At 43.9% G+C, this 72089-nt stretch overlaps 1 protein-coding gene across 1 annotated transcript; it reads left to right on the top strand.

Moving 5' to 3' along the window:
- Window positions 1–12774: 12774 nt before the first annotated feature.
- On the top strand, window positions 12775–67098 carry RAD23B (RAD23 homolog B, nucleotide excision repair protein). Its single transcript, XM_054031724.1, has 10 exons — window positions 12775–12958; window positions 38319–38400; window positions 41191–41270; window positions 43330–43607; window positions 45521–45576; window positions 52092–52219; window positions 56541–56670; window positions 59383–59510; window positions 60861–61040; window positions 65772–67098. Exons 1-10 carry the CDS (start codon window positions 12893–12895, stop codon window positions 65883–65885), a joined length of 1242 nt encoding a protein of 413 aa, XP_053887699.1. The 5' UTR covers window positions 12775–12892; the 3' UTR covers window positions 65886–67098.
- Window positions 67099–72089: the final 4991 nt, after the last annotated feature.

Below are 72089 nucleotides of genomic sequence, written 5' to 3'. Positions count from 1 at the left end.
TAGGCATTTCAACATCCCCAACGGTTACTTTCTGGTCCGGGAAGAAAGTCCCTTCCTCCAACTTTCGAAAGAGACCAGAGTTCCTGAAGACGCGAGCATCATGTACCTTTCCCGGCCATCCCACGTTGATGTTGGTGAAACGTCCCTTGTGATCCACCAGGGCTTGCAGCAGCATTGAAAAGTACCCCTTGCGGTTTACGTAGTCGGTGGCTTGGTGCTCCGGTGACAAGATAGGGATATGGGTTCCGTCTATGGCCCCGCCACAGTTTGGGAATCCCATTTCAGCAAAACCATCCACTATTGCCTGCACGTTGCCCAGAGTCACTACCCTTGATATCACCAGGTCTTTCATTGCCCTGGCAAATTGGATCACAGCAGCCCCGACTGTAGATTTGCCCACTCCAAATTGATTCCCGACTGACCGGTAGCTGTCTGGCGTTGCAAGCTTCCACAGGGCTATCGCCACTCGCTTCTCAACTGTGAGGGCTGCTCTCATCTTGGTATCCTGGCGTTTCAGGGCAGGGGAAAGCAAGTCACAAAGTTCCATGAAAGTGGCCTTACGCATGCGAAAGTTTCGCAGCCACTGGGAATCGTCCCATACCTGCAACACGATGCGGTCCCACCAGTCTGTGCTTGTTTCCCAGGCCCAGAATCGGCGTTCCACAGCATGAACCTGCCCCAGTGACACCATGATTTCCACATTGCTGGGGCCTGTGCCTTGTGAGAGGTCTATGTCCATGTCAATTTCCTCATCACTCTCTTCGCCGCGCTGCAATCGCCTCCTTGGGTGGTCCGGGTTTCGCCTTGGCATGTCCTGGCTCTGCATATACTCCAGGACAATGCGCGTGGTGTTCATAGTGCTCATAATTGCCGCGGTGATCTGAGCGGGCTCCATGATCCCAGTGCTAGCTATGGCGCCTGGTCAGAAAAAAGGCGCGAAACTAGTAACTGACGGACCAGGAGAAGGAGGGAGGGAGGGAGGGAGGGAGGGCCGAGTGACGACATGGCGAACAGGTATAGGTACAGGGAATTAAAATCAAGAAAGGTGGCTGTGCATCAGGGAGAAACACAAACAACTGTCACACAGAATGGTCCCCCCCAAAGATTAAACTTAAAACCCTGGGCTTAGCAGGCCGTTGATTTCACGGAGGAAGGGGAAGCAAATGAATACAGAACAAATCTATTTTTTACATCTTAAGCTGGCAGCCGACGGTGCAGCATGACTGATAGCCTCTGCAGTATGATGACGACGGTTACCAATCGTAATATACCATCTTCTACCAAAAGGCAAGGGGCTGCTGCTGTGTAGCAATGCAGCCCCACGTCTGCCAGCCCCACGTCCGCCAGCACCCAGATCGCCCTCGGCTTCTTCTGGGTGCTTAGCAGACAACACTGGGCAATTGGCAGAAAATAGTATACTACGACTGATAGCCATCATCATCGAGACAGTAGCATGTCTGCCCAGGTGCCCATGATTGACAGCCACTGCAGTACAACGACGACGGATACCAGTCGTAATATACCATCTTCTACCAAAGGGCAAGGGGCTGGTGAAAGGAAGCCCTACGGCTGCCAGCCCCACGGCTATTAGTCATGCTACACCGTCTACCGCCAAAAGGCAGTTAGCAGCTGCTGCTGTGTAGCAATGCAGTCCCATGTCTGCCGGCACCCAGAGGACATATGGTGACGGTGAGCTCAGCTGAGCTGAGCGGGCTCCATGCTTGCCGTGGTATGTTGTCTGCACAGGTAACCCAGGTAAAAAGGCATGAATCTATTGTCTGCCGTTGCTGTGACGGAGGGGGAGGGGCCTGACGACATGTACCCAGAACCTCCCGCGACACTGTTTTGCATCATCCGGGCATTGGGATCTCAACCCAGAATTCAAAGAAAAGGCGCGAAAGTAGTATCTGACGGACTAGGGGAAGGAGGGAGGGCGGGCCGAGTGACGACATGGCGTACAGGTACAGGGAATTAAAATCAAGAACGGTGGCTGTGCATCAGGGAGAAACACAAAGAACTGTCACACAGAATGGTCCCCCCAAAGATTAAACTGAAAACCCTGGGTTTAGCAGGCCGTTGATTTGACGGAGGGAGGGGGAAGCAAATGAATACAGAGCAAATCTATTTTTTACATCTTAAGACGACTGTGCAGCGTGACTGATAGCCCTCGGCATCTTTCTGGGTGCTTGGCAGCAAACACTGGGTGCTTGGCAGTTAGTGTATGACGATGGTCTTCAAGCCTATTGCACGATCTGCTGCTCAGGGAAGACTCTGCTAATGTGCGATGAGCCAACTTGTAATAGGACGGTTACCAGTCGTAATACACCATCTACTGCCAAAAGGCAAGGGGCTGGTGCAATGCAGCTCCACGGCTGCCAGCACCCAGATCACCGATGAAGGCTACCAGTCTACTGCACCGTCTACCACCAAAAGGCAGTTAGCAGCTGCTGCTGTGTAGCAATGCAGTCCCACGTCTGCCATCACCCAGATGACATATGGTGACGGTGAGCTGAGCGGGCTCCATGCTTTCTGTGGTATGTTGTCTGCACAGGTAACCCAGGTAAAAAGGCGTGAATCTATTGTCTGCCGTTGCTGTGACGGAGGGGGAGGGGCCTGACGACATGTACCCAGAACCTCCCACGACACTGTTTTGCATCATCCGGGCATTGGGATCTCAACCCAGAATTCCAAGGGGCGGCGGAGACTGCGGGAACCGTGGGATAGCTGTGGGATAGCTACCCATAGTGCAATGCTCCGGAAGTCGACGCTAGCCTTGTACTGTGGACGCGGTCCGCCGACTAGAGCACTTAGAGCATTTTATGTGGGGACACACACAATCGGCTGTATACAACCGATTTCAATAAAACCGGCTTCTATAAATTCGAACTAATTTCGTAGTGTAGACATACCCTTAGTCTCAAAGGTGCCACAGGACCCTCTGTTGCTTGAGACTTAGCCTCCCTCAAGTGAATAATATCTGATCAATGCTATTAGTGTTCTGAGTCACCATTATTGTTGATTCTCATTGCTTGTTGAAGTGTATACTCCCATTATTCAAGTCCTTTAGACAGAGTTAATCAAACTTTGGCATCTTTTTAATTTTACCTTGTATGCTAGAATTTCCTATTTGATTTTTTAAGCATGACTTATGCCTTGCATCACTCCATTTATTTACCTTTCTTCTCATACTGTGTAACTCATTTGCACACTCTTTATTAGTCGAAGCTTTGTTTTGTTAGGTTTTTTATTGTCTTTGAGTACTTTAATAAACAATTGCTTTTATTTCAAAGTCAAGTTTGTTTTATTAAGTTTGGGACATGAATTATTGATAATTGTTATTTGAGACTGGTCCAGGGAGTGGATCCCACATTCTATCTGTTGATGTTTTTTCCTGAACTAGTCGTATGAGAAACAATTAGTTAATAGTTCCATCTAATGGATTGCTGTTTCTCCCAGTTTTTAATTTTCATAATTTGGTTTGTTTTTCTTTCTGGTAAGTTTAAAATTAACTGGTAGTCAACATTTTGAAAGACACCTTTTCATCCCCACAGGTGGGGGAGAGAGGAAAGCTGGGGCACAAAGTGGTGAATTAATTTAAGTTACTTAGCTTTTTAATGACTGAGCCAGGTCTATACTGTCAGTCTGATGCCCTATCCACTGGATCTGCCTCCCAGACTGGTGGCTAGCTGCAGAAAGGAGAACAATCCATCAGTAGGCCAATGGACTTGCTGGCTGCCTGCTGCCTATGCTCATCATAGCCAGCCAGCTAAATTTATACAAACCCCTACTCAGTAGCAGAGCTGGGAAGAGAAGAGTCATGCAAGTTGGAAACAGGGGCCTGAGGTCTACACTACAAGTTAGGCAGATACAAGCTGCTTTGCATAGAGCTATTGTATGCAAGTGTCTACACTCAAATTTAACTCTGGCTGATGTAAGCAGCGCCGGCTCCAGGCACCAGCTGAGCAAGCAGGTGCTTGGGGCAGCCAAGGGGAAGGGGCGGCACGTCGGGCTCTTCGGCAGCAATTCGGCAGAGGGTCCCTGTCCCTCTCGGAGGGAAGGATCTGCCGCCGAAGAAGAAAGCGGCGTGGTGGAGCTGCCGCCGATTGCGGTCATGATCGTGGCTTTTTTTTTTTTTTTTTCTGCCGCTTGGGGCGGCAAAACCCCTGGAGCCAGCCCTGGATGTAAGAGGCCAGTTACAGTGATGCAGTAAAACCACCTGTCTTGTTTCAGTCAGGCAAAGGGTTTACACGAGGAGGAAAGCAGCTGGTGAGGAAAGGCGGCAGGGTGGGCAGTGTCAGGAAATGGAAATAGCAGATGGAGCTTGGCAGTTCCATTGACTATGCTTTGCAGAGATCAGTTTGATTATGAGCCATAATATAAGTTTTTGCAGTTGCTCTCCAGTTGCATTGGCTATAGAATGGGGTAGGAACTTTGATGACACTCTATCACTTAGAAAGCTTGATGGTCACCAAGACCTAAAAGTTAGGATTGTTTTACATAAAGTACTTGAGTAACTAGAGTAGCTACACATATGAGCAATCCCCTGATAAGTCCAGAGGAACCACACACTCCGGCTGCCAGACTACCCATATTGTAGGAGAGCAGTGTATTCTAGCAGCTGTATTGGTGCACAACAAATGGTCTGTAAAGACTACTAATAGTGTGACCAACCCCCCGGGCCTTACCATATGGTTCTTCTTTATTCTACAGGCATTAAAAGCAAAAGGTTGAAAAGTGTGTGCTCCTAAATATGGACACCTGGGGCCTAACTTTAAACACCAAGGTTTGAAAAGTTTGGTCTATGGATGGAACAGTGCAATTTGGGCCGACAATCGTTTAAATTAATTTTAACTGCCTTTTGATTAAATTAAAATCCTTCCTGAGAATGACAATGATAGCTGTAATATGTTATTAATAAATCATATGATAATAAACTGTTCTAACTTTTTCATAATAGGCCAAATAAAGGGAGTTTTTCCCAAGTTAGTCCTGCAGGATTTCTCTCACAATTTTAGGATACTTATTAATATGACAGGCATGCTTGGAATCAATGTTCCAGATTAATCACAGCCAATAGCTGAGGTAAGTTCCCTCTCAGATTTCCTTGTAGTGTAGTCAGCAGTACATTCCACAATTGCCTAGTCGAGGCCAGGATTTGGGAAGGCCCCTGATGGTGACACTATCAAATCACACAACTATAAATTGATCCCACACCCTCTGTGCTTTTGATGACCATCATGGTACTCAGTATTGCCATGGAGATGTTCAGATGTGTGGCCTGCTCTATAGCAGCTTTGCTCATCTCCAGCTCCCAGTTGCTCCTGCCATTATTTCACAGGACAAAGGCAAGATAGAAGCCCCGACAAAGCATAAATATTACACAGATGGGCAAACAGAGTCAGAATCCTGATGCATTGAAAAAAAATTGAGCCATGGAGATTCGGCTGATGATCACTATCCAAACTCAAAAACTATTTTTACCTCCTCCCCTCATAAATCACTTACACTTAAAAAGAAAGCCTCTGATTAAACGACCAAACGACTATTACAGAAACCAAAGATTTTCTAGATTTTTGTTTGTTTCACTTGTAGAATTTCTTGTCATATTTAATTCAATGCACTGGCCCTCTTAAAAATAACTAATCTTTATGCATACAAAAACTTGCAAAGATTAATCCCTGTGACCAATCAATACTCTCTAGTGGGCATGCATAATGAGAGGCTAAGCTTTCAGAACAGTCAGTCATGATCGTTACAAGCTTGGAAAATGATCTTCACTTTTAAATATTTGGGGAATCATGTAGTGTGCAGTGTGGTGTTCAGTTACAAACTTCCAGATGCCCTTCTTGGCAAGCCTCACCTCCAGAAGTGGCAGGGACACTGATATGACTTGAGGAGAGACTTATGACCAAATTATAAAAACAAGTAGAAACTAGTCCTTTGTATATTATAACTTAAGGTGCAGCCCCAATGCAAGGAGAGGGGAGTAAACTGCACCACCCCAGTAGTAGCGCCAGAAGGAAGTGTGTCTCAAACACCCCTCAAGTCACAATTGCTCCCTTAAGCACATGCAACTTTCAGCGTGTGCTTATGTCCCATTAAATTGTGGGTGAAGTAATAGGACTAAAGCTAATCAGGCGCTTAAGTGCTTTGCTGACTCAGGGCCACAATGTAGTGACCATTTTGGGAATTATATAAATATATAAACCTTTTATGGACCCAATTCCACTGTCTTTATTCAGACAAAATTCCCACTGAGTAGGCTACACAAGGTTCCAATCATGCCCCACACTGCAATGCGCAGCAAAGCAGAGACACTTAAGATAAGCCAGAGATAGCCAGACTGATTCATGGACAACCCGTGGCCCAGGGAGAACTGTTTGGTTGCATGGTGCTGACTAACCCTAGGGCTAACCATGATAAGCTAATATGTTCTTAGACTTCAGTGCCTGCATCTACACTAGGTGCTAACTGGTGTTTAAAAACCGGTTAAAGAAAATGTTAGTTGATGTGTTTTAAAACATCATTTGTTTTCCAAGTGTAGATAAATCTGCTGTCTGCTTTTGCTTTTCATCTCATCTCCCCTTCCACCTCACTAGCCAGCTCTCCACAGGCCACCAATGGTCTCTGAATCACAAGTTTGGGAACTTCTCCCATAGAATCTGGCCATAGCTGGTCACCTGAGAAATTCCCTGTCTCCTCTCCAGTGTATGTGGAAATTCTTAACTGCAGTAAAGACATGATAGTTGCCTCTTTCACCAGCTGCTCCTGCCACATACCCTGGTGTAGGGAGCGTGTCAGGGGCAGCACTAGTTTAAGTTAGAGGAGCCCCTAGGCTGCTCAGATTCATGCTCAGTTCAGGACCAGGGTTGGTGCAGATTGGTCCTACAGAATCAGGGACCTGGAGCCACCTTCCCAAACCCTCCTGCATCACAGGGCATCTTGGTGCAGGAAAATATCTGCCCCTATAAATTAAAAAGGTTTTGACTGAGAAATGTTTGTTACATCTTGAAGAATACTGGTGGGTTTGACATCACTTAGGGTTACCATACGTCCTCTTTTTCCCAGACATGTCCAGCTTTTCGGCACTCAAACCCCCATCCGGGGGGAATTGCCAAAAAGCCGAACATGTCCAGGAAAATGGTGGCTCTGCTCCTCCCCTGACTCTTCGGCTCTGTTTAAGAGCCGAGCTGCCCAAGCGCTATGGGCTTCAGGCAGCCCCCTTGCCTCCGGACCCCAGCCGCCGGCCGGGCACTTCCCCTCCCGGGCTCCGGCGGTGCAGGGTCCGGAGGCATGGGGGCTGCCCGAAGCCAGTAGCGCTGGGGCAGCTCGGCTCTTAAACAGAGCTGAAGAGTCAGGGGAGGAGCAGAGCCTCCAGCCACGGCGGCTCTGCTCCTCCCCGACTCTTCGGCTCTGTTTAAGAGCCGAGTGCTACGGGCTTTGGGCAGCCCCCATACCTCTGGACCCTGCACCGCCGGAGCCCGGGAGGGGAAGTGCCCGGCTGGGGGCGCAGAGTCCAGAGGCAAGGGGGCTGCCCAAAGCCCGAGCGCTACCGGCTTCACGGTTTGCTGGGCAGCCTCCAGACCCTGCGCCCCTGGCTGGGCGCTTCCCCTCCCGGGCTCGAGCTGCGCTGGGGTAGCGCCGACCGGGGGCGCAGGGTCTGGGGGCTGCCCGGCAAACGGTGAAGCCAGTAGCGCTCGGGCAGCCCTTTCCGCGTGGCTGCGAGTGGGAGGGAGGAGGGGGCGGAGTTAGGGTGGGGAAGGGGCGGAGTTGGGGCGGGGCTTGGGGTGGGGAAATGGGCGGGGCCAGGGCCCGTGGAGGGTCCTCTTTTTTTATTTGTTAGATATGGTAACCCTAACATCACTACTCACATGAGAAGTCCTGTGGAGTAAAGTCTCAGATGAGTAAAGTTAGGCATGTATATGTGTTAGCAGAATTGGGCCCTCAGGCACTGTAGCACTCACTAAGAATGCAGCTGTGGAAGGAAGGCTGGGTCTGATTCTGATCTCCCACTAGTTTGATTAACTATTGCAAATTTATTGACTACAGTAGAATTACTCTTGATTTGCACTTGCATGAGGTAGATCAGAATCAGGGCTGACAGTCTGTTGTAATCTGGGGTTGGAGACTTGACTGAATTTCCTCGCTTTTGGGTGTGACCATGCAAATACTTACACCCAAGTAACTTTACTTGTGTAAGTAGCACCATTGCCTTCAGTGGGATTATTCAAAGCTGATAGATTTTTCATGATCAGGAGGAAATTTTATTTTGAAATGGCAGTTTTAATGTACATTAAAGATCAGGTCTGTCAACCTTGACAGCGTTCCTTCAATAAAAAGGAAAATACTTTTGTTGTTGAAAAATGAATAAAGCTGTGAATATTTAAAATTAGGCTAAGTATTGACAAATATAAACCATTTATACAGAAGTGATTTGTCTTTCAAACTGGAAATAAGTTACGAATTCACCTATTCTGGAGCTGTGTTCACAGTGGGTTTCACTGATTTTGCTGTAACACCTTCCAGAAAGGTCCATTGCAATATTGTACTAATGGATGTAACAGCAACATAGAAATCAGAGCTTATAAGCAAGCACAGCATAGGTCACTTAATATTGACTCAGTGGAAAATGTCACCCCAATGGGAGGGGGGCAACCCCTGGGCCAAAACACATGGTACTAATTTGGTACAACTGATGCCCATTTAATATCAATTGTCAATTGAAAATCACTGTTGTCCAAATGTATTTAGGATCTTGGAACTAGCTCCATGTGAGTGTATCCATGTGCCCAGGGAAAGCCTCCATGGTCACAGAGGTCCACACATACAGATCTAATTTCAGGATTGGGTCCTTACTACTAGTCACTATTCCCTGAGGCCCAAGAGATTTTTCATCTTTTCAGTTAACAGCACTGTATGGTTTTTGTTTCAGCTTGTTTTCCTTCAGCTCTGTAATTAATAATTTTACTTTGTAATAGTAAGGAAATGAAAACAAACACCTCTGTTTGGGTGATTTGATTTTAAGCTGAGGAATGTCAGATCAGCTACTGAAGAGTCTTGGATAATGGGGAAAAGACATGGGCGAATTGATGGTGACATTAAGTTGGACTGACTGCATCACTGTGATCAAATATTTAGAAAAGAAAGCTCAGGCCCTTTGAACAATAGATAATAATCACTGTGGCCATTTAGGTTTGCAATCTAGACCTTAACTTAACTGAAAGTAGTGAAATCTTAGGTTCAACTTTACTGCCAGTGAAGCAAACAGGAATTTTGCCATTGACTTTGAATGGAAGCAGTGTTGTGCCCTTAGAGAGTCAACAACAAAAAAATTGTTACCAAAATGTATAGTTGTGAGCCTTGTTATGCTCACAAAGCAATAATTGTTCCAAATGTTGTAGAATGAAAAGAGAAGAAAATAAACAAACAGATTCCATAGCAGAAAATACTCTCTACCGTCAAAGGACCAAATACAGAGGAAGCATCACAATTCTACTACCTGTAGGAACCGGGCTGCAGAAAGAGCATGCAGGTGGTGGTGGTGGTGGTATGGTGTGGTGTGGTGTGGATGCCACATCTCCCACAGCCAACATCCGTAGTGACCTGCTTTATGGAAATGAAGAGGTTATGTATGGGCCGTAGGACTGCCAAGGGTGTGACCACTGCGTTTCTGTCCTGCTCAGATCCGCTGGGTCCAAATTCTGCAATGGAGAAGCAGATGGTAGAGTTGCCCCAGGGCCTTGCCCTATACACTAGGGGAGCATTATGCTCTTTTTCATCCCCTATTGATTCCTCACTTAAAGCCCAAGTAACAGGCTTTGATAATTTCATCCTAAGAAATGAAATGTCTTTGGATTTGAGAGAGACAAGGTGGGTGAGGTGATATCTTTTATTGGACCAACTTCTGTTGGGGAGAGAGACAAACTTTGGGGCTTACACAAATTTTCTTCAGGTCTGGGAAATTAGCTTTGGACTTGATTCTCATTTACACTGATGCCATTTTACATCACTCTGCCAAGGTAAAAGGGCCTTAAAGTGGGCACTGGTTTTATTTAAGCCATCTTTAAAGCCCCTGTATGCTGGCAGAGAGGTGCAAAACAGCCTCAGCATAAATGAGGATCAGATCCTATATTTGGGAAGAGAAGTTTGCAATGTATAAATTGCAACCATACACAAATGATAAAAGGGATTGTTTATGTTTAACTGGTTCTATTTGATTTCAGTGGTAAAGGGTAGTGCAACTGATGGAAATTGAACTATTCACTACAAGACATCTACATTTGTACTGACCTATTAACTACAAAACATCTATATTTACATGTAGAATGCAGCATTTAAGGAGGTTTGATTGCTTTAAATTCAAACACTGCTAAATGAAACGCTAAAGTACAATTAAAGGTTTTAGCTGCAAAACAAAAAATTAGATACAGTAGCACGCAGTAGTAGTAAAAGAGGGTAAATGATGTTTTAACTTGTAAACAAACAACCAGTACAAAAACAACAAGTGATATTAGATGTGCTTGAACATCACTCTCTTTTTGAAGGACCCTGAATACAATGCAAGCAAGTTATTCTCTGCTGTCAAGAATGCTGGATTCCTATTAGCAACAGTCAGAAGTTTGTTTGGCTGTCTGGTAAAAGTGAGTGCCAGAGCCCAAGGTGCAGTGGATGCAGACAGCAATGCCACACACACATTCATTCTCACTACGAGGCTCCTCCTAAGTCTCACGTGGACTGCAGAGAAATCCACCGATTTCTGATCCTCAGTGCTGCTTGGGAAACCTTGCAAAATTATCAGAGACATTCATCAGTTTAAGCACAAAATCGAATCCTCCAATTTACCATGCTAATGATGATAATGATCCAAATATTTTACTTGTTCATTAAAAAGTTCTACTCACCCTGCATAAAGAGGGTGAATAGAACTTTGCAAGGCATCCTGGGATAAGAAGGATGAGGGATTTTGTTATTATTTATAGTATAGTAATTGGAGCATTCATATATGTTGACATCTAAATGACATTAACATTGATATTTAATGGGGATTTTACATGTGTCTGTGTGTGAGAGAGACAAGGTGGGTGAGGTAATATATTTTATTGGAACAACTTCTGTTGGTGAGAGAGACAAGCTTTCAAGCTACTCAGAGCTCTTCTTCAGGTCTGAGAAAGGTACTTTGGGCTTGTCTTCACCTACAGCGGGGTACTGCTCCGGTGCAGCTGTGCCCCATATTGCTAGTTAATCCACCTCCCCAAGAGGCAGTAGCTATGTTGATGGGAGAAGCTCTCCCATCAACATAGCACTGTTTACATGGGAAAGCGGGGGGATTAGGCTGGTATAAGGAGGTTGCTTCGGTGTGTAGATTTGTCACATCTCTGAGCAACATAGGTCTGTAGTGTAAACCTGGCCTTAGGACTTGTCTACACTACACAGCTTTTAGCGACATGGTCGTGCAGTGTAGCCACTGTTTGTCCGCTTGCCTGCTGACAAAAAACTTCCACCCCCAACAAGCAAGCACCGTTTGCATTGTCGGCGGGAGACTTGTTGTGTCAAAACTTTTGTCTTTCGGGGAGAGAGGGGGAAAGGCTAACACCTCTGAAAGACAAGTTTGTCGTTCAATTGCCAGTGTAGACATAGCCTTAGAGTGTCACAGCTAAATACGAGATCCAACAGATAGACTATGCACTCACTAAGGGACCATTGAAGGTGAATTGGCCCGTTAACAAACCTGTAGTCATAGGACGAGAAAAGGGTGGGGGTTAATGGGTTACAGAGAGAGAGAGACAGATATATTTAAGCTCCATTGAAGTATACTGAGACAGAGGATTGTTTTATGGGGGCATCATAAAAAGAGTATGGTAACACTTTTGCTAAAATATGGGGGACAGGTGCCCTCCATGTGTAATGCTCATCACAAACCCCCATGTGCTCACGCTCCTGTGTATTATACTGTACAACACTCTACAGTAGTAGCAGCCGGGCAGAGGACCCTGGATCCCAGCTCCTCCTCCAGTCTCAACTGCTCTTCATTCACGCCCAATCCCAGAGAGCCCCGCAACTGCCGCTTCCCTCCTCAATCCTACCTCCTTCCAACAGCCCCTTCCCCCAATCCCAGCCCCCCACAGTCCCAACCCAACCCTAACCCAGCCCCCCTTCCCAGCAGTCCCAACCCTAACCCAGCTCCCTTTCCCCCAATCCCAGCCCCCCAACAGCCCCTTCCCCCAATCCCAGCCCCCCCAGTCCCAACCCAACCCTAACCCAGCCCCCCTTCCTAGCAGTCCCAACCCTAACCCAGCCCCCTTTCCCCCAATCCCAGCCCCCCCAACAGCCCCTTCCCCCAATCCCAGCCCCCCCAGTCCCAACCCAACCCTAACCCAGCCCCTCAACAGTCCCAACCCTAACCCAGCCCCCCTTCCCCCAATCCCAGCCCCCCAACAGCCCCTTCCCCCAATCCCAGCCCCCAACAGTCCTACCCCCAAACCCTGCCCCCGAGCAGCCCCTTCCCCCAGGTGGACCCAGCGCAATTTAGCCCCGCCCCCTCCCTACCAAGCAGCTTCTCCCCCGCCAGCCGAATCCCTCCCCGCACATGCGCAGCGGCCGTCACCCGCCTTTCCCCTCCCGCGCCTGCGCACGGAGCGTCCCTGCCCCTCTCCCCTCCCCCTATCTTGTGCAGGGGGCTGCGGACGCGAGTCATGATGGCGGCGGCCAGGCTGTGAGCCGCGAGAGCCTTTCCCCCGCCCGCCCGCCCGCGCGCCTCTCCCGACTCCCCCCCACCCCCCCACGCGCGCGCCGAGCGGAGTGAGCGGCCCCGGGGGCCGAGGCGGCGCGAGCGGGTCCGGGAGGCGCAGGCCGCGAGCGCGGGGCGGCCGAGCTCCGGGGCGGCGCCCTCGCCATGCAGATCACCCTGAAAACCCTGCAGCAGCAGACCTTCAAGATCGACATCGACCCCGAGGAGACGGTGCGCGGCGGGCCGGGGCGGGCCGGGGCGGGGAGGCGGCCCCTCGCGGCGGGCGGGGGGCGGGCAGGAGGGTAGGCCCCTTTGGGGAAGAGGGGGGAGGCTGTGGGGCATGGGGGTGCGGGGGTGGGCAGGCCGGGGGTGGCTAGCAGCTGCCCCCGTTTGGGACTAGGGGTGACCCTTTTTGCAGGGCGTGGGTGGCGTTAGGGTGACTGGTGCGTCTCTGCTGGGTGAGGCCTGTGTGTGTCTGCTGGGCTCGGTGCCTGTGGGGAGACTTCATTGCCCGCCCTGGGGGGCGGGTTGTAGGGGCTGCACGTCTCTCTTGGGAAGTGTGTGTGTGTGTGTGTGTGGGGGGGGGGGGCTGGGTGTGAATTGAGACCCTGCTTCCCGTAGCAGAAGCTTGTGTGTGTGTGTGTCTGTGTGTGTGGGTCTGTGTGTTTGTGTGTGTGGGGGGGGATGATTCTAGTAGTTCCTTTAGAGTTTCAGTGGCTGCTCTGTAGTGGGGGTGCATGTGTGGGGTGACTCTATTGACAGTCCCAGTGAGTGCTGGGGGACGGGTGCTACTGCAAAGTCCAGTGGGCCTGATGTAGGTGCATTGATATTAAAGGGGGGGGGGGGGGCGAGAGTGTGTGTGTGTGTAACTAAAATGAGGGTTAGGTACTTAAACTCTCTCCAACCTTGGAAGTGCACAACGTTGCCTTTTAAACTTAGAGAAGAGTGTGGGTCAGCCTCTTACAGCTAGTTTTCCCATGTTACACCCATACCTACTGCCATCTTCTAACACCCCACTGGGATTTCAGTGGATCTTCCCCAGGCCTTGACCATTAGGGCTGGGTAATGAAACCATGGAAAGACCTCTGTGCCTCGCTATTTCCCTAGGTCTGATTGTTTAAACACCCCTCCCTCCCCACGAAAAAGAAAAGATAATTGAGTGTTGTGAAGGGTAGCTGCAGCTTGCTCACAGGGGTGCTTGGGTCTAGACAAGTTGGCTGAGAGAGATTGTGAATGTCTAATTGAAATCTACCCAGCGGAGTCCTTCACAGGCTTAAAACACTAGCCTTTATAATTAATCCCTACCCAGGGAGCCGCTTTCTCTCTTCTTATTTCCCTTCTCCCCTGTTCATCATATTGAGTGAATTGGAGCAGTTCTGAGGTCCTAGGAAACCTCAGCAAAAGGAGAGGATTAGAGGGGGAGGTTTGCCAGCCACACAAGCTGTGCACGTGAGACTGCAAAAAGTATTGCCTAGGTTGGGGTGGGGAATCTTTTTTTCTATCGGGGCACTGACCCACATAAAAAATCAGTTGCGGGTCACACAGCCCCGTCGGGGGGCTCAGAGGCTCGGGGCTTCCCCTAGGCTCCGGGTTAGGGCCAGATATGAGGGTTTCAGGGTGTGGGACAGGGCTCCAGGCTGGGACGGGGGTTGGGTGTGGGAGGGATGAGGGCTTCGACTGGTGGGTGCAGGCTCTGGGGTGGGGCTGGGGATGAGGGGTTTGGGATGTAGGAGGGGGCTCTGGGCTGGGGCCAAGTGGTTTGCAGTGCGGGAGCAGGCTCAGGGCTGGGGCAGCGGGTTGGGGTGCAGGAGGAGGTTCAGAGTGTGGGCTCCGGGAAGGTGTTAGGGTGTGGGAGGTAGTTCTGACCTGGGGCAGGGGGTGGGGGTGCAGGGTCTGGGAGGGAGTTAGTGTGTGGGAGGGGGTTCCGACCTAGGGCAGGGAGGTTGGGGTGTGGGCTCCAGCCAGGTGGCACTTACCTCAGATGGCTCCCAGTTGGTGGCACAGCAGGGCTAAGGCAGGCTCCATGCTGCTGCAGAAGCAGCCGCCAATGTCCGACCCTTAGACAGAGGCGCAGCCAGGTGGCTGTGTGAGCTGCCCGCAGGTGTCGTCCCTGCAGCTCCCATTGGCCATCGTTCCTGGCCAGTGGGAGCTCCGGAGCTGGTGCTGGGGGCAGGGACAGAATGCTGATGGCCCCTAGGAGCAGGGGCAGTGGGGACATGCTGGTAGCTTCTGGGAGCTGTGCAGAGCCCACCAGACTTTTAATGGCCTGGCAACCCCAGCTTCCGCCCCACAGTGAGGTGAGCTGGCGCTCATGGCTCCAGTCCCTTGGAATGGGGGAGGCGCCGAAGCTCAGGGCTTCTGGCCCGTTGCGCAGAAAGTTACCACACGCCAGTTAAAATGAAGCAGTCGACCAGATCCTGCCCATGTGCTGTAGGTTCCCCACCCCTGGGCTAGGTGTTGGAGGAGGGGGAAGTAGAATGGTTTCTCCAATTAACAAACATTGGATCGCTGCATAAGTGTAACTGAGCAAAGAACTTGCTCCAGTAGATATGGGGCTTTGTATACACACAATGATTCAGTAGAATTATGGCTAAAAATATGACAAGATTTTTTTTGGATATCTTATGTCAAATTATTTATCATGAAACCATGATCTTGGTAACTCTGCAGCAATAGGGTTGGAGTATTAAAACTAGCAAATTCAGTAGAAACTTGTTGGAAAAAGTATGCCAAACATTAGAACAGTTGATGCTACAGTTGTAATGCCAACTTTATAAAAAAACCATGCTCATGAGGCCTGTGTTAAAAAAGCAAAATCAGTTTAAATCACCAAATCCTTTAAAACAGGCTTGTTAATAATTTTGGTTTCAAAGCTGTTTTATTGGTTGGATGTTCCTTTTCAGTCTAATTTTGAAAATGGCCCTTTATAGCACTAAGTGTACTAGTGCCCAAACCAAATGTTAGACTTGTGTTGAATCAAAATGTGTTAACTCCTGGGAGCTTTTGAAATATTACATTTAGTCAATTCACTGTTTCCATGTACTCAATGCTAAAGGTAGGTTTGATTACTTGGAGCGCTGCCCTGTACTGTGACATGGCCAAAATTATCTAGTTAAGATAGGCTCAGGAAACTTATGTTTTAAACCTCCTACTATTCTAGCAATTTATGGCCACTTCTTTAACTTTTCTTATACAAGTCAAGCTTAAAAGAAAAAAAAAACAAACAAAAACTGATGTTGAGTGCAAAGTAAGAAACACTACAGATTGTCATTAGAAGTATTCAACCATCAGAAGTCTGGAAAATATTTAAGTATACTTTCCACTCAGAACATGAAACAACGCAATTTATATTTTATATTAAAATAACCCCAAATTCAGTAACAATTTCAGCATTTTGCATAAAATTCTGACAATATCTCCCTTATAAAAGAACAGGCTCACATAACCAAGTGATTGAGTGTTGTTGCTATGGTCCTGAGTTAGATGTTGGTGGTACTTTTTTTTTTTTTTTAAAGTACTAGCATGGTCTGAACTTGCACTTTCTAATTACTAGACTTGAAGCAGGACCTGTCTTGTGTCCATGGAGGTACACTTCTGAATTTATCAGGTAGAAACTATAGAAAATCTCATCTGGTATAATACTTGGTTTAAGAAAGTTTTGGCTAAAGGCCTCATCGTTGGAGAAGTTCTGTAGGGTCTGCATTGAGGGGAAATACTTGCCATGCTTTGTTCTGGCCTCTGGATTTTGGGCAGTCAACTTCTGGAACAAATGTGTAAAGATCATATTTACACCCCTCATTCTCTATGGAAAATTGTTTTGCCAGTTGGAGCAGGTGGCTGAAGTTTTGCTGGCTGAATACTTGTAATGCATTCTGGCTGGTTCAGGATGAACAAAAGCCTCTGTTTATATAGTAGTTGGTACTCCTGTTTACTGACAACCTTTGATTGAAATGGTGAATGCTTCTAAATGTACAGCAGTGTTGGGTAAAATGTTCTTAAGCTTCCCTAATATGTTGAATGCTGGCCTCAATAATTCAACTTAGTTAAGTTATGTTTAACTTATATTTTACTAGGCTATTGAACTAAATCTCTCGTTCTAAGCTTAGAGAAACGCCAAAAATGTCACTCTTCTTCCAACAGTGTCTAGTTAACATTGTCTGGATTCTCCTGTGCTAGCATTCTTCAAGGAATGCCTGTTTGTTTAAGAAATGTCTTTTTAAAAAAAAGTTGTGGAAGCTATTTTAAAAACAACTTTAGGACAAATTTGGTGTTCATGTTAATTTTAACAGTAAAATATAAATATAACTACCGTATATACTTGATCATAAGCTGGTTCGTTTATAAGCCGACCCCCCCAGGATGGATAAGTAAAAATGGAAAATTTTTATGACCCGTTCATAAGCGACCCTATAATTCAGGGGTCAGCAAACTTTGGCTCCTGAGCCATCAGGATAAGCTGCTGGTGGGCCAAGATGGGTTGTTTACCTCCGTTTGCAGTCACAGAGGTAAACCTAAGTAAACAAAGTGTCCCCGTGTGCCAGCTGCTTACCCTGACGGGCCAGGACAGCAACTGGTGGGGAAATTTTTTTGGGGGGAAAAGCTGGGCGTCAAGGGAGTAACCCCTGTGACCACCCCCCACATGACTCCACCCCTAGCCCGAGACCCCCACACTTTCCCCATCCCTTCCCACTTTACCTGGAGAGGGCTAGGGGAGGATGTCTCTGGCCTGGCTGGAGCTGCTCCAGCAGGCTGGGCCAGGCGGCGCGGTCGCGCAGCCTGCTCCGGCGGGCCGGGCCGGGCGGTTGCTTCGGAGGCTGGGGGGAGAACAATGTGGCCGGAAGCGGAGAGACTCTGGCCTTGCCTCTTCCCTTCTGGCTCTGCTGACTGTGCTGCCTCTCCTTGCTTCCTCTGTTGGGGGGGAGGGACTGTGTCCCACCTCTCCCTCTCTATACCCGTTCATAAGTCGACCCCCCCTTCTCTGGTACTTCCCTTTTTTACTAAAAAATATTCGGCTTATGAACGAGTATATATGGCTGTATGTTCACATCAAAAAGCCCTGTTCATAACAGATATCTGTGGTGATGTTGAAAGCTGTATCTTAGATGGCACATAGCTTCAGCCTCTCAAATTTTAGCATTACGGAATCTGCTTGGAGGGTAGGTTCTAACAAAGAAGGAATCCTGGACATGAAGCAGGTTCCATTGAAGCTGCAATGGGAGGAGGAAGGGGAAAAAGCTACAGTGGGGATGATGGTGTTGCATGCAGGGTTTCATTGAGTCAACATCTGTAGTGCTCCATCAAGGATGATATACAGCTCTTGGAGAGTGATAGGAAGAAATGACTACTCTAGCAGGGAAGGTAAAGGGAGATTTTGAGGGGTGGGGAGTAAGGCAGCAGGCTTACAGTGAAGCGTGTGGGTAAAACCTGTCAGTCAGAGGAGCACAGAGCCGAAGTAGAATCTGACAAATCTGAAATGCTTTTTCTGGTGATAAGCAACAGAGTCCTGTGGCATCTTTAAGACTAACAGATGTATTGGAGCATAAGCTTTCGTGGGTGACTGCCCACTTCGTCAGATGCATCACCCACGAAAGCTTATGCTCCAATACATCTGTTAGTCTTAAAGGTGCCACAGGACTCTCTGTTGCTTTTTACAGATCCAGACTAACACGGCTACCCCTCTGATACTGTTCTGGTGATGTAATCGCAAACACATATATGGGTGGAATCCCAAAACGTAACTCTGGTTCTTTTCTGAGGTCTGTCTTGTAGTGGTAATGTAAAATGTGTGAATCAGATAATGTTACTAAACCAAATAATCTTTTGGGTGGTTGAAACTTTACAAGTGGATTTATATGCAAGTTTGAGACTGAAAGACGTATTGGTCCCATCAGTTTCTAATCTCTTCAGTACTTCAGAAGTTTTGCTAAAGACTGTTTAAAAGCAGTTAATGAAGTGGGAAGGCCACAGCACTTAAAAGCACAATTGTGCCCTAACTGAAGTCAGTGGCAGTTTTGCCATTGAAATCAACAGGCGTGGCATCAAGCCCTAAACACTTGATTTTTGTGACAGATAGAACTTGGCATTTGTTCCGTATTCAAGAATAAAATGAGTGATAAATGTAATTTTTCCAAAATAATCTGCTTGAATTGTCTAAATTTTAGACTTGCCTTTAGTTTTAACAGATCACCTTGTGAGCAGATCTATACTACAAGCACTACAGTGGCACAGATCACCACTGTGTAGACACTTAGTGACAGAAAGTGTTAGCTAGGTTGATCTAAATGTTAGGTTTAGGCCAAGCCTAAGGTTTGGGAGTATCCCTATTCATCCATTCATCTATCTTAACTTGTCATTAGCTCTTTCCTAAACATTGGCACCAGCTCCAGTGCCGTAGTATGCTTTACGCTTGCTAGCGTGGCAGGGCACGCTTCTTGACTCAACAGCCAAGTTGTGGTGTTATGACATAAAAGTAAATACTGCAGTTCTGCTACTTTCATTTCTTATGGTGTGCTAGAAAAGTCAAGCATTTTCTTTCCATTCCAATAAATCTTCAAAGGGAAAAGTTGGCAATTTTAAACCAAAAGGGAATATAATGTGGCATGCTGAAACTGAAGCTGTGCTGCTGAATAGAGCCTCTTATGCGACGGATCTAATGTAATGTCATTTTTTTAAAAAAAACTTCAGAGGCTATCTTAGCAATTACAGGCTAAGAAACCTAACTTCATTACCAGGTAAATTGGTTGAAACTGAGTAGAGAACAAAATTATCGGACACATAGATGAACACGATGCATTGGGGAAAAGTCAACATGGCTTTTGTAAAGGGAAATTGTGCCTCACCAATCTATTAGAATTCTTTGAGGGTATCAACAAGCTTGTGGACAAAGGGTTATCTAGTGGATATAGTGTAACTGGACTTTCAGAAAGCCTTTGACAGGGTCCCACACCAAAAACTCTTAAGCAAAGTAAGCAGTCATGGGATAAGAGGGAAGGTCCAGTCATGGATCAGTAACAGATTAAAAAGATGGTAATCAAAAGGTAGGAATAAATGGTCAGTTTAAACAATGGAGAGAGTTAAATAGCGGAGTCCTCCAAAGAGCTGGACAGGGACCTGTGCTATTCAACAATAATCCTGAAAAGTGGGTAAACAGGTGGCAAATTTTGCAGTTGATACAAAATTACTCAAGATAGATCCAAAGCTGACTGCAGAGAGTTAAAGGGATCTCTCTAAACTGGGTGACTGGACGACAAAATGGCAGATGAAATTCAGTGTTGATATATGTAAAGTAGTGCATATTGGAAATCATCCCAACTATACATACAAAATGATAATATCTAAATTAGCTATTACCACTCAAGAAAGAGATCTTGGAGTCATTGTGGATAGTTCTCTGAAAACATCTGCTCAATGTGTAACACCAGTCAAAAAAGATAAGGTTAGAAACCATTAGAAAAGGGATAGATAATAAGACAGAAAATATCTGCATGCTGTGTGCAGTTCTGGTCGTCCCATCTCAGAAAAGATATTAGAATTGGAAAAGGTACAGAGAAGGGCAATGAAGATTATTAAGAGCAGGCCTGCACAACTCGTAAAGCAGCGTGGGCCATATTACTCCAAAGAAAACAGCTGAGGGCCGAAACCCACCTCCCCCAGCGTCACTCAGCCTCCCCGAAACACCCCCCCACCACCACCCCAGTGCTGCCCAGCCCCGCGGAAACAACCTCCCCCCCTCCCCAGCACTGCCTGCCCCGTGGAAACAAACTCTCCTCCCCCGGTGCTGCCCCACCGAAACAGCAGTATTGAACCTCGCTAATATGTTATAGCGGGTCCCTAAGGTAGTATAATTAAGGTAAAAGAACAATGTCTTTTTGCTAGAAGTAGAATAAAATCTTCCCCCCACTTTGTAATCAGTTGCCCTGTTGAATTAATGAGGTGTGAATGAGGAAGGCAGGCACCTCCAGACAGCTGCAACACTTGGAGAGGGGCTGGGAGCCAGACCAAGAACAATCAAACTTGTCAAGTGGGCTGACTAGAGAAGAGCAGACATACTGATGGCCTTGGGGTTTAGAAGCAAGCACCTTCCTTTGGGAACACCCTCTTTGCAGCATTGGGACAACCCCCAGCCCAGAGAAAAGCAGCAAAAAGAACCAATTTTTATGAGAGACAAGATCAGTAGCACAGGTCAACCACTGGCTCGCTGCTCGCCTCCTCACCCCCCCTCCCAGGTATAAAGCCCCTCCCCCCCACTGCCCGCCCACTCAACTCGTCATCCGCCTACTCACCTCCCTCCCCCCCGCCGCCCACTCGCCTCCTCAGCTCCCCCTCTGCCAGCTCACCTGCCCTCCTCCCCCACTGCCCACCTGCTCGTCTCGTCTCCTCCCCCCCCCCCCCGTCGCCGGCTCACCTGCCTGTCTGCCGCCGCCTTGCCTGCTCCTCCCGCCGCCAGCTCACCTGCCTGCCCTCTGCTGACCTTTTACCTTCTGCCGCTGCCCCCTGCCGCTGGCTCACGCTCACTGCCCACCTGCCAGCCAGCCGGCTGGCCCTACTCACCCGCTGCGGGCCTTATGTTATGCAGGCCTGATTAAGAGTATGGAACAGCTTCCATAAGAGGAGAGATTAAAAAGATTAGGACTCTTCATCTTAGAAAAGAGAGGACTAAGGAGGGAGATAAGAGGTCTATAAAATCACTAACTGTAGAAAAAGTGAATAAGAAAGTGTTATTGGTCCTTTCATATAGCACAAGAACCAGGGGTCACCAATGAAATTAATATGCAACAGATTTAAAACAAATATAAGGAAGTATTACTTCACACAACACACAGACAACCTGTGAAACTTGTGAAGGCCAAAATTATAGCTGGGTTAAAAAAAACTAGTTGGGTTCATGGAGGATAGGTCTATCAATGGCTATTAGCCATAGGGATGCAAACCCCTGTCCTGAGTGTTCCATAACCTGTGACTGCCAGAAGCTGGAGGACAGGGTATAGATCACTCCATAATTTCCCTCTTTTATTGATTTCCTCTGAAGCATCTGGCTCTGTCCACTGTCAGTGGAAGACGGGATACTGGGCTAGATGGACCATTGGTCTGACCCAGTGTGGCCGTTCTTATGTAAGTGGATCGTTACAACTAAGTCTGCAACATACCTTGTAGTTTCAATGATTTAATTTAATTTTCTAGTACCAGCAGGAACCACTAGGCCCGAAGTCATCTAACTTCTTTATTTTTAGGTAATATAAATTCATATGGGTTGGCAGACTAGTCATTAGTTTTAAGCCCTGTGTTGTTTTGACTTTACTGCTTTGGGATTTAACTTCTCTTGAGAAACTAGCAGTAAGCTGGTGAGGGGAGGGAGGGAAGGGGTTGAGTAAGATATTGGAACTGAAGTTCCAGCTACCATTCAATAAACAATTGAGGCCTTGGCTATCAAGGTAGGCTTTTTTTCATTACCTGCTTGGTTTTGTCAGTGTCCTTTTTGAGATCCTTCTTTCCTTTTTCTCTGTTGCTGCAATTTCCCCTTTGGCTGAGGAAGATTAGTGGTGGATACTCTGTCTACACTGAAGTCATGAGTGTGATTTGCAGCTAGTGTAGATATACTTGCACCAGCTTCAATCTTGGCAGCTCACTAAACGTATGGCAGTGAGGACCTGATGGCGCAGGCTTCACAAGCCTGCCTGACCCCTGGGTGCGTATTTGCACTGGTAGCCTGCGTTGCTGCACATCCTTCTGTAGTATCTGAAATGAGTATTTGGTCCTCAACTTTGAAGTGTTCCTATTAGACTACTGGACCAGCACCTCATCCTCTTAATTGTTGTTTCTTCCCCTTCAACAAGTGTGTGAGTGTGCTGTTGCAGAAGTGTGTAGTTGGGCCAAGTAATCCACCATCTATGCAGCCTCTCTTACAATTAATGAAATTGTTGCATCCCAATTAGCTGTGGAGTAAAGGTAGTGATTGGTTGAGTTACCTACCTCTGATATCACAATGGTCTAGGACTCTTGGCATGGCATTATTCTTAACAAAAAACGTTTCCATCATGCTTGTAGCTGTTTCCATCATTTAATACAGTATCAACAGACTTTCTAGGCTTCAGAGTGATAATCTTGGGATCTCATTATATAGAGCCCATGGTGCAAAATTCTTGTGATATAGTCTCTAAACTAATTAATTGCTTGAAACTGTCTCTAAAAACTGTCACAAAGGTCTTGTTAACTCTAAACAATAAGGGTATATCTACACTACAGCAGCACAGCTGCAGCTATGCTGTTGTAGTGCACGTACTACAGGAACAGAAGGGATTTTTCTGTTGCTGTCCCCATCTTCCCCTTCCCTCCTCTTCCCCCCCCCCCCCCTCCCTGATGGTAGCTACATTGATGGAAGAAAGTGCATATTTCTTGAGGACTCAATTAAATCTTGCTAGGTGATGTAGGGGGTTGTGCCAGGAAAACGCCTACTGCACTAGTAGCCTCATTTAACTGAAGTGTGAGGGTTAATGGATTTCAAGTGTGGGTTAGAAGGAGAAGTGGGTGTTATGTACAGACAGGAGGAAAAAGCGCAAGATCAGCTTCCTCAAACATCTCAAACTGTCAGGCCTAAAAATGGGCACAAGAATAAAAGTGCTGAACACTCTAATGTGGAGTTGCTGTGTTTGCTCTCTTAGATTTCTATCACCACATGTCAAACCTTCTCTCACAACTTTACAGTAGTGAAAGAGAAGATCCCTTTGTTTAGAAGTAGATATGAATCTAAAATTAAACTTCCATAATTGTGAAGAACAGTTGAAAGGCATCCTTCCCTCTATACAACTATTTTTGTCCTTTGTGGCTTTCTCCACTCCAAATATGTGGTTCGTTCACAAGTTACTTTTCCAGACATGCTAGCAGAAACACAAGAATGATCTGCCTATGAGGGGACTAATGTTCACATTGGTTGGAGGAAAAATGTTCTTATGAAGCTGTGCAGAATTCAAACCTGTCTATTTTCCTTTTCTAGGCAAGAAGATGTACTTGCGTGTCCTTCATCCCTGATGTCTTTTATCACTTTTCAGTTGCTATGTGGCATCTTGTTTCCCCTTTAAAGGCTAGTTACATTGCGCCTTTAACTGCTACTGCACAAATAGTTGGGGAAGCTGTGAAGTGTAAGGGCCTTCCTTATTTACAACATTCAAAAACCAGTCGGAGAACACTTCAACCTCCCTGGTCACTCGATTACAGACCTCAAAGTCACACTACTCCAACAAAAAAACCCTCAAAAACAGACTCCAATGAGAAACTGCAGAATTGAAATTAATTTGCAAACTGGACACCATTAAATTAGGCTTGAATAAAGACTGGGAGTGGATGGGTAATTACACAAAGTAAAACCTATTTCCCCATGCTATTTCCCCCCCCTACTGTTACTCACACCTTCTTGTCAACTGTTGGAAATGGGCCATCCTGATATCACTAAAAAATGTTTTTTTCCCCTCCTGCTGATATCCCACCTTAACTGATTACTCTCGTTATAGTTAGTATGGCAACACCCATTTTTTCGTGTCCCCTGTGTATATATATCTTCCTACTGTATTTTCCACTCCATGCATTGGATGAAGTGGGTTTTAGCCCATGAAAGCTTATGCTCAAATAAATTTGTTAGTCTCTAAGGTGCCACAAGTACTCCTCATTCTTTTTATTTTGCTTCTTGATACTCAGTGGATGACTCTGCAAAAATAGTAACTTCAAAATTCTACACTGTCAGAATAAACATTTAGTAGTGTAATTTTTTGCTTCATAATTTGTCATGCTTTCCTCCAAATTAAGATCTGTGGGCAAGGTGAGACATCCTTTTGAGAAGTCAAACTTGTATTTTTCTGTAAAGCACATTTTGCTTTTATTTGGAAATTCTGTTTGCTTCCAGTCTTATAGCCACAGTTTGAGTTCTCAGTCTAGGGAAGGGTAAAATCCAGTTCTCTTTGGTTTTCTAATCCTCCTCCGTATTCTGTGGCATTTCTTAATATAAATATATTGTATTCCATAAGTCTTAATTAAGGGAATGTTAAGACTGCATCAAATGCCAGAATATGCTCACCACTAATTTTGTTCGGATACATTACAATGTGGCCTTATAGGATTATTTATAATCTCTGAAGTACTGGGGACTCAGCTATTTTATAACCATACATGTTTACACCCTCTCTAATAATTTTGTATGCCTACCCTAACTTCTTAAACTATACATGTGATTTTTTAAAATTTTTTTTGTATTTTATATTATACTCCTTTCAATGATCACACCTTTCCTTGGGTGAAGTTCAGAGCATGGGCAATTAACTATCAAGCTAACTTTACTACAGACTTTTGGGGGCTATGTGCTAACAAAACAGAAATGTTCAATGAATATTTCTGTTCGTTATTTGGGAAAAAGTCCAGGTGATGTAGTTGTATCATATAATGACGCTTTCTATTCCAGTAGTAATTCATGAGGATGTTAAACAGCTGCTACTAACGTTAGTTATAAATCAGCAGGTCCAGATAATTTGCATCCAAGAGTTTAGAAGAGCTGGCTGAGGAGCTTGCTGACCCATTACTGTTGATTTTGCTAAGGTGAAAATTTTGGGAATGTAGACCAGAGCTTTGAAAAATTTACCAGACCTACCTGTGAGAGGTCTAAACTGTCTACCCAGATAGGCTCAAGATCTAGCAGTGAGAAATCCAGTTGCATTTCTCTTCTCTTCTGTCCTGCTGTGCCAATCCTCCACAAACTTTCAGGTATTGGGAAGGCAAATAGAAACTTGACTCTTTATCTCGTGTATCAGCTTTTGGCTAGCAGGTGTCTGAAATCTCAAATCTACCCCTGCTTCTGCTGAAAGAAGAAATCTTACACCCACCTTAGTCTTGACTACTGGGCAAATAGACCTCTGTTCTACCCCCTTTCCTGGGTTCTGGGTTTTTTTTTTTTTTCTTTTTTAGCCTTTTCTCTCTCAAATAACTTCAGTGCTTGCCTGTAATACTCAGACCTTTTTCCTGTCATCAGCAGAGTGAAGTTGATTCGACTCTTACTTGTGTGGCTTCATTCCTGCCCATAGGGTTTTTGAAAATTAGAATTGAAACTTAAGTGTTAATTTCCCCTTGATATTGCTTGAGAAATCTATGGACAAGCAGTATCACTGCAGCTGCCTCTCAGCATCTGAAGAAGTGGTTTACACACGAAAGCTTATGCCCAAATAAATCTGTTAGTCTTTAAGGTGCCACCGGACTCCTCGTTGTTTTTGTGGATACAGACTAACATGGCTACCCCTCTGATTCTCTGCAAACTGTGAGGGAAGAACTGCATTAGTTTAAATTTGGTACACCTGCAAAAGCATAGCTTCACAAACTGAAGTCTAGAAGCTTTTTAAAGAAAACGATTTGGGTTAGTCTTCCCTCCCCCACCCTCCATATGCTTATCAGGGACAGAATCCTATTTCCTACTGGCAAATGGACTTTAAAGTCCTGGTATTGTCTCAGGTATGTATTACTGGTATGAGAGCATGGCAGAAACATCAAAACTAATGAACCAGGTTGGGTTAATAGAACTTTCGTTCTTTCTCACTAAATTGCCATGTCTCTAAATGCAACTGTCAAGGCAGTTTGCTATTCTGTTCCTGGTCCAGAGGTGGTATATAAATTGAGGATAAATAAAACCTGGCGTCCCATGTAAAAGGCCTTACTGTAAAGTAGGCTAATGTCAACCAAGACGGTTTTTGATACTTCTACTAAAAGCTGGAGCTAGGTATCCCCTTACCAGTGAAGTTGTCTTAGGTTGTCTTCACTAGAAATGCTGCAGCTGCTCCTCTATAGTGCTTGTTACAGTGACGAGAGGGATTCCCCCATTTTTGTACTTAACTCCCCTCCCCAAGAGGCAGTAGCATCAACCTAACGCTGTCTACACTCGGGGAAAGGTTGGCTTAACTGTGTCTCTCAGGAGCATAGTTTTTTCTCACCTTTGAGTGATGTAGCTGGGTTGACTTAACTTTTTAGTGTAGACCTGGCCTTGCACTAATATACTGATTATTTTAGTGATCAGTGAGATGTTGGTCCATTGTCTTTTAGTATTCTTGGTGGAGGGGAATGAAACCTGTTATACTGGTCAGTTTACCACTTCAGGCTATCAGTCAGTTTGTTTCTTGGTCTAGCAGCGATGGCATGGGCTGACTTTGAACACACACTATAGAGCAATCATCACAGTGCAAATATCCCTTTCAAAGGCTAGACGGCAATGCTTGAGAACCAAAACGCGGACACTAGTCCACTAGTTTGTGTTCAAAGTGAAATACAAAAAAAGTATAAAATGCTTTGGTTTAAATGTTTTGTGAGCAACCTATAGAACTTATAAGATGCGTAAGAACTTTGTATATGCTTTGAATCCACTGATCCTGTACTTAACAATCCATTTGAACTGGAAGCTGCTGCTTCAGGCGTCGTCGTCTTAGCCTGTGCGCAACGTGCCTCAGGTAGTATGTGACCAGGATTCACCACCAAGTTTGGTCTGCTGGTTGATCATTAGCTGGGCCGGGTACCGATGAGTGTGCCATAAATGCTGATCCATCCCTCCCCCCCCACTGCAGTAACTGTGGATCAAACGGTGGTAGAAAAAACAAATGAAGTGAATATTCCCAGCATATTGAATTAAATAAAACCAGACATCCCTTTTAAATATTTAACATTTGTAATAACAAAAGTGATGATTACTTCAAAACAGTCTACTAGCCCCACTTAAGAGCTAGAGTCAGACAGGCCATTAACATAATTTTTGTCCACACTGAGTATCTTGCACTGATTTAGTTGCAAAGTAAAAACTCAGTGTAATCAAAATCTTAGTTTGAATATAGATGGTTGCCTGGGACTCTCGCTGAACTTTGTAGCAGCACTGTAAAATGCAATTTTTAAATCAGTAGTTGACTTATTATTTACCAAGGATTCATCCTGGGAAGCCCTTGGATGTGTGCTAGGTATTTTTATTTGTGACAAGGAACATGACAGTTCCCACCAGACTAAAACTTTTTGCTTTTAAAAAGTCACAAGTGAGATTACAAAAAACAAGTAACCACTACTTCTGTGAGACCTGTGAACAATTTGAGGTCACTTTACTGCTACATAGTCATCGATGAACCTCTGGGAATGGTGACAGTTCAGTTTAGTGGTAGTGCAGAAACAAACAGTGGGTTGGCTAGTAGGAAACTTACTTGAAGTTTCTAAAATGGTGCCCTAAATAGGGGAGAGCAAAAAATCTATTAAAGCATAGCTTGCAAACTTACATCTGCAAAGCAGTTTGTTACTCTGTACTGTCCCTCACTTATGACCTAAGTTCCCTGTAAACTGTGCTGCAGATTATTTAGTGACACGCAGGTGCTCAGGGAACCCACCCGGGAAATGGCCGGGGGAGGGATGCTCCTCCACCAGCCCCAACCTGCCACTGGGGCGGCACTTCAGCCTCAACTATGCTGCAGCCCAGACCTGCTGTGGATGGGGCACCCCTACATCTGGCCGGGATGCCGCGGCCCGGACCCAGCCACTGCTGGGGCCTTATTGGAAATCCTGGGAGGTGGGCGGCCCAGCCCGGATGCGGCAACCCAGCCTGAACCTGGGCGGCCCTACCCGGCCCTGTCGTGGGGTGCCCGTCCCCAAACCCAGCCCTGACCCAGACCTGTCATGGCCGGGGTACCTCTCCCTGAACCAAGCCCTGACTGGATCTGCAGGGGCCAGGGGAAGGCAACTATCCTTTGGCCCCAGCCCTGGAGCTGCCGCGGTGGGAGAGGTGCCCAGGTGCTGCTGCAGGGAGAGAGGGCCGGGGGAGTCCTCTCTCCATGCTGTAGCCTCAGAGCACCCCCCTACACCCCAAACCCCTCATCCTTTCCCCACCCCGGAGCCCTCTTACCCCTGCACCCCAATCCTCTGCCCCAGCGCTGAACCCCCTCCCACACCCCAAACCCCTTGGCCCCAACCCCACCACATGAATTTTGTTTTGTGCACTGATATGAAGGTGATGTGTCACGCATCACCTCCATATTGATGCACATAAATTAGGGGGAACACCGCTTATGACTTGCAAAAAGAAATCCCTGTAGGTTGAAAGGCGTCAGCTGAAAGCTGACGTTAAAAACAACAACAAAAAGTTTGAGGGGGAAAATCTGTTCATGCACTCCAGCTTTCTGCCTTTCACAACTCCAATTACTGCTGCACTTTCCTACAACTTGAATAGCAAACTGAACTTTGAAATTTGGTTTGTAAATAGTGCTCATTTGACATGTGCACAATCAGTTTACAATTTTTTTAAAATAAATAAGCATGCTTTGTATATAGGCATCTAAGATTTTTATTGGATCCTAATGATACAGTGCTCCCCCTCAAATATCACAGTGCCCATTTCCTCTGCTTAGACTGACAGTCAAGGCATTGCTGTTAGGCATCCGCTGGGTGTAGTGTTTGTATGCTGATGCCTGTAAGTGTCTATTGAAACACAGCCGTCTGTAAACTGTTTCATCCTCGACATGAGGGAATTGTGAATCGTGGATTTTTAGGGTCTTCAAAATCTTTGATTGGTCTGTGCAGTATAGGTTTTCATTTGAAAAGATATGAGTTCCTAGCCATCAAGTGCCAAGAGAGCCATCACAAGCAAAAGATACCTGCCCCACTAGCTTTGTAGAAACTGTGTCCAGCCAAACAATACATAGAAAGGTATGAACTTGCCTCTACCACCTTCATTAAGCTTACTGTCATGAGTACAACTTATTGGGACTACTTAAATGCCAACTGCATTAAACATGGGTAATTTCTCTTAAAAATAAACCAAACTTCATAATGCCATTTTTAAGGTTGCAGGGTGAAAGCCAGAATGCAAAAGGTAAAGCGGTAATGTGACCATTTTGAATAATCTGTGTAGTATACGTTTAATTCTTAAGAAAACAGGAATAAAAAGGACACGTTTACTGTGAGTTACTGTAGTGTTGCTTTAGGAACCTTAACTCTTGCATTTCCTGACTTTCTACTTTGCATTAACAGCATTTTTACCTTGTGTAAAACATTCAACTTCTATATCTTCAGAGCAACTAGGTGCAGATGATAAATGAGGATCCTTGAGGGTGTTGGAGGCTGTGGAGCTAATGGGGAGAATCCTTTGCTTACTCTATAGTGAAGCCACTAGACCATTAGAGCCGAGTTAAAATCAGCAATGCATTAAATATAAGAACTAGATTTGTTGCAAACTATTACAGTGGTAAGGGGGTGAGGCGCTTTTTTCAAAAGCGTCAAAATCCAGGTTTTCAGGATGTTTAAATTTGCTGATTGGAAGAATTCCCATACTATTACTTCATCTCCAGTTGGGGACTTGAAGGATTCAAGGGCTATTACGTGCTATAGGTTCTGCCTTAATCAGTGGTATGTGTGAGGGGCATCCCCTCAGTCTGCATGACCAGTAGCTACCTTGCTACGGTCCTTCTAAACTTCCCTAGCTGAATGAAATCAGTTTGCTACGAAATAATTTGTGTAAGGCCTGCCCTTCACTTAAAAGCTAGGTTGACATAGCTATTGCGTTCATGGATGTGAAAAAGTCACACCCCCAAAGCTGTAGCTATAGTAAGCTAACCCTCAGTATAGATGTGGCTAGGTTGACAGAAGAATTCTTCAGTTGACCTAGCTATCATTGCTCAGTGAGGTAAATTACCTATTGCGATGGAAAAGCCCCTTCCTTCGTTGTAGGAAGTGCCTATGCTGCGGTACTACAGTGGTATAGTTGTGCTGCTGTAACAGCTGTAATATAGACATGGCCTAAGTATTAAAAGGATGGAACTCTAAGCAGTGGAGAAACACTTCTCGGTCCTCAAGAGTTGATAGCTGTATTTGGCTGCTAGATTGGGTTGGAGTCAAGCTTTGCTCTTTGGAAAGGGGTTATATAGAATGCTTACTCAGCAGGCTGGATATCTGCCTGGTTGGTGTGTGCTTTGAGAACAGTGGTCATAAGGTTATGGATGTTTCTTTAGTTGTCCTTCTGCCTCTTTAACATTGCTTGCTTTTCAAATGTACAAGTCAGTTTAAGTTTTCACTTCGTCCCCTAATCTGGTGGTACCGCTGAGCAACTGGTGTGTTTGTCTCCTCTCTACTCAAAGATTTAACTTTGTAGCTCTTAGTGAAACTTGAGTTGCTTAATATTTCTGTGATCAAATGGCTTAATATAAAATTGAGTCATAAATAATGAAACATGATTATAGAATCAATGGCAACCATGACACAAGTCTAGCATTACTCATAAGCCCTTTGCAGGTGAGAAGAGTCTTGGCTTGATAGTCCAAAAGACCAGGGGAGTTTACAGTTGCAGAAACTAATTATAGCTGGAATGTCTTAAGGAATTTACTTCTGTTTCTAGCAGCAGAAGTCTGTTGGTTTCTGTACTGAATACATTTTGTGACAGATTACACCTGTACTGACTTGGTAACAGCAGAAAAACTTCTAATTCTGGTTATTTTTCTGAGAGAAACAACCACTTTAAACTTAAGTAAATGTAGAGGAGTACTTGTGGCACCTAAGAGACTAACAAATTTATTAAAGCATAAGCTTTCGTGGGCTACAGCCCACTTCTTCGGATGCAAAGAAGTGGGCTGTAGCCCACAAAAGTTTATGCTCTAATAAATTTGTTAGTCTCTAAGAAACAGAGGTCCTGTGGCACCTTTGAGACTAACAGAAGTATTGGGAGCATAAGCTTTCGTGGGTAAGAACCTCACTTCTTCTTGGCATCTGAAGAAGTGAGGTTCTTACCCACGAAAGCTTATGCTCCCACTACTTCCGTTAATCTCAAAGGTGCCACAGGACCCTCTGTTGCTTTTTACAGATTCAGACTAACACGGCTACCCCTTTGATACTTAATCTCTAAGGTGCCACAAGTACTCCTGTTCTTTTTGCGGATACAGACTAACACGGCTGCTACTCTGAAACCTGTCATTAAGTAAATGTGTTTCTTTAGGGTGTGATTGAGGTCCTTCAGGTTTATCGAAATAAGTGTGTATATTTTTAGAAATTGCTGTTTTGGAAGCAACTTGAGTATTGCATAAAATGGTAATAAATTCAGCTGGTCAATAAAAATTCTCTTAATTTATGACTTAATTTGACCTTCAGTTACACCGATGCATCCACATTGACGTCAGTGGAGTAGCACAAGCATGACTGAGGATAAAATGGCCCACAATGTCAGAAATTAATATATGCCTTGTTTTTAAACTGATGGACACCTATAGGCTTATCTACACAGGGATGTTCAGGAAGATTAATCTGAATTTGAAGGTGTGAATTTAAAGTGGATTTGTTAAAATGCATTAAATAGTTCAGAATTAGTGGCCTTAATTTGTCTTCAGAAGTAAATTCAGCTAAACCAAATTAAGGCCACTCTGATTCTGAATGAGGGTGTTCACATGGATTTAATGCAGTTTAACTAATTCACTTCAAATTCACACTTTTAGTTAATTTGGATGAACTTTTTCCTAGATGTCCCTGTGTAGACAAGTCCTAAGTTTGAGATAGTTTGAAAGAGCAGATCAAGACTGGTATTGTACTGTAATGACACATCTTATAGCTTGTGACGGGTTGGATCACAGAAACCCCCTTGGAAGCTGCCACCAGATGTGCAAAGACTACCCCTGCTTCTGTTTTCCCTGCCAGCTCAGGACTCCAGCACCCTGTCTTGCTGAGCCAGACACTCCCGTCTGGCTCCAGACACAGACCCAGGGTCTGAATCACTTGTCCCAAAGCTGCAAGTTTACCTGAAAACAGCTCGCAGTAGCGTGCTTGTCTTTAGCACTCAGATGCCCAGCTCCCAATGGGGTCTAAACCCAGATAAATCCGTTTTACCCTGCATAAAGTTTATGCAGGGCAAACTCATAAATTGTTCGCCCTCTATAACACTGATAGAGAGATATGCACAGTTGTTTGCTCCCCCAGGTATTAATACATACTCTGAGTGAATTACTAAATAGAAAGTGATTTTATTAAATACAGACAGTAGGATTTAAGTGGTTCAAAGTAGTAACAGACAGAACAAAGTAAGTCACAAGCAAAATAAAATAAAATGTGCAAATCTATGCCTAATCAAACTGAATACAGGTAATCTCACCCTCAGAGATGCTTCAGTAAATTTTCCTCAGACTGGACACCTTCCAGGCCTGGGCACAATTCTTTCCCCTGGTGCAGCTCTTGTTGCAGCTCAGGTGATAGCTAGGGGATTCTTCATGATGGCTTCTTCCCTTCTCTGTTCTCTTCCCCCCTTTATATATCTTTTGCATAAGGCGGGAACTCTTTGTCTCTCTGGGTTTCCACCCCCCCTCACTGGAAAAGCACCAGGTTAAAGATGGATTCCAGTTCAGGTGACATGATCACATGTCACTGCAAGACTTCATTACTCACTTGCCAGCACACACATATACAGGGAGACTCACAGGTAAATACAGCCATCTGCAGACAATGGGAGTCCTCAAGATTCCAAACCATCATTAATGGTCCACACTTTACACAATTACAATAGGCCCTCAGAGTTACATTTTATATTTCTAGTTTTAGATACAAGAGTGGTACATTTATACAAATCAGATGATCACACTCAGTAGATTATAAGCTTTGGAATGATACCTTACAAGAGACCTTTTGCATGAGGCATATCCCAGTTACTTAAATTCACTTATTACCGTATTTTCTCTAAAACTATCTCAGTTACATTATATTGACCTATTATCAAGTTTTTATAAAACCATATAGACTGCACAACGTCACATAGCTTTTTTTCAATTTACCATCGATTTACTTCTTGTGAACAAATTGTGGAACACTTTTTAATTTTATATCTTATGGCTCAGTCTAGTCAAAAGTGTATCCGTGGTCTGGTGTAGAAGAGTGTGGTTTGGCCCTGCATCCTATGTGGTTTTGTTAGGTAGGTAGTGTGGTGGGTTGTTTTTTTTTTTTTTTGGACGCATCTGAAGAAGTGGGTTTTTTACCCATAAAAGCTTATGCACAAATAAATCTGTTAGTCTTTAAGGTGCCACTGGACTCCTTGTTGTTTTTGTAGTTTTTTTAGATATCTCCAGTATTTTTTTTTTTTTAAAACACCTTTTTAGAATCATAGACTTTAAGGTCAGAAGGGACCATTATGATCATCTAGTCTGACTTCCTGCACAATGCAGGACACAGAATCTCACCCACCCACTCCTGTATCACACCTGTGTCTGACCCATTGAAGTCTTCAAATCATGGTTTAAAGACTTCAAGGTGCAGAGAATCTTCCAGCAAGTGACCCCTGCAGAAGAAGGCGAAAACCCTTGTTTTCAACTCATTGTTCAAGTCATTAGCTGAAATTTAGTCAGAAAACAACCCTATCTATTGCTCTTATTTGGTGACCATAATTAGAACATTGATCTAAACTTTGTCTACAGTTGCACTTTCATTGTTAAAACTTTTGTTGCTCAGGGCTGTGGAAACCCCCCTTCCTCCGAATGACAAAAGTTTTAAGGACGAAAAGTGCCGCTCTCCTGTGGACAAAGCAACCGCCCCTGGGGGGTGGTTTTATTTTGTCACTAGGAGAGCTTGCTCCCAGTGACCGAGCAGCTATACTGTGCACCTTACCAAACCATTGTAGACTTAGCCTTAGTCTCCCAAAGGAAGGGAACAAAATCTACAACATCCTTGCAAAATGGGTGTTAAACATGTAAGTGGAAGATGAAATAGCATGGTCAAAGGGCAGGGCAACTGCATGTGGTGGCTGAGTTTGAGTGTGACAGCGATCTGCCAAGTTCTAATTAGTTCAGCTGCTAATGACAGCTTTTAGTCTTAGCCTGTAGAGTCCCTAAAACTTTTATCAAACTTTCTTACAGATCACATTTACAGGTTTGTTTATTGTGGTAACAAATGATACAGACTTAGGCCTTGGCTACACTTGCAAGTTACAGCGCTGTAAAGCCTCCTCCAGCGCTGTAACTCGCTCCCCGTCCACACTGGCAGGGCACTTACAGCGCTGTATCTCCCTGGGTACACCGCTGCAGGTACTCCACATCTCCGAGAGGAATAATAGCTGCAGCGGAGTGACTCACAGGTGTGAGTGTAAACACTTGCAGCGCTGTACTAATCACCTTGTCAAGTGGCCAATCCTCTCCATTGTTGTGACCGGCTGCAGGAATGAGGAAGTGCCGGTTTCAAAGCTCCTACCACAGAGAAAAGCAAACAGATTGCAGCTTGCTTTGAGTGAGTGAGAGAATGAATGAGCAGGGGGCTGGGAGTTCGGAACTTGCAAAATAGAGAGCGGACATGCTCCAAAAAGCGCTCTTTCTCCCTCCACACTCCCTGTCACAATCCACCCCACCCCACCCCGTTTTGAAAAGCACGTTGCAGCCACATGAATGCTAGGATAGCTGCCCATAATGCACCGCTCCCAACACAGCTGCAAATGTTACAAGTGTGGCCACACCACTGCACTGGCAGCTGTCAGTGTGGACAGACTGCAGCGCTTTTCCCTACTCAGCTGCACGAAGACAAGTTTACCTCACAGCGCTGTACAGCTGCAAGCGTAGCCAACGCCTTAGGGTCTGACTAAACTGCCCATGTTACAGCACAGCTGCGGCAGCTCTGTGACGTGGCCAGTGTAGTCACGCTTTATGGCCGGGGGAGAGCTCTCCTGGTGATAAAAAAAAAAATAACCACCCTGAACAAGGAATAAATACCAGGGAGGGAGAGGAATTATTTCAGCTCAGTACTAATGTGAACACGAGAATGAATGGCTATAAACTGGCCGTGGGGAAGTTTAGGCTTGAAATTAGACGAAGGTTTCTGACTGTCAGAGGGGTGAAATATTGGAACAGCCTTCCGAGGGAAACGGTGGGGGCGAAGGACCTGTCTGGTTTTAAGATTAAGCTAGATAAGTTTATGGAGGGAATGGTTTAATGGGATAACATGATTCTAGTCAAATGAATAGCGTGCCATCGCTGGTAAATAGTATCAATGGCCAATGAGGGTCTGGCTGGAGAATCTTGCCTACATGCTCGGGGTTCTACTGATCGCCATATTTGGGGTCGGGAAGGAATTTTCCTCCAGGGTAGATTGGCTGAGGCCCTGGAGGTTTTTCGCCTTCCTCCGCAGCATGGGGCAGGGATCGCTAGCTGGAGGATTCTCTGCTACTTGAAGTCTCTAAACTACAGGATTTGGGGACTTCAACAGCAGAGTCAAGGGAAAGGGTAGGGACGGCTTTGTGGCCTGCATCATGCGGGAGGTCAGACTAGATGATCATAATGGTCCCTTCTGACCTTAAAGTCTGAGTCTATAAGGAGTGGTAGCTTTATCTCCTGGCGATAAAGCGCTGTCTATACTGGCGCTTTTCAGCACTAAAACTTTTGTTGCACGGGGGGTGTGTGTGTGTGTGTGTGTTTTCACACCCCTGAATGACTAAAGTTTTAGCGCTGAAAGTGGCAGTCTAGAAATAGCCTAAGTTAATATTTCAAAAACAAGGTTAATGTCTTTCAATCTCAAGAAGTAGTCTAGGAAGAATTGACATCTGAACAGTCATGGTTTTGTGGACTCCATGTAAAGCCTTTTTGGAGTAAACACTAAATAATAAAATGCCAGTTGTATCCAAAGTAAATGTAATGCAGCTTGCCAGCAAGTCAATAGTATTGCAGGAAAAATTCAGAGGGGAATAGAGTGCCCTTTATAAACAAAGAAAATCCTGTCCATGGTAAAGCCATGTAGGGGTCATGGAGTTGTAACAGATCCAAAGTCAAGAACCTGGCTAGTTTTCCAATAGAAATACAACTGATTAGCTGGGAGGCTGATATGAGAGAACTTCTGATAGGTCCCAGGGCAGCATGTCTAATGGGAATATCAGCACAGACTTCTCCCCAGCAGCTGGAAAAAGAGGAAGGCGCGACTTCTCGCGTGAGTTTCCCTTGGACAGTGGGCTCTCATTTCTAAGCCCTGTCAGGAGAGGCTGCTGGGAGACAGTTAAAATACTAAGTGTGTAAAATGTATAATGTAGCAGAAAAAAGATGGAAGAAGCAAAGTTGGGGGGTGGGGGCTAGGGAACTGGAGAGGAGAGGCAGGAAGAACTACAAAACAAAGTGATGCCAGGAAAGATACAAGAAACATGTAAGGGCAAATGTTTGACAGATTTCACCAGTGTTAACTTGACAGCTTTTTGTAATACGTAAGTTAAGAAATCTATCAGATATTGAATCATAAGCATTTGAGTATATTTCGGCTTTGGGCTAGCATTAGTAGTAAGCTGCATTTGAAAATTAAACAATATTGATCATGTAGCAGCTACATAGGGCACAAGTAGTATTGACTTAAATTGTGATATTAGGATACAAGTATCTTTTGCCTTGGTCAGTAAGCATAGTCCTCTGGGTTAGGCATGTTGTGCACTTTTCAACCCCAGTGTCTATTTTTACTGACCCTGCACCAGCTCGTGTTGTATACTTTGAAAGACAAGTATGGAAATCCTTTAGAAGCTAGATTAGTTTGTGGATGCATGGGTGTGACTTTCAGATGTCACGGTTCTTGTGAACTGTCAAGGGATAAATGCAACAAATGTAAAATGCTTTCGGGTACACTACACTTGAGTGTTTATATTTAACATTCTAAGTGCATTAGTATAAAAACATTTCTTTAATTATGTATTCTGAACAGTCATTAGTGATCCTTTTGCACATTACTACCAGAATATAGTCCCTCTGGATAGGAGTCATCTAACTTCAGCAGCAAAACTGGACAACTTGCCCCTCACAGTGGTCTAGTACAGTGGTTCTCAAACTGTGGGTCAGGACCCCAAAGTGCATTGCAACCCCGTTTTAATGGGATCACCAGAGCTGACATTAGACTGGCTGGGGCCCAGGGCCAAAGCCCAAGCCCGAACTCTACCACACTACGCCCAAGCCTCACTGCCCAGGACAGTGGTGATCAGCTTACAGGTCCCCCAACTGGGGCTTAAGCCCACCATCCTGGGGCAGCAGGGCTTGGGTGGGCTTAGGCTTCGGTCCCTCCTCTTGGGGTCATGTAGTAATTTTTGTTGTCAGAATGGGGTCACGGTGCAGTGAAGTTTGAGAACCCCTGCTCTAGCAGATCACTTAGTGATTGAAGACAGTGCAACTGAATTTATAGATAGTGAGCTCATCATTCTATTGGGGGGGGGGGAATATTTATTTTTTTAAATCTCTTGGCTACTCTGTGCTTGTCCCATGTATTCTGAGCAAGTGCTTTAGGGAAGGGCCACTAGGAGTGATACCTCATTTCTTTAATGAGCACTTTCTGCGTCAAATCTCCTCTTCACTTTTCATTGAATTCTAGATCTGTATTTCATATTTGTCAGGGGAGTGATTGTAATGTGACACTGGATTGTAACTCTGATTTGATTTAGTAGAAAATCCCTCAAACAATATTGCTCCAAGAGGAGGCTGGAAGGGAAGCTCTTTGGCAGTTTGACTTTTGTGACAATGTTCCAAACCTGGGATTGAAATACACTGTCTATTTGTATCTGCTGTTCTGTTGAAACAAACACAGTGTTAGTGGGATTTGAAGTGTGAATCTACTTTCCTCTAACAAGAATTTTGTGCTTTAGGTGAAGGCGCTGAAAGAGAAGATCGAATCAGAAAAGGGGAAAGATGCTTTTCCAGTAGTTGGCCAAAAACTAATTTATGCAGGTAACATCTGCTAAAGTAAAGATTACGTCTGAAACTGACAAACTTTCTGCTTTTCATTGACCTCTTACTCCATATCCCCCTGTTCCAAGGATTAGGATTTTGTTTAGCCTTTAGAAGTACTAAAAAACAAAACGAGCTGTCTCATCAGCAGAGGGAGTTCTTGGTATTTAGGGATCAGCTCTCAGTAGTAGTTTTCCAGGTGCATCACAAACAATCACCTAGAAACATACAGTATATACTCATGAGAAACTGGCTATGGAAGATAGACATTAGGGTTTAAAATCATATTCTTAATACTTGATGCCTGAATTGCGTGGTGAAATCCAGTGGCTATGTAACAACCATCTAGTCTGACCTCTTGCATAATGGTCCCTTTTGGCTTTAAAATGTCTGAATCCACTCTCCTTACTTCTCGTAGCTTCATTTGAGTTCAGAGGATACTTATCTCAAGGACCAAAATACTCTCACAGATTCCGTCTTCTCCTAAAAAAGCCTTGTTGATATCCTTAACATATTGGAAGCAACTGCCTTGACCTCTCCCCAACACAGCAAGGTGGGATTTCTGGAACTTAGAAAAACTGTTTGTTCTCCTTCAGAGGCAAAAAAGTCCTTAAATTGGAGTTAAGGCTGAGTGCACATGTCAATAACTTAAGAGAAAAAACACATAGGGACGCTTAGCATAAATAAAAAAGGAAATAGAAAATTAAGATTAAACTTGGAAACCCCACATTTGAGATAAGGGGAGAGACAGTAAAGGCAGCTGTTCTGGATTCTCTTCACATCTCTGGTCCTGGAGGGCTTAAGTCAGGCAGAACAATAACAAACAGTCAGGAAAGTCCCCAGGATAGTGAAATGGACTTGTCTTGCCTGATTTGTTCTTATTGACTTCAGTTCATAAAGAGGGATTTCTAAATATATTAACTAGAAAACTTTCGTCATAAAATGTCTCATGCATGTATTTAAAATTGCATGCAATTCTGAAACTTCTGTTGGTTATGGGGCTGAAAAATCCTGACACAGCAGGGCACAGGATTTAACACAAGTAGCTGCACTTTTGAGATTCTCAAATTCTTATGTCTCTTTGGCAGCACTGTGCAAATTGACTATTCCAAATAAAATTGTATAGGGACGATAGGGAATAAGCTACAGAATTAAAGTCTGAACTAAGGAGTCAAGACTCACGTTTCCATAATCCTAGCTTGCACCATTATTGCTCAAAGATTTTTTTTTTTTTTAATTTAGAAGTAAGGTACTGGTGGTGTCATTGTGTATGGCATAAAACCCTTTCTTAGGAAGGTGAGTGGGGAGGGCCCGTTTTGGCATTCCGTGTGGCTTTTTTTTTTTTTTTAAGCACTGTGCTAGGCTTTGGTTCAACCTGGTGGAATTGTTGTGGTTTGCTTTAAAAAACAGTAAACTGCTCAAAGGTGAGGATAACTTGGTTGTAGTCTCATATTTATATTACAGTAGTCCCTGGAGGCTTTAACAGAGTATTTTTGGGGATTTGGTGCAGAGTCCTGTGCATACAGGTGGTGGTAGTTCCTTTCCCATACAGCTTACAAGATAATAAAGGATCCTCAGTGGGCAAATAGACCAATGCAAATGTCCATTCAGACACTGCATCCACGTTTCACCTTTGGTGTTCAAATGACCAAACCATTTAGGACTCAAGTCTACCTTCAACTCCCAGGTGGAGCCACATGAGTGGGAGACTGTTCTATTCATATCCTCAGTGCCCAGACTGTGTATACCACAGGCCAAGGAAATATCCTGCTAACTACAGCTGAGGCAGCATATTGTTTTTAAACCCCACTGTAAAAGTGCATATGTATGTTAGTCCCAACCTTTCCTCAAGACTTGCTGCCTCTGCAGGAAACCTGACTGTTAGAACTGAGATGATTGCTCAGTTTTATAGTAGGATAGTATTCACTAACCTTATCTCACTTAATTTCTCAAAGACTAGAGTTCTATAGTGATGCTATAACTGAAACTACTTTTACAGGATATTTATGTAGTATAATGAAGTTTTAAACCAAGCTGGTATAAGTGAACTTAAGCAGAAGATGGTCATATATACTTAATAACAAAAGATGCTAATCAACAATGGTGGTGCAAATTAGAAAAGCACCACTGTTTTTTTGTCTTGTCTGTACTTTAATCTTTTTGCAAGACAGGATGAAAGAAAGGTTAAGCCTGTTTCACATAAAGCCAGTATTTGAGTCTCCTAAGTTTAAATTGGTAAAATTGCAGAGTCACAAGCTTGCCTCATGCAGATGCATTTACGCTGATCAGTTGCTGGCTCTGGAAGGCTAACAAAGTCACAATAAGGCAGTAGGCTATAAAGCATGGAGGATATTGACATTTTTTTTCTTTATCTTAAGCACTAGGCAAATTTAAATTATTTGATTGATACAGTGAAGTATTTTTTCTAGTGTTTGAAAAGATCAGCTTTGAGAAACGCTGAACAAAACCTTTTCCTTGAGATGACAATCCTATTTTCAATATTATGGAACATATTTGACACTGTTGGTGTAGTGTTGAAAATGTTGTCAGAATAGTCAGAACTGGCTTCAAATAACTTGTGCTATAGAAGGGCACAGCAGGAAAATTTTATTTGGGAGCTCTGCAGAGAGAAGTTTAGGGGTAAAACATTTTTCTTTGGCTTATGCATATTCAAGTGCCTGCATATAGCTATTTTTTAGGTACTTGATACTGTTTGCACTAATGGCATATTAAGATGAGCTAACAAACTGTTAAATGACTTCTCAATAACTTTTATATTGAATTTGCTAGGTAAAATCCTTAATGATGATACTGCTCTTAAAGAATACAAAATCGATGAGAAGAACTTTGTGGTGGTTATGGTGACAAAGGTAAGTTGCAATTTTCTCATCAAAGTCACATCCATTTTGTAAAGAGCTCTTACTGTGGTTCTCAGCGTTACACATGTAAGTGCATACCTACAGAACCACTAAAGTCTATTTAAGTTATCTGAGAGTTATGTTATTCATGAACTGTGTGAATAGGGGAGATTCAGAGTTGAAACTTTGTCCTTTATCCACTCCACTGTGCATAAATGTTGCAGCATGTAATAATGAACACCAATACTAGAATGCAAAAATCTCCAACAACATTTTGATGGCTCCTGGGTGATAAGTGGAGTTTGAATTTTACAGTCCACCCTTTCTTACAATCTCCCCATGTTTCATTCTACCTACTTGGGTTACATTCCTGTCCTCCTGTTCATGAGTTCATTCACTAAAGAAGGAAGACCAGTATTAAATCCTCAGGCTCAGAACTTCCGAAGTTTCTAGTGGCTGCCTTTCAGAACTCATGACTGTGGTCCTTTGTGTCAACTTCAACAGTTTAAACTAGGAAAAAACATGATTTGTTCAAGGAAGTGGACCTGTGAATTTTGACAGCTATGGCAAATTAGAGGGGACCATATATGAGGACTTAATATTGAATGTAAATAAGTTTTACATGGTGGTGAGTGGTAGGGAAGAGATGATTGTAGAAATCATCATGTTTGTAATAGCAGACCTGTCACATATTGCTAACTAATTTATATTAAAGACACTGCATGACTTCGGTGGTAACTATATAGCTAAAATGTTCTGCAGTGTTTTGAAAATGGTGCTCTAGTACAGGGGCGGGCAAACTTTTTGGCCTGAGGCTGCATTGGGTTTCCAAAATAGTATGGAGGACCGGTTAGCGGAGGCTGCGCCTCCCCAAACAGTCAGGCGTGGCCTGGCCCCACCCCCTATCCGGCCCCTCCTGCTTCTCGCCCCCTGACAGCCCCCCGGGAACTGCTGTCCCATCCAACCCCGCTGTCTCCTGACAGCCCCTGGAACCCCCACCCCTGACTGCCCCCCGTCACCCCATCCAACCCCTCCTCTCATTTCTGACTGCCCCTGGAACTCCTGCCGCTGACTGCTCCCTGCTGCCTCATTCAACCCCCCCTCCTTCCTGACTGCCCCCTGGGGACCCCTGCCCCCATTCAACCTCCCCTGTTCCCCACCCTCTGACCGTCCCGACCCCTATCCACACCTCTGACCACCATTCCGAACTCCCCTGCCCTCTATCCAACCCCCCCCGCTCCCTGCCCCCTTACCACGCTGCCTGGAGCCCTGGTGGCGCTACAACTGTGCCACCCAGAGCACCAGGACAGGCAGCCGTGCCACCCGGCAGCACAGAGCACTGGGTCCGGTGGCGGAGTGAGTTGAGGCTGTGGGGAAGGGTGAACAGCAGGGGAGGCCAGCCTCCTGGGCCAGGAGCTCAGAGGCCGGGCAGGAGGGTCCTGCGGGCCGGATGTGGCCCGCGGGCTGTAGTTTGCCCACGTCTGCTCTAGTACCTAGGCATACTGGTAGTGGGTTAAGCTTAATATTAAGGATTTACTTCTAATCTTAACTCTTGGTACTTTACCTTCCAACAAATTAACAGTTAAATGTCAAATTTTCATTTTATCAGCTTATTTCAAATTTGTGTGGTCACAACTTGCACTCTCTTCACTCGTCAAAAATCTGATGATTTCCACTATAAACATTGTTGCTTATATAATATTTAGGAAATGTACATCTTATAAAAATGAGTAGGCATTCTTTTAATGTATTTGGATTTGAATGTACTTGATTATGAAGCAAAACAGGAAGCCTCTAACATAGTCCTGGATGTTGTAATTATGTATTAAATAAATATTTCAGTTCTGATTGCAAAATGATGGCCTTTAAAAATGTGTATCTTTAGATGCTTAAGATGTTGTAAATTTAGGTTTTTCAACTATACACCTTCATATTTTTAAAACGTTTTTTATAAAATCCACTAAATGGAGAGTTTGAGTTTGCAAGTTACTATCTAAAGCCTAACTGGTCCTTGCAGAGCATGCTTAGAGCAGGAATGTGCTATCTTAATTCTGTTTCATTGTTTTTGTAGCCCAAAGCAGCAGCTGCTCCAACACCATCACCAGCTACAACGCAGCAATCAAATGCTACCACTACTACTGTTAGTTCTACTACAACAGCTGCTGCAGCCCCTGCACCAGCTCCTCTACCAGTCCCTGCTCCTGCTCCTGCCCCAGCCCCAGCCCCTACCCCTCCAACACCAGCTGCAGTGGCTTGTGAACCTGTACCTGTAAGTGCCACTAAAGAAGAGAAACCAGCGGAGAAGCCCGTTGAGGCAACAGCTGCTATCAGCCCAACATCAACTGACAGGTATGAATGGGCCACTTGGAAATTGTTGAAACCATTCCATGTGAAATTGGCCATTAGTCTTCCCTTTAGCTTTGATTTAAATTAAATCTGCCACTAAAGTGGGACATGGAGTGAAAAGATGGCTAATTATTTTTCTCTATTACAATAGTTTTTATATGGCTGTCTGGCCGGTGTGAAGCTTTGTAAAGTGCACTACCTTTTTTCAGGGAAAGGACGGTTTTATGATTGAATCCCAGCCCTGTGGGTTTCAGAAATCTAGGTTCTATTTCTGGCTTTCTCACAGACATCTCTGACCATGGATGTGTCACAGAATTACTGTGACTCTGTTTTCCCATCTAAGCTAAGTATACTTTCCTGTTTCCTGGGGTATTGTGATCCATAGTGAATTAATGTCTGTAAAGCCCTTCCGGACTTAAATGGATTGCCCTCCAGAAGCTCAAAACCATGTCTTGAAACATCTTAGTTAGATGCACTAGCCATGTTGTTAGTTAAGTTCTTATCTGACCAGAATCTCACTTAGTTTCTGGAAAGAATAATTTTATAAGGAATCTATCGTACTCACCTTTGCTAAACAGATTCCAAAAGATTCTTATTCCATCTTACCACTATTAGAAAATATCCAGAATAAAAGCAATCCTTGACCCAGCTGCAAAGGTCTGTGGGAGTTGGGTGGGTTGTAACAAATTGCATTTGACATTTGCATCAGAGTTCAGAGGTTGAGAACCTCTTGTCTAGATCTTGTTTGCCCTTCCCTATTCATTTTGAAGATGGTAGTTAACAGATACCTCAAACACAGGAAATGGTCTGAAGAGAGAGAGTTCTTGGTTATTGAATGACTTCATATATGGACTGATATAAGTGAGTTAAATGTGGATACTCACTTATACAAGCACTTCTTAGTTAAATACACTTTTTGTCTTCTGGATTGTAAATATTCACTCAAGTGTGGGCTGGAGGGGCAGCAGGAGATTCAAAGATGTCACAGAAACTGGTGTGAGAGAAAAGAAGAAGGCCACAAATAAAACTTCAGGCTGAATATGAAATAAGTCTTGGTGTAAATGCCCAACTCTGAATTAGGGATAGGAAGGGTGTGTAATGGAAATAGAATCTTTTTAAAAATCTTGCTTGATTGTGGCAGGAGGCTTTACCATAAACCCACTTGCTCAAGCTGTTTCTTAAATAACTGTCCTCTGGAGTATGGCTGTGGATTTCCCTGGCATTGACTAGTAAAAACAGATCCCTCACTCTGTAGCATTTCTAGCTTTGGTAAATCTTGTCAGTGTCAATTGATAGCGTGGTACTCTTTCCAGAATGTGTTTTTTTTTTTTTTTTTTTTTATATGTAGAAAAATTCACATCCATTTAAACAGTGTCTTCTGAATGGTTGCCTTTTTGGAAGTGGATTCAGACAAACTGTGGGAACAAAGGTCTTCAAATGTCGCAGGAATTTTAAAGGGAATGGATAAACTTTGATCAGTTGTCCTTCAAGGGGCGATACGGAGAGATTTTAAAAAGTGCTCTGCACTGGCCTAACTCTGCTCCCGCTGAATTCAATGTCAGTTTTACTGTTGACTTCTGTGGGAGCAGTTAGGCAAACATTGAGCACTTACAAAAATCCCATCCAACCCTTACTTTTCTCCCAGCCCTAAAGGCAATATTTAGGTAAGCAGGTGTCAGCACTTGAATGGATAAGCAGTATTCCAAATGTAGGTATTCTTGATAGGAGTCAGCAAGAGTAAGGGTTAAAAACACTAGCATTTACTTAGAGCACAGAAGTATGTAAATTCTGGCTTCATACCAGGTCTTAGACACCCTTAACTCCTTTAGGAAATAACATAGAGTTACAGATGCTGCTTCTGCTTACCAATTATGTGTTCCAAACTTGTGTATTTGAAATCTTGTTTTGTCTTGCAGTACATCAGGTGATACTTCTCGATCAAACCTTTTTGAGGATGCTACAAGTGCACTTGGTAAGTGTTTATCTAAACTTTAGCTTGCACTTAAGTCTTGTTTCACTGCAGCTGAAATAAATGGTGGGTTAACAGACAAGTTATTTGCATTCTCTTCTCTACTATACCTTTTTATCCTCAAGATTATTATCAAAGTGCTGTTCCCAAAGAACAGAAGTAAATGTGGTAAAATCAACCTCATGTAAACATTCTTCTCGCTTTATTACAGAGGTTGTTTCAACTTGTATACAAAGATGTGTTGTATAAAGATGGGAAAACAAACTTATAGCAGCCCTTCTGGCTTTTCCAGATTTCTTATACTCTTTTTCCCAATGATTCAACTTGAAGTGGTTTGAATGGAATGCTGGGTTTGGTGTGTTTTGTTTTATGTTATGGCCAGTAAACACAACCAATGACTTGCACCCTCAACCATTATGTTCACAATATTGAAACAACCGTTCCAACTTTGACAGTACTATTTAGCATGTGCACCCAGTGAATTTAGGGTCACTAGTTTGAATGCAGTTCTGGTCACAAATGGTCTCTGCAGTAATTATCTCTAGATACAGTGCAGTGACCTGTGAAGTGAGTTGCTGGTCTTAATTTATAACACATGCAGTGCTTGTTATCCATAACTCCTAAGACTCTTCACAGAGGTGAGTGGGCATAAACTCACATTTTTTAAATGTGGAAACTGACTTAGAAAAGAAATGACTTGCCCAAGATCACACATCACATTAGCAGAGCTGGATCTAGAACCCAGGTATCCTGACTCAGTCTGGTCTTTAACTTGGCCTCTGTGCCATATTACATCCCAGAGAGGATTTTATGGAAGGATGTTTTAGTGCCAGAGTCTGTCCAGTAAAATGATTACTTTCTATGGAGAGGTCCTTCTCTCTCCACTTGAATAAACCTGCTGCTCTTCCCCCTTCATGTGCTACAAGGATGGATGGCACATCTGTCAGCGTTTCTCACTGTGTAAATTAGCTGACTGTTTACTCCTTTTTCATTGGAGCAGTCCAGGTTTTACTGCAGGTTAGAATATCCACAACTGAATATGAATGAGGTACTGATGGATTGTCAAAACAAAAAAGTGGATCCTAGAGTACCAGTCACAAGCCTGATTTAACGCTACTTAGGAGTGACTAGAGAAATCAAATTTGAGTGCATGGATTGCTGTTGACTATAGATGCATAAATTACCAGTATTCAGATTTCTCCTTCATCTTAGTTGATGCGTACTGCAGTAGGCTAGAATAAATTGACCTTTATCTCTTTCAGATTTCCTTTAGTTTTCCCCATTCATCTAGTGTTCTAGTTTACACCTGGATAACACTGGTGGTCCCAAAAGGCACTTGAAAAAAGTGACCAGTTTAATGTGGTTAGGGACCAGAAGTGATGGTGCTCTTCACTTGCACTATGAAGCATGTTTTTGCCAGTCTTAGTTTGTGATTTGTAGTATGAGTAAATGATCCATGTGTCAGTAGAAAGAATTGCTGATCTTGTAAGTTGAGATCACCTCACCTAAGATGATTGTACTTGTACTGGTTTTCTGCCACTGTTTCTCAAAACACAAATCTTTTACTTTACAAGTTTATATTTTAAGAAGTTTCTTTCTGTAAACTTGGAAGGCCAAGGAGAGACCATGGCTAATCTCTTATTGCAAATGCACACACAAATACAGTAACTTGTGCATGCACTTCTTTAAACCTGGGCCAAAGTTATTGACCCTGTGTTACAATTTGTCTAGGTGGTAGTCACTCAGAATTGAACTGATTTTTGTTTAGTATTGAATTGACATTACTAATGCCATGGGGAGTCCAACTCTATACTTGGTTTACCAGGTTATTTTGGATAAGCCAGTGGCTTATGTATGTTATCTCCACTTACCCCCTAAATTCATTGTAGATAATAAAGAGAATGTCTACACAGCAGTGTAAGCCTAGGGCTGGTGGGATTCCAGTCAGCTGATGCATGTCAGGGAACCCTGGAATTGAGCATCTATATTGCATTTTAACCCTAGGTTAAGAGTGTTCTGACCCGTGCTCAAACCTGAGACTCTGGCATCCACACTGCTGTGCACAGATCTGAGTCAAAGAAACCCTATCCCAAAGTGCCTGGTGCACCCCACGCCCCAGCTGTTGACACTCTAGCTCTAGGAACATGATGCACTGCATGGACACTCTACTGCCCACCTTGTTTCCTAACTGTGGTGGTGCTATTGATGGCACTCTAGTGCCCATAAGGGGCATGTGAGTACGTAATCTGAATAATTAGCTCCTTTGGTGACTGTTGCAGTAGAATGACTGCAGTTTGAGAAGGTTGATGCTGAACTACCATCTAATCTGAGAATTGGGCTTTCCAGCTCTAGGCTGAGATAATTAGACCATCAGTCTCCAGGGCTGTCAAACTGTTAGCATGAAACTTTGTAATTCTTAATTTTTAAAATGGGATGTTCAACCAAAACACCTTCATTGGCTTTTATTTTTGTCTGTTTTGAAGTTAGATGTAAAATATAGGTTTCAGAGGAAACACGCACACAGCTCAGCCTAGCGGCGCCCGGCTGCCTGGATGTTGGGGGTCATCCCTTCCCCAGCCACGCTGAGCTGGGAGCTCTGCTGCTCTTGCCCCTGCATGGCAGCTGCTTGGTCCCACTCTGCTGTCTGTCCTGCTCCCAGGCCACCCTTAAGGCTGCTTGTGTAGGGGCGCCCAGGCTGTGTGCTCGGCGAGTGGGAGCCAGCCCCAAAACATGAGATTCTTTTCCATTGTTACTTAGTACTCCTAGCAGAGTACAATTAGCAAATTTGGAATATGGGTAAGTAACAGGAAAACAAAACTGTTAGTTGCTGTAATTGCAATTCTGAATGGTTTTTGCCACCTTGCTTAAGTGACCTGTCTGTGTCACTGGTATCTAGAACAGTGATGTGCAGCTCCGTTGAGTCAGTTAGTACTGATCAGCTTTGCCACACTTAGTCCCTCACCGCACCATGAAAGTTGTCAGGTTACATTTCAAGGTAGAATCAGCCCTTTACTTGACTTGTGTAACGTGCTCTTTTTTAAAGAAAGGAAGCAAAGTGTTTAGAGTAAAATGACTGATTTTTTGCATTTAATAGCAATATGTCTGAATGGACTTTCTAGGCTCTTACATTGAATTTTTTCCTTTAAAAAATCCTTAAGTGTGCTACATATGATGAGGCAGGGCACGTGTGGACCTTTTCCCTTTACCTTAGTGTTGGGACCTCTGGAGCATCTTCAGATGTATCTGAGGATGGAGGCAACAGCCTAGTATAGAAAGCCCTGCCTAGGAGGGCTGTACACCAAGCTGCTGCCTATGTTCTCTATGATACCCCAGCAGCTCAATCAATTTTTAATGAAGAGAAGATTAATGGATAACTTGATCAGTCTGTGTGTACCTACATGGGAAACAGACATTTGATAAAGGGCACTAATCTTATCTCTACTGTCTAATCTCTCAGGTAAAACAAGATCCAATGGCTGGAAGCTTGAAGCTAGACAAACTCAGACTAGAAACGAAGTGCAATATTTTAATAGGATACTTAACCACTGGAACGATGTACCAAGAATTGTGGTGGCTTCTCCATCTCTGCAATTTTTAAATCAAGATTAGATGTAGCCCATATCATACAGGAGGACAGATAAGATCAGACTGCCTTGTGAACTTAGAATCTATTAAGTTAGGAGGGTGTAAGTTGTTGGGGCCATAAATATGTAACACTCTCAAAATTTTGTTGGACCCAATTCACTATCCACTGACTTGCAAACAAACTTGCATCACTAAACAGCACTTCAAGCCGCCTGTTACTTTTCAGAACTTCCCTTCTCTGCCATCTTGGGTTGATTCATCCAATGCTTTACTGCGCGATCCAGGTGGTCTTCACTGTCTCTCTTTACCATGTTGCAGTGGTGTAGAACTGTCAGTTGGTCCACACTTACCATTGGTGACCATTCCAGCTGTTGTGTTAAGTCATTATTTGGCTTTCCAAAGCAATCTGGCACAGATTTCAGTTTAGTGGGATTAATTTCCAGCCTTGAACTGCAGGAAACTTTTTCTAATTAAGCCAGGAACTGAATATTAGATAGCTGTGAAGATGCCCTTGACTTTAATGAAGAGTGGGGAAGAGGAATTATTAGTACAAGGAGTGTCACAAGCACATTGAATCTTCCATAGAAGCCTGCATTGTGCTCTGTCCCCAGGAACTCTTCCATTCTGTCGAGTCCTTAATATAAAACTTGATCATACTGAAAAATGAAATAGACAGAATTTGGCAAGTTTAGTTTGACTTTCCCTCACTTCCTCTCGAGTGAATGTCTCCGTTTTGGCATTTCTCAAAGACTGCTTGCACCCTTCTTCTTCGAGTGATTGTTCACGTCCATTACACATTAGGTGTACGCGCGCCGCGTGCACGGACGTCGGAAACTTTTTCCCTTAGCGGCTCCCGGCGGGCCCCCCCCTTCCCGCCAGAGCGGCGCCCCGCTCCAGGGTATATATATCCCTGCCGACCCGACCACTCCAGTTCCTTCTTACCGTCCGTGGCGGCGTTGGAACAACTCTGTCTCTCGTCTGAGAGTGTCCCTTAGCAATAGTCAATTAGAGTTCTAACAGTTATCAGTTAGTTGTTGTAGTGTTTAGTCAGTAGTTAACAGCTCATTAGAGTACTTAAAGTTCCTGCCGGGGTTGTTTGTTCAGCCCCGGCACCGGCCCCGGGCGGTGGGGTATGCCACACGCCCAAGGCTTCAAGGCTTGTGCCACGTGCCGTAGGCCCATGCCATTGAGCGACCCCCACACTTCGTGTCTTCGTTGCCTGGGGGAGGCTCACCAGAAAGAGCGCTGCAAGATCTGTAAGGCTTTTAAGCCCAGAACTAAAAAAGAGAGGAACTTCCGCCTTAAGCAGCTGTTCATGGAGACGGCGTTACAGCCCTCCACTTCGACGGCACCGTCTGCCTCCGTGCGGAGTGCCCCTGCCTCGGTGCGAGACCCGGCGCCGGTGGGTCATCCGAAGACCGCGGCACCGACACAGCGGGGAAATACACGACGCCGGTCGTCTTCGCCGGCGAAAGTGAAGGGCCAACCTAAGGCCCGAGGTCGCTCCCCGCACAAGAGGGCGGCACTGGTAAAGATCTCGAGTGCCCCTAAGGCCGATACGGCCCCAACACGGACCCCGGTAGTGGCTCCGGCGCTGAAGGGCCCGTCGAGCCCCGGGATGGGCGCGTCGAGCGAGGAGGAAGGGCTGGAGGAACTCGTGGAACAGCCCTCCACTCCGGACACGTTTGAGGCAGCTAAGGACCTCATTGCCTTGTCCGTCGAGGCCCCGGCACGCGCTGAAGGCGCCCCGCCTATGCTGCCGCGCAGAGGCAAGCCGGCGATGGTGCTTCCCTACTCGCGCCCGCCTGTTCCGGCGTGGAGCCTGAACCTAGTCCTAACAAGACTCATGAGTCCTCCCTTTGAGCCCCTAACCACTTGCTCCCTCACGCACCTCTCGTGGAAGGTGGCGTTTCTCGTGGCCATCACGTCGGCCAGGAGGGTATCGGAATTGAGGGCCCTCTCTTCGGAACCACCCTATACAGTGTTCCATAAAGATAAGGTGCAACTGAGGCCACACCCCAAATTCCTCCCAAAGGTGGTATCACAGTTTCACATGGGGCAAGACATTTGCCTACCGGTGTTTTTTTCCTAAACCCCATACGGACCCTCACCACCGCAGCCTACATACCCTGGATGTCCGAAGGGCGTTGGCATTTTACCTGGAACGGACCAGGTCGTTCCGCAGAACACCCCAGCTGTTCATTGCTATTGCGGAACGTATGAAAGGCTTGCCTATCTCGACACAGCGCTTGTCGGCATGGATTGTGCATTGTATACGCACTTGTTATGAGCTCGCCAATGTTCCGGCCCCGGAGATCCGGGCCCATTCGACTAGAGCCCAAGCGTCCTCAACGGCCTACTTGGCTCAGGTCCCTATCCAGGAGATCTGTAAGGCAGCCACCTGGTCGTCCGTACACACGTTCACAGCCCACTACGCGATCCATCATCAGACCAGAGAGGACGCGATGGTCGGGCGGGCCGTGCTACAGTCAGTTGTATCTTGACTCCTACCCACCTCCAATGGTAAGCTTGGGAATCACCTAATGTGTAATGGACGTGAACAATCACTCGAAGAAGAAAGAACGGTTACTTACCTTCTGTAACTGTTGTTCTTTGAGATGTGTTGTTCACGTCCATTACACTTCCCACCCTCTTTCCCCTCTGTCGGAGTCTCCGGCAAGAAGGAACCGGAGTGGTCGGGTCGGCAGGTATATATATACCCTGGAGCGGGGCGCCGCTCTGGCGGGAAGGGGGGGGCCTGCCGGCCCGACGGGAGCCGCTAAGGGAAAAAGTTTCCGACGTCCGTGCACGCGGCGCGCGTACACCTAATGTGTAATGGACGTGAACAACACATCTCGAAGAACAACAGTTACAGAAGGTAAGTAACCGTTCTTTTTACCGCATTTACAACTGTGCTATTTTTGCCCCTCTAGTGACAGGTCAGTCTTATGAGAATATGGTGACTGAGATCATGTCAATGGGCTATGAGCGAGAGCAAGTAATTGCAGCACTGAGAGCCAGCTTCAACAATCCTGACAGAGCAGTGGAGTACCTTCTAATGGTGAGCTATTTTTTCATCTTTTCACTTTCTCCCCATCTTTTGAGAAGAATTCATCTTTGAATGACTTGATAACCTGAAAAAGATACAAGTTGTAAGAGATGAGTAGAAGTCCACAAAGGAACAGCAGCTTTAAGCAGAGAGACTGGGAGGTTGAGAAATGGATTTTCAAGAGCTTACTGCCTTGAGGGCGATACTGGTGTCTAAATTTTGTGATTGCCATATTTTGTACTCATTTATTTGGCTGTATATGCAAGGTGTGTCTGAAGATTTGGAAGCTGACATGGTGTGGTTTAATTAGCTATGCCCTATCTCAATAGGATACTGCCTGTATCAATTAACTAAAAATGTTTCTCCTGTTGTGACCAATTGAGGATATTAGTCACTGTTTTTTGTATTGGCAGCTATAGTATCACAAAACAGACTAAGCCTTAAAGCTGTTGGTTCATCCTTGGTACGAATCATGCTGTAGAACCTAGAGAGCATATCATGTATACATAATATTAACTTAGGGTCTGGACTTCAGTGTTTTTCTTTAAATAGTAGTTAAACTTGGAGAGGAGTTGAGTGATCAATCTGCTGAACAAGATACAACCTATCCGTGGTAAAACTGGCTTTAAAAATGCAGTGCACTTAATGGAAAATGGCTACAAGTCCCAAGTGACTCTTGTTATGTTACTTCATATGTTAAAATCTTCTTCATTCCATTTTTGTATTGGGTTGCGTTCAGTTCTGTTTCTCAGCCAGATAGGTTACGAGCAGCTCTGGAAACTATGAAAATGGGTAAGGAAGCTCAGTGGGACAGATAGTTATTTAATGCATATTTCCAGTGTCTCTAGTTTTGACTACATTTGAGTTCATTTGAAACTGTCACTTTTTCCCCTGACATCAGTTTCCCTTTGCTATTCCCCATTCACGCTTAATGAACTTAATTTCTGGCTTATTTTGAAGTGGAGATATACAGATCATGTGTGAACGGGACTCCCTATAGACTGAGGAAGGAAAAAAAACTGGTTTGAACTTCCTAGGAGGAAGCTTTTGAATTGGTAACTATTTTCTGTAGGCATCATTCATATGTAAATCCTTCAGGTTACTACTTACAGTTTTAAGCCAGAGCTGCACTTGTTACTTATGACTCCTTTTCAGCATAAATTGCATTTAACTGCTTATGAAAATGACTTCAAGCTTTAAACTGCAAGGACTGAACCTTGCACTACGTAACAGATGTAAAGAGACCTCAGTCCTCCCCATTAATGTTATATATATTTCACAATGTTGATCTATAATAGAGAAATTTCTTTACATAGCTGTTTAGTAAGCCAGCAGTAAGAGAATTTTTTTTAATGATGTGAACTTCTACATTGTTCCTGTGTGTCTGGGATTGGGGCTTGATGAGGGATAGCTGGCTAATCATAGAAATGTAGGGCTGGAAGGGACCTTGAGATGTCGTCATCTCCAGTGTTTCTTGACCTTTTTGATATCTGGGACCGGCTTGCTGCCTTCCTAAACTGTGTCAGGGAAATTTCAGGGACTGGTGAGGAGGTTGAGAGTCAAGTCATTGAGAAACACTAATCTAATCCAATCCCCCTCACCCTGTGCCACTGCTGAGGCAGAACCAACTAACTGTACCTAGACAGGTGTTTGTCTAATCTGTTTTTCAAAACCTCCAGTGATGGGGATTGCACAACCTCCCTTGGTAACCTATACCAATGCTTAACTAGCCTTATAGTTAGACATTTTTCCCGGTTTCCAACCTAAATCTACCTAGCTGCAGATTAAGCTGATTACTTGTTTGTCCTGCCTTTAGTGAATATGGAGAACAGTTGATCACCATTGACTTATCAGGTCCCTCCTAAGTCATCTTTTCTCAAGACTAAACATACCCAGTTTTATAATCTTTCTTTGTAGATCAGGTTTTCTAAACCTTTTACAATTTTTGTTGCTCTCCTGTGATCACTCCAATTTATCCACATTGTTCTTAAATGGTGGCACCCAAAATAGGACAGCTACTTCCTATGTTTCACATACAATGCTCCCGTTAATACACCCCAACGTATTAGCCTTTTTTACAACTACATCATATTGACTTCTATTCAATTTGTGATCCTGTAACCGCCAAATCCTTTTCTGCAGTATTACCACCTACCCAGTACTTCCTTATTTTGTGTTTGTGCATTTGATTTTTTCCTTCCTAAGTGTAGTACTTTGCACTTGTCCTTATTGAATTTCATCTTGTTGATTTCAGACCAATTCTTCAGTTTGTCAAGGTAGTTTTGAATTTTAATCCTGTCCCCCAAAGTGCTTGCAACCCCTCCCAGCTTGGGGTCAGCCACAAACTTTATTAGCACACTCTCCATTCCATTGTCTGAGTCATTAATGAAAATGTTGAATAATACCAGACCCAGGATAGAACCCTGTGGGGACCCCACTAGATCTGTCTTTCAGTCTGATGCCAAACCATTGCTCATTATTCTTTTGATTAGTTTTTCAACCGGTTGTGAACCTACTGTTAGGTAATTTAATCTAAATCACATTTCCCTAGATTGCTTATGAGAATATTTATGTCAAAAGCCTTACTAAAATCAAAATGTCAAGTCTCTTTCTCTCCCCCCAATCCAGTGGAACAGTAAGCCTGTCAATGAACTAAAGTAGGGTTGGTTTGGCATGATTTGTTTTTGATAAATTCATGTTGGCGATTACTTATTATCCTCTAGATGCTTACAAATTGTTTTAATTTTTTCCAGTATTTTTCCAGGTATCAGAGTTAGGCTGATGGGTCTATAATTCCCTAGGTCCTATGTTCCCTTTTTAAAGCTAAGTACTGTATTTTCCCTTCTCCCTCTTGTACCATGTCCGTCTTCCATGAATTCTCAAAGACAATTGCCAATGGTTCCAAGATTGCTTCAGCAAGTTCCTTAAATACACTAGCATGAATTTGGTTAGGCCCTGCTGCCTTGAATACATTTAACTTACTTGAATGTTCTTTAACATGTTCTTTCCCTATTCTGGCTTGTGTTCCTTCTTCCTTGTTGTAAATATTAATTGTGGTCACAATTAACGCTTTTAGTGAAGACTGAAGCAAAATAGGCATTCAACACCTCAGCCTTGCTGTCATCATTAGCTCTCCTTCCCTGCTAAATAGTGGGCCTACACTTCGCATTAGAAGCAAGAGAGGTTTTATAGAACCTCTTCTTATTGCCTCTCTATCCCTTGCTAGTTGAAACTCATTTTGTGCCTTTTGCCTTTCGGATTTTGTCCCAACATGCTTGTGCTATTCTTTTGTACTCACCTGTAACAATTTGTCCATGTTTCCATTTTTTGTGGGATTCCTTTTTGATTTTTCAGGTTACTAAAGAACTCCTAATGCAGCCATATTGGCCTCTTACTGTTCTTCCTACTTTGCTTTGGATCAGAATAGTTTTCTGTTGAGCCTTTAATGTTGTCTCTTTGAGCTTTCCTCTCCCAAACCCTTAGATTTTCTTCCCATGGAACCCTACCTACCAGTTCTGGGTTTGTCTGCTTTTTTAAAAGTCCATTGTCCATATTCAGCTGTTCACTCCTTTCTTTCCTTAGTCATGAAATGGTCAATTTCCTGATTCAGTTTCAGCCAAATTGCCTTTCACTGTCAGATTCACAGCCAATTCCTCTGTTAGTCAAAATCAAGTCTAAAATGGGTGCCCCATGGTTATTTCCTCCACCTTCTGAAACAAGATGTTATCCTCCAAGAAATGTTCCAAGAATTGCTCAACCCAAATAAGAATATTGAGGGGAGCAATTAAGGAAACTAGATCTGTAGCTCTGACAGAGCCCATTGTAATACAGACTTGCTGTTTAAGGGTCCTACATCCTGATCTACTTCTGAACTATCGAGTGCTGTAGGCAAGAATGCTCTTAACCATCAGCGGCTGGCAACAAGTGCAATCTTCCAATTTGGATGTGGCCCTTATGACAATTATGTATTGATTACCTCTATTAAAGTCATGCAATGAAGCACTCGTGCAAAAAACATATTGGAACACTGCGCTACTCTGCATTATCTGTCAGTAAACTAGTGCAGCTCAAGACGTTGAGTTTTAACGGAGCACTAAATTGTCGAGAACTTTCTCCCTTTTCAGTTTACTCAATGCTACATTGAACGATTTGGAGCTGTTTGTAGGTTTGTTAGCAATAGTGTCTGCAAATTTGTAGTGTGTTAATTGGTTTATATTTGCAATGAAAGTATTGAGTCTTATTTCTAGGGCAAAAAAACAAGTGCAGTGAAACCATTAACTTTGATCTCTACCCATGAAAATGCTGTTAATTGTAACCTGATCCCTGGATTTAGGGTATCCCTGGAGATAGAGAGACTCAAGCTGCGGCTGATCCTCCTCAGGCAGCAAGCACTGGTGCTTCTCAATCTTCAGCAGTGGCAGCAGCGGCAGCAACCACAACTACGACTACTAGTTCTTCAGGCGGTAAGATGGTCTTGTGTTTATGGGTAGCTGTTGAGCAATCTCTCTGTACTAGATGTTTAAATAGTGTGTTTAAGTTTGTGAGGCTTTTCAAAGTGAGAGACAAAAGGGCAGTAGAACTTGCTTGGAGGAAACACATGTGGGTGGCTAGATCTGTAATGTTGGGGCCATAGTTGTTCAAATTCCCAAATACCACTGTTGGTTTTATACCCACTCTGTGATCCAGTATGTGTGGTTTTAAGTTCCTGAGATCACAGCTATGGACAACTTCGTATCTTCCCCAACCTCACCTCTGGCTTCTTACTGTCTAGAATTAGAGTTGCAGCAGTACATCACTTCAAAACTTCCTCACTTGTAACCCCAGAGTATTAGGTTTAATTTATAAAGGTATCCATTTTTGTATTGCCTACGATAATAGGCAACCCTGCTTGTGGCCACCTGAAATTTTTAAACTTACTAGTAAGCTCTTTGGGGCTCTTCTGCTCTGTTTGTGTACAGCGCCTAGCACGATGGGGACCTGGTCCATGACTAGGGCTCTAGACAGTACTGTAATATAAATAAGAATCAGGGTTCTCAAACTCAAAATGTGGCAAATACTATTAAGTAGGTGATCCGTGAGAACCTCCCCTCTCTTGCAACTACAACAGTGGTACATGGAAAAGCAATATTGACAAAATAAAATCATATAGTTCCTTTTTTTTTTTAAATGTAGTAAATGTCCTCTCAGTGCAACTCACTTTTCAATCTTCATCACTGTTTTCCTTTTTATTGTCCCCTTTCCACCTGTTCTGCATATGTTACTTTATCCTTGGTTGCTTTGCTTCCAGTGATGTGCCTTTCTAGCTAGTGACTCTAGTTTGTCCTCCTGTGTCGTATCCGACCCTAATAGAAGCAGCTAGACTAGCTCCACTATTTCTGGCTTCCCCATGTCTCCAGCTGTTTTCAAAGAGGCCTGTAGAAGTAGCTGGGAAAAAAAGCCAGCACTACATGTCCACCCAGCTCTTAATCAGCTGCCATGAAATGCTCTGTGGACCACCTCAGTTTGAGCTCTGCTGTATGTAGATCAGTCTTTTGAGTAAGCCTTTGAGGGTGCATGGGAAGAGGACCTGTTCATGAATATCATCGTACCCCCCTCAAATATACTACCTCCCAGCAGCAGAAAGCTTTGGAGTTTTCTGCAGGGGACCCCCCATTTCAGCTACTAAGTTCAGAGGACTCAAACTTGCCTTAACATAAGCATTTAACAAGTACCCATCATGTTTATTAAATGCAATGTGGTTGCTAAGTTACACTATGAAGTATAAAGCTTCAAACATTACTTTTCAAAGGAGTCCCTATAGTTTCTTCTGCATAGTTTTGAAAAGTTTGAGGATGTTTGTAGACACTTAAGGGAGCGCACTTGCATCATTGGGAAGGTGGCGAAAGGAGTAACACTTGGAATTGGCACTCCCAAAATGAAATCTAGTGTGAGGAGGCAGAGAGTGTCAGCTCATTGCTATTGCTTGTCCTTCATACTTCAGTGAATGCTAAAAATAAACTAAATTGTCTGCTACATTTTTGTCATTGTAATGACAAGTTTGCTTTAAGTTCTGCCTTTTTTGTGTGTACCAGAATAAAACTACATCCATGCTACATATTATAAAGGCTTTTGCTGCTGCTTTGCATGTTTATCTTTCAGATGTGGATATTTGGGAGGGAGTTATATGGTCTTGTCTTAGCTATATGGTTCATAGACACCAATTTTTTGACCTCCCCTAAGTTAGCCGAAACATCTGTTTTTCCAGTATGTTGAATCATCCTCCTCTTTATCTAAAAAGCAAAATAAAATGCTGTATGCTTGTTAAAATTAATTCCGCTATGAATTATACAGAACGGAAAACCACCCTTGGAATCTTACATTCTCATTAAAAGGTTAGATGTTAGTCTTTATTTGAGGGGATATATTCTCATTACTTTTCATGGGTGGTTGGAAAGTAACTTGTAGAAACAGTTCAATCTGTGAAGCGGGGGAGGAGGGAAGTCTCTTGAAAGCTGACTTTGTACCAGTAAATGCTGGTCCCAAAGAGGCTGAACATTTGTCTGCTTTTACTTGATCTCAGCAAGTCAGCTGCAGTGGTCTTCAGATTAGCTCTCCAATCACCTTCTCATTGGGGTTGGAAACACCTCTTGTAAAGCCACAAGATCCTTTGAACTCGTATATTTTGCTTTATCCCTTTGTATTACATTTTACTTTTTAAACTGTAACAGTGTGAAATGTTAGTCCCCAACACAGCCTCCCCTTAGGCCTTAAGAGACCAAAGTCTGCTTTTATTTTTTTAAAGTCATGTTCTAAATTCTTGTTGGTTGACATTTTCTTAAACTGAAGTTCTCTGTGTAAAGCCACAGAACAGGAGCAGTGTGGTTATGGTGAGGCAAGCTTTGCTACTGTTTCACTGAACCACCTCCTCCCTAAGAGAGGGGCCACTTTTATGGATGAGACCGGTCCTGCTGCCAAGCCACTCCTTCGTCTGAGCCTGTCCGTAATAAGGCCATTATGAATATTGTACACTTCAAAGACTTGAGTCACCTTGAAAGGAATTTCACATTACCCTCCAACTCTGAAACTTCAGCGAATCCAGTTTTTTCCTTCTAATATATATTGTTGTTCTCATTTACAGAAGCCACTCTAGTAACTTGCTTGCTTTTTTCTTAAATGTATAACTCTTTATATTGCAGGACATCCACTTGAATTTTTACGAAATCAACCTCAGTTCCAGCAGATGAGACAAATTATTCAGCAGAATCCTAATCTGCTGCCAGCATTGCTACAGCAGATAGGACGGGAAAACCCCCAGCTACTGCAGGTGACTTAAGCACCATGGGATAACGTGTCTAGATCAGGCAAGGGTGCTTTAATGCATCAATACTACCAATGTGCCTTCTTATTTTTGGGGTGCGTGAAACAATTTTATGATTGGAAAGTACTGGGATGGGGGCTTTCCTTCTGCACCTCACCCAATTTGGCTACAAACCAAAGTACTAGATACTGTCTAAAAGTTCATAGAATCATAGAAGATTAGGGTTGGAAGAGACTTCAGGAGGTCATCTAGTCCAACCTCCTGCTCAAAGCAGGATCAACACCAACTAAATCATCCCAGCCAGGGCTTTGTCAAGTCGGGCCTTAAAAACCTCTAAGGATGGAGATTCCACCCCCTCCCTAGGGAACCCATTCTAGTGCTTCACCACCCTCCTAGTGAAATAGTGTTTCCTAATATCCAACCCAGACTGCCCCCACTGCAACTTGAGACCATTGCTCCTTGTTCTGTCATCTGCCACCTGAGAACAGCCAAGCTCCAGTCTCTTTAGAACCCCCTTCAGGTAGTTGAAGGCTGCTATCAAATCCCCCCTCACTCTTCTCTTCTGCAGACTAAACAAGCCCAGTTCCCTCAGCCTCTCCTTGTAAGTCATGTGCCCCAGCCCCCTGATAATTTTCGTTGCCCTCCGCCGGACTGTCTCCAATTTGTCCCCATCCTTTCTGTAGTGGGGGGCCCAAAACTGGACGCAGTACTCGAGATATGGCCTCACCAATGCCGAATAGAGGGGAATAATCACTTCCCTCAATCTGCTGGCAATGCTCCTACTAATGCAGCCTAATATGCTGAGTCACTGTCCTTAAATCCTTAAGATATGCTTGCAAATTCTCCTAGTTTTCATTTTCTTTAAAAGTACCATCTCTCAAATTATAAGTATGGTGAGTGGGGTTGGAAGGAAGAAGTCAGAAGCTTTTTCAGAGAAGGGGAGCTATTGAGACTCAACTGAATTAGGATCAAATGTTAGAAATAGAAGGTAGGTATTCCTATAGTAATATCTGTGACAAGCTACGCTTCCTCAGTAGCTGTCTTTTTGGCCAGTGAGAATAATGGTGAAACAGCCTTAGTTCCTGCACAGAATGCATGACAGCTTATTTCCTTTATACGGGATGCAGAGTTTGTAAGGGAGTACGGAGGTAGCTGCAACTTGACTCTGGTAACCATAATGGTTTCTCTTCTCATTCAGAACCTGCCAAGTATTATTCTCAAAAGTAACCAGGTTTCCGTAACATTTCTCTAGACCACAAAGTTCACTGCAACTAGAAACTTTTGGTTGCCGGTTGGCAGGACTGAACATGCTTTATTTCAGTGTATTGCTTCCTTTTGTTCTCCCATGCACCACAGCAAATCAGCCAACATCAGGAGCATTTTATTCAGATGTTAAATGAGCCAGTTCAAGAGTCTGGTGGCCAAGGAGGAGGAGGTGGTGGCGGCGGCGGCGGCAGTGGAGGAGTAGCAGAAGCTGGAAGTGGTCAGATGAACTACATTCAAGTAACACCTCAGGAGAAAGAAGCTATAGAGAGGGTAAGCCACCTTTTTTGGGTTTAAAATACTTTACATACTCTTGCTATCTTTTTTTATTTCTCTCAAGATTAGACATTGTGCAGGTTAAAACCTGCACTAAAGCTATATGTGAAGTTGATATCTTACTGCTGTGAATCATCTGTTGTAGTCTTGGCCTGCTGTAAGGCCATTGCTTCCCAACCTTAAAAGGCCGTGCAGTTGCAATCACAACACTGCAGTTTGAAATGGCCATGGGTCCACTGTGCACATGCATAACGGAATGAGAAGAATAGAACCCTATTCAGGAAGAGGATAAAACGAGTTCTTCTTTGAATGATGACTCATATCGATTCCAGTTAGGTGTGCGCATGCCACATGCACAGTTGTCGGCAAGTTTTTTCCCCCTAGCAGCACCCATCAGGTTGGCTGTGGAGTCCCCTGGAGTGGCGCCTCCATAGCACTCTATATAGAGCCTGCCAATCCGGCACCTCCTCAGTTCCTTCTTACTGCCACTGATGGTCGTTGGAACTGTGGCGTCTTGCTCAGCCAGCTCTCCACGTTTCCCTAGCTCTGTTTTACTTAGTGTTTGTTTTCCTTACGTAGTTTAGTTAGTTATTAGTGTAGTATTAATAGTTCGCTGTCGGGAGTGGGGGGGTTCTCCTTCATCCCGCCCGTGCTCTCGCTGGGAACTCAGGGCATGCCTATGTCCCAGGGGTTCAAACCCTTCAAGTCCTGGGCTGTCAAGCGATTAATTACGCGATTAAAAAAATTAATAGATACCATTTATTTAAATATTTTGGATGTTTTTTCTACATTTTCAAATATACTGATTTCAGTTACAGCACAGAATACAAAGTGTACAGTGTTCAATTTATATTTTTGACTACAAATATTTGCACCATAAAAAAACAAAAGAAATAGTATTTTTCAATTCACCTACTACAAGTACTGTAGTGCAGTCTCTTTTTATCATGAAAGTTGAACTTACAAATCATCATAGAATCATAGAATATCAGGGTTGGAAGGGACCTCAGGAGGTCATCTAGTCCAACCCCCTGCTCAAAGCAGGACCAATCCCCAACTACATCATCCCAGCCAGGGCTTCGTCAAGCCTGACCTTAAAAACTTCTAAAGAAGGAGATTCCACCACCTCCCTAGATAACCCATTCCAATGCTTTACCACCCTCCTAGTGAAAAAGTTTTTCCTAATAGCCAACCTAAACCTCCCCTGCTGCAACTTGAGACCGTTACTCCTTGTTCTGTCATCTGGTACCACTGAGAAAAGTCTAGATCCATCCGCTTTGGATCCCCCTTTGAGGTAGTTGAAAGCAGCTATCAAATCCCCCCCCTCATTCTTCTCTTCTGCAGACTAAACAATCCCAGTTCCCTCAGCCTCTCCTCATAAGTCATGTGCTCCAGCCCCCTAATCGTTTTTGTTGCCCTCCGCTGGACTCTTTCCAATTTTTCCACATCCTTCTTATAGTGTGGGGCCCAAAACTGGACACAGTACTCCAGATGATGCCTCACCAATGTCGACTAGAGGGGAATGATCACGTTCCTCAATCTGCAGGCAATGCCCGCACTTACACAGTCCAAAATGCCGTTAACCTTCTTGGCAACAAGGGCACGCTGTCGACTATCCAGCTTCTCGTCCACTGTAACCACTAGGTCCTTTTCTGCAGAACTGCTGCCTATCCACTCGGTGCCTAGTCTGTAGCATGGGATTCTTCCATCCAAAGTGCAGGACTGTGTACTTGTCCTTGTTGAACCTCATCAGATTTCTTTTGGCCCAATCCTCTAATTTGTCTAGGTCCCTTTGTATCCTACCCCTACACTCCAGCGTATCTACCACTCCTCCTAGTTTAGTGTCTTCTGCAAACTTGCTGAGGGAGCAGTCCACGCCATTCTCCAGATCATTAATGAAGATATTGAACAAAACCGGCCCCAGGACCGACCCTCGGGGCACTCCACTTGATACCGGCTGCCAACTAGACATGGAGCCATTGATCACTACCCATTGAGCCTGACGATCTAGCCAGCTTTCTATCCACCTTGTAGTCCAATAATACATAATTATTGTACAATAATAGAATTATGTACAATAAAAACCTGCATTCAAAAATGAAACTATGTAAAACTTGAGTCTACAAGTCCTTGTTCAGCCAAACGCTCAGACAAACAAGTTTGTTTATGTTTGCAGAAGATAATGCTGCCTGCTTCTTGTTTACAATGTCCCTTGAAAGTGAGACTAGGCGTTCGCATGGCACTGTTGTAGTCAACGTCATAAGATATTTACATGCCAGATGTGCTAAAGATTCATATGTCCCTTGATGCTTCAACCTCTATTCCAGAGGACATGCATCCATGCTGCTAACAGGTTCTACTCGATAACAATCCAAAGCAGTGCGGACTGCCACATGTTCACTTTTATCATCTGAGTCAGATGCCACCAGCAGAAGGTTAATTTTCTCTTTTGGTGGTTTGGGTTCTGAAGTTTCTGCATCAGTGTGGTGCTCTTTTAAGACTTCTGAAATCTGCTCTACGCCTCGTCCCTCTCAGATTTTTGAAGACACCTCAGATTCTTAAATTTTAGGTCGAGTGCTGTAGCTCTCTTTAGAAATTTCATATTGGTATCTTTGCATTCGGTCAAATTTGCAGTGAAAGTGTTCTTAAAACGACCAACGTGCTGGGTCATCATTCGAGACTACTATAACATGAAATATAGGGCAGAATGTGGGTAAAACAGAGAAGGAGACATACAATTCTCCCCCAAGAAGTTCAGACACACATGTAATTAACACATTATTTTTTTAATGAGTGTCATCAGCATGGAAGCATGTCCTCTGGAATGGTGGCTGAAGCATGAGGGAGCATACACATGTTTAGAATATCTGGCACACAAATAACTTGCAACGCAGGCTACAAAAGTGCCATGCGAACACCTGTTCTCACTTTCAGGTGACATTGTAATTAAGTGGGCAGCATTATCTTCTGCAAATGTAAACACACTTGTTTCTCTGAGTGATTGGCTGAACAAGAAGTAGGACTGAGTGGACTTGTAGGCGCTAAAGTTTTCCGTGGTTTTGTTTGAGTGCAGTTATGTAACAAAAAACCCTACATTTGTAAGTTACACTTTCATGACAGAGATTGCACTACAGGTATGAGGTGAGTTGAAAAAATACTATTTCTTTTGTTTATCATTTTTACAGTGCAAATATAAAAATAAGATAGTGATCACTGTACACTGTGTTCTGCACTGTAATTGAAATTTATATATTTGAAAATGAAAAAAATCCAAAAATAATTAATGAATTTCAATTGGTATTCTATTGTTTAAGTCCGATTAATCGCGATTAATTTTTTTGAGTTAATCGCGTGAATTAACTGCGATTGACAGCCCTAATAATTATCCAGAAAATTGTGGAAACTCTTGTATATTTCATTGAAATTTTGAATTCTTCCAATGGCGCTCCCTGATTCTGCAGCAACTTTTGGAATAACCATAAAAAAGGTGGGGTTGGTCAGACAGGGTTGGTAAAGGAAAATTGGTATTCACTAAAATAGCTTATTTTCCTCATGCACCCTGCATAGTATGATTCTTCATCTAGTGTTGCCTCAACCTACTGTTTTCTCTTTTTAAATTCATTTTTATGCAGTAAAGGATTAACTCTAAAATACACTCTTTATGAGGTTTTGAAGCTAACATTTTTCCCTGTCAGATGCTTAGCACACTCGAGAGCTCAAATGCCTTCAGTGGTGTTACCACTGACATGTGCTCCATAGAGGTACACTATGATAAGTCTCTAGATTTAATTACAAGGTTTCAGAGTAGCAACCGTGTTAGTCTATATCCGCAAAAAGAACAGGAGTACTTGTGGCACCTTAGAGACTAACACATTTATTTGAGCATAAGCTTTCGTGGGCTGCAGTTACTTCTTCGGATGCAACTGCAACTGCAGCCCATGAAAGCTTATGCTCAAATAAATTTGTTAGTCTCTCAGGTGCCATAAATACTCCTGTTAGATTTAATTAGGGATTGATATCCTCCCCTGGTTAAGAACACCCAGTGTCTCAGACTAAGTGCTGGTCTGGTATTAATTTAGAATATGTGCAGAAAATTTTGTGACGGAAAACACAAATTCCTTAACTTGACTGACTTTTATAGCTAGCTAAAATGAAGACATAAACAGAAGTGTAAAGTGGATAAATCCAGCACTCACTCTTATCTATCCAAACCTAATCAATTAATCAAAGGTTAATGGTCTTCACAGCAGCAATTGCATTTGACTGCTCGCTCAGTTAAAATCAAACACTCTTTTTGCTATAGTCAGGTTCCCCAGTGTCCTTGCATTCTAGACCCTCTTTGCTACAATCTGTACTTGTTGCTAAAGGCACTGAACTATCCTACTATTCATATTTCAAATGTGCTTTGTGTTGAATGAATTTTAGCTACAGCAGTGCAGCATTCAGCTGCTATTTCCTGGGGCCTGTTTTATAACTTATTACAGCAGTGAAAGCATAGTGATGTGACTTAATGTACTCAGTCAGACTGACATAACCACTTTTTAAATGAGAACTTAATTCAATTCAATTCAGAATTCCTAGTAAATAAGGAATGGGAAGAGAAGCCTAACTGGTCACAACGTTTATTTGAACAAATGACTTAAATGGTGAAATCCTAATATAGAAAACATTCAAGGAGTTTTAATCTACTTAAACGTAGTGGTTTCTAAATGCCTCTCTCTTCTTTAGTTAAAGGCATTAGGATTTCCTGAAGGACTTGTGATACAAGCATATTTTGCTTGTGAGAAGAATGAAAACTTGGCTGCCAACTTTCTTCTACAACAGAACTTTGATGAAGATTGAAAGGGAGAGACTTTATCTCACGCTTCACACCAGTGCATTACACTAACTTTGTTCACTGGATTGTTTGGGGGTATTTGGGCTCATATCCACAATACTTGGTGTATGGTATGGGGGAGGGAGAAGAAAACATAGGAAGCAAAGCAAGGATAAATGAAGCATGTCTGCTTTAAATTGGCAGATGCAGCAAATCACAGTGTAAAATACTATACAACCAAAAATCAGCTTCTGCAGGTATTTAGTTCCTTCTATAAACTGTAGGTTAACTTTTTTCTAGGTTTTCACTTTTACTGTACTAGTTCCAGAAACTTAGTGTAATGCCCTGCTTCATGTTTCTTTTTACTTGACATTGGTATTGGAAAATAGCTTTTGCTACCTAGAATCTACAATCTGTATTTCATGGCAACACTGGATAATGGCTTTGTGAAATCTAAAAGAATTGAGCAACTGTAAACATACATGCCAAAATATAGGGGGTTATTTTGCTGCTTCAGATGTATTAAATTTAGTGCAAGAAGCCCATGATTTCATGTTAAATGCTGGATTTAAGAAAAAATGCCTTCAAATGAAAACTCATTACTGTTATGTTAAAATTTGTTGATCATTGAATTAGACTCCCTTCTAACATGATCTGAGAAGCTGTACACATACAGGCAAACTTATTTTCCTGTTTACGTCTTTTCTTTTCAGGCGAAAAATGAGATATCTACTTACTGTTTACTTCAATGTTACGTTGCAGTAAAGGTTTTAAAAACAACCGTTGCATGTTTGGTTTTGATGTATCCCTTTTTGTGAATTGAGCACTTTTTGGTCAGCAAAAAAAAAAAAAAAATGTAAACTTCACTTCTCTCCATCATAGTGAAATATTATTTATTAACAAGTCAGATTCCACTGTACTTCCTGTTTCATTGACGTTGTTTCACCAGTACAGCTGGAAGTATTTCAAAACCAGGTATCTAATGTTTGTAACACCTTTGCTTTATTTTTTTTTCATCTTCTGTGAGAACGTAGGACCACTCTAAGGCTATTGGCATTGTATTGCTCTTGAAAAGGATTGTAATGTTTCAGGAACTTCTCTTCAGGAAGGACATTGTGTCTATAAATTGCTGTGTGGGGGAATTCAGAACCTGAGAATTAGGCGAACAATCAAGTTATTGCATCCCAAAACATTATGCACACCTACTTTTCCTTCTATTAAAAGTAAGCTCGAATTGTAGAGTTCTGACTCTTATTTCTTGGTGCCCCGTTGTCAGTTATTTTGAGTGCTGAGCGGCTAATTCAGTGAGCTTTCCTCTTACGTACATTTTGGCTTGGCAGAGACAACTGTAACTCTGCTGCAGTGCTGAGGAGGAAAATTAATTTTACTTTCTCCAAAAATCTCTTGTACAACACTTCCTGAACATGGGCTGAAGAGAAGTCATCACTTTTTGGCCATAAAGCAATTACATGTTAACTCTCTAAACTATGTGTTTAACCTTTGATCTCTTCATCTTTATTCATCTCTATCTTTAATGGTACAATTCTGACTAGATGAGGGATGTTATGCATGGAATATGTAGTCAGTATGCTGACTGATCGTATTGTTCACCGTCTACAATGAGTCATGTACCTTGGAAAAGGGGATGAGATGGGGGAGAGTAAAACAAACACACAGCTTCCACGCTGGGATTTCATCTTTGCATGGACTAGCTACACTGTACTAAAACTTTCAGTGCCTAGAATAATGAGCTTCAGGCTGCCCTGTGGTTTAACTAAACAGAGCTCTCTGCTCTGCTGTAGCCTTCAGTTATTTTGAGGGTCTTCAGTTTTCTGTTGTGTTTCTTATTCACTCAACTTTCATTGCAACTCCTTAGTGTCTTTCATGGTTACATAATACCCATGAGTGCTAACACTGCAACAATATGGCAGTGGTATCATGGGCAGCTGAATAGACCAGTAAATAGTTCCAGACTGAACTTTAACCTTTGCAGATTTACAGAATTTAACTTCAGGACTTCAGAAAATAAAAACAGAAATTTCAATACACTTCAGATAATTTAAGCATAAGCATCAGTACCATAAGCGGGGTTTCATAAAAAGTTAATCAAGATTAGCCCCTCCTACCTGTAGAACATTATCATCTTGAAAATAAGCGTCCCTGCTAGATCTAGTGAATATAGACTGGTAATACTATGCACCTGAACTAGAGCTGGAAAAATGAGTACAACTTCTACCATGGATGCAGGCTGAGACAAATCCCAGCCACTCCTTACCGCCACTGGAAAGGCACATCTCGTACAAGTCAAGTTTTTAAGTAGGTAGCAATATGACCTAAACAAGTCGCCCTCATATTATCTCCTGTTTTCCTTCAAGTAAAGGTCCTAGGGCCAGGCACTGTTCATGTGGATAACTGCTGTTCGCGCATTGATAGGTGTGCGGGATTTCTCCCATGAAAAAGCTTCACTCAGTCTCAGCTCTGCTATTTATGGTTTAAGATGTCCCTAGTCCTCTCTGCTTCCCTTTTCAAATAGCAGGGGTGATTATTCTTGTCCCAATCGCAGATCCTCTCATGGGCCTAACTGTAGCTGAAGAGTGTAGAGCAGGGGTGGCCAAACTGTGGCTTGTGTGATGCTGCACCCCCGTTCCCCCGCTTCTTTGCCCACCGGGGGTGGGGAGGGCTAGAGGCTTCTGACAGCTGACTGGTGCCTGCTTGGGGGGGGTGGGGGGTAGGGGACAATGTAAAGGTTCCCCTCCCCCCCGCCAGCCCGAGTGTCACCCTCAGCAGCCCCTCCCTGCAGCTCCCCGGCGTTGTCTCTGCATGCAGAGGCAGTGGCAAACAGTTGAGAGCTGCGGGGCGGGGCCTCTGCTGTAGCTCCCTGGATGGAGGCAGCAGCAAAAGCTCCTGCAGCTCCCAGCGGTTTGCTGCTGCCTCCACCTAGGGCCCAGCTCATCCATTCCAGCAGCTGCTGTGCAGGGAGGGGGCCTTGCAGCAGCATGTAAAAGCTGGGCCAGCAAACCCTGGCAAAAATCAGGGGGATGTGACCCCACGTGTCCCTCTCACCCCGCCTCTGGTTTCTCCCCAGCAGGGAGGAGGGCATTGGGGCTTCAGCTCTGTGGGACAGGAGGTGCCTGGCAGCTGCACCATGCTTCCCAAACTTCTGAAGTTTGTTGACTCAGTGTCAGTAAGTTTGGCCACCGCTGGTTTAGAGTGACCTGGTCTCCCCCTCCCCCTTTTGGGGGTTAGGTAGGCACGTGTGTGGCCAATGTCACTCCTGAAGCTTAGTCAGGTGATGTGACTAAGAGTGTTGAAATGAAATCGTCCATTTGGAAAATGTTGGATTGTTATGAAACAAAATAATGGAAAATGCCTTGGAATTTATTAAACTATCCAAACAACTATTTTTTTCATTAGCCCTAGTCATAATCCCTGAGAGGACATCTGTACAAATGGTTACTGAACTAAGCTGCTACAACCTTGGTCAGGCTCTGTTGCTCATACTTGAAGACTGTAAATAGCAGACAAATAAGAGGACTTGCTAAGGGGGAGAGTGGTTACTAAAGGTGGATTGCAGAGATGCTGGAATACTGAGTGCAAAAAAAAAATGGGTCCTATTCCACATCACCCTATTGATGCCCATTTGGCAAGATGCATGGAAGTGGCCAGTGGAAGAAAAGTGAATGGGTAGTAAGGTGCTACCTTGTAATCGATGTGTGAGTTTAGTGCTGTTGTCCAGTTACTGCGCTGCATGCATCCGAGTCTTTTCTTAGTACTAGCGCAGTCAGGACTAGGAATGTTCAGTCTGACAAGAACCTTGAGCTTGTACTGTAGAGAAAATATTAGGCTCGCTCTGAACAGCTTCCCCCTCCTCTGAAATAAGAAATGAACACTGGTTGGGCAAGAGATTAAAACATGAATAATAAGCAATTTAATGCTTCTTTTAACTTAAAATGCACTTTAGTAAAACTGGTATCTGGGAAATCTATTGTCCACAAATTTTGTTAGGATCAATCTTCATGCAGATCACTCAATCTTGAGTGGGTTTAGTTGTCAATTTAATAAATAGTACCATCTAAAGTCATGTTATTGCTGTTCACCTCCTATCCCTCTACATGCTCCCAGACACCTTTTCAATACTGAATAACAATCCAATGTTATTGGTACTAGGAAATCCAGTAGCAAGTGGTGATGTTCAGGGCCTTGTTTTTCCTGCACCGCCACCCATGCAGCAATGCTTAGAAGTAGTAGACCATAAAAAACGTTAAGCCTCTAACTTAAAGGTAATAATGTGTGAGCAAATCCTCAGTGCCCTTATGCAGGAGCATCTTTGGAATTCCTATTGTCAGAGATAACAAGGATCTCAGACATGATACGTGAGGGATGGTCATGTACCAAGTAAGTCTTTCAGCCAAACGGTGAGGTGATTTGTTGTGGCCTCCTAGGTGATGGATTCATTGCTGTTTGTTCATTCATTTGAGTTTTAAAGACCGCAGCCTTGGATAAGAAAACAGGTGAATTAATCTATAGTTCATACATATGAGAATTTTTAGAGCTAGTCATCACTTTTCAAGTTCAGATTTTTTTTCAATAAAAAAACTTTGAATGGAAATCCCCTGAAAACTTCTTTGTTGTTCCCCCGCCCTGTAGTGTTTCGATGTATTGCAGTATGCAGTACCACCAGCTGCCAGAGAGTTACTACTACACTGGGCTGTCATTAGAGGGCTTGAGGGCTTCAGCTCTCTCAAGTGTTCTTGGGAGCTATTTCGGAGCACATGCTCACTGCTCCTTCTGCTCCTGTTTTTCTAGACCCAGCGGGAAGTAAGAATCTTGCAAAAGTTGAATTATTCTAATTGTCTTGAGTTTTCTACTGTGTGACCATTTGAAAAGGAACGCTAAAGTGGGGGTTCTAGGCTGGGGTTGGGTGTTTGGTAAGAAGCGTACTCAGTCGGGAGGGTTGAGGAGTGGAGGGGGAAGTCGGATGGGAGTGATAGGCAGAGTCTGTTGGATGGCAGAGGTTTCTGAGCTGGGGGGTGTTGGTTCTGAGCAGTAAAGAGATTATGTAGGAAGAGGGGCCTGGGGCATTAGTGATGTGAAGGGAAGGGTCTCTGAGGAGTTAGGGGTTTCGGGGAGCTCAGGGGGCCCAAGGAGTTGCTAAGTCAGCCAAGGGACAGGTCAGTTTGGCAAACTTGAGTACAGGGGCAAATGGAGTCAACTAATGAATGAGAGTGTGGGTGAAATGTCGTATCTGCGTGAGGAGAGGTGGCAAGGAGAGAACTGAAGGGGTCCGAGAAGGATAAAAACCATATGTTACTATATGCAGACACACTCTTCGGAGGTCTACTCATTATAATTCCGCTTTGACTGCCAGCGTGACCCTGCTTGGAGAAAAGGAAGCTGACAGGTAAAACTTTCTCTTTCATTGTGTGAATGTAGTTGTCAGACATTTTTTAACTTGCTGCACTTCCATCCATGCATGTCTTTTTAGCTGCTTTTTCGGCTTCTTTACAATTCCCCCCTTTCCTATTTGAGCTGATTAGCCAGGTTCTCCCTCTCCAAACAACACATTTCGTGGGCATGCTATTGCTTGTTTTGTTTGTACCTATGGCTAATTTAAAGTAATTAAATTCCCCCCTTGACAGTTCATAGGCTCCTGGGTACTATCAAGGGGCTGATCATGTGGAGTTCATTTTGACAGTTCATTCTGTTGGGATTATGGGATACTGGCAAATCTTTAATTCATGACCTGTTGGCACTTGTCTTAAATTCTAAATAATTGTGACCTTCACAAGGATGCAAATAAGGGGGATAGGAGATTCATTGGCTACTAGTTGAGTGGACATGAGCCCATATTTTCTAACCTTGTTTGGGAAAAGCAGTTTCATGATCCAAGGGGGATACACAAAACAAGGCCAAGTTTGGGTGCTTCTGCATGGTGCACAGCTCTAGCCTCAGAGGAGGCTGCTTGCCTGCCGTGCAGAGTGTGGAATGAGCATGGATGCTGTCTAGGAGAACAGAGGATCTTTGGAAAGGAGTAGGGCAGGATGAGCAACATCTTGTGGGCAGGATCAAATACGGTAAGACTAGGTGCATCATCGTCAAGTGGGGGGAGGCAGGGGAGGGGTTACTGCCACCCTCTGTGTATTTCAATTTAAAATGAAGGAAATTAAAGATGCAAGTTAGTTTGTGTCAGGTTGATTATTTTTTTTAAGTTGCAGCTTGAAGTTGCTCAG

This window comes from Malaclemys terrapin, chromosome 6, assembly GCF_027887155.1.
Source record: "Malaclemys terrapin pileata isolate rMalTer1 chromosome 6, rMalTer1.hap1, whole genome shotgun sequence".
In the NCBI taxonomy this organism is placed as follows: Eukaryota; Metazoa; Chordata; order Testudines; family Emydidae; genus Malaclemys; species Malaclemys terrapin.
The sequence above is the reverse complement of the archived record's forward strand: the minus strand, read 5'-3'. Positions and strand labels throughout refer to the sequence as shown.

Bases quoted from the DNA above. Each gene is read 5' to 3' on its own strand.
- RAD23B (XM_054031724.1), top strand. From the start codon at position 12,893: ATGCAGATCACCCTGAAAACCCTGCAGCAGCAGACCTTCAAGATCGAC. The intron at 59,511-60,860 runs GTGACTTAAGCA...CATGCACCACAG, and splicing joins AAAACCCCCAGCTACTGCAG to CAAATCAGCCAACATCAGGA. The intron at 61,041-65,771 runs GTAAGCCACCTT...TCTCTTCTTTAG, and splicing joins AGAAAGAAGCTATAGAGAGG to TTAAAGGCATTAGGATTTCC.